The following is a 58,865-nucleotide window of genomic DNA, read 5'->3' as shown; positions in this document are numbered from 1 at the left end:
TATTAATTGAATATAAAATAAGAGGCACAATATTTATAATAATTAAAAAAAAATAGGTACTATGGATAGTAGATTTTATATCTCATGTGATTGAAATTTGTGTCTATTTACCCAAACAAAAAAAATAGTGTTTTATTATAATATTATTGAAAATATGTAGCATATATTAGGGAATTTTTTTTAAAAAAAAAATATTTTGGATTGCTTGAAACTAGAATCTGCTCACTCGTTAATTAATGGTCCTGAAGCTCATGTTTGGAGTCAATTATAGCTTAATGGTTCAATTCTGGTCCTAATCCATTCAGGCCGGAGCCATCTCCGAATCAATTGACACCCTTATCTCTACGGATCTTTATCATCTCCATTTATCTGCCCCTTCATTTCTTCCATGGCATCTCATAGAGGCAGAAATGATCACCCTACCTCCTACCCAAACACACGACTCAGGTGGGGTCCACTCCCCATATTAGATGTAATGGAGGAAATGGAAGGGCAGATAAATGGAGACGATAATTTTCCGCTACATGTCCAAACTATTTTGGTCTGGTCCCATGCCCCCCACGTGGCCATTTTCTTGTTGTCTTTCTCACCATCCCTGGCCTTTCCATCTAGGATTTTACAATCTGACTCCTCTGACGCCAGGAGTTGCACAGGATTTTCCAGTTGACTCATTCCCGACTCCGGTGGGCCAGCACCGCTCCTCCGGCGTCGTCTACATCTTCTCCGGCAACTGTTGGTCGACAAACCGCAACATGGCTTATCATGCAGCTAGCGACGGAGTCCTCAATGCGTTTTCTGTGCATTCCTGCCTGCGTGTATTTTGACCATCCGATTGGGTCCCCAAATGAAAAAAGTACTCAGATAATACGGTTTAGACCATCCACCCCGGTTGACGACAAGTGCGTCACGTTTTATACACAGTATCCGCTAGGAAAGTAGGAAGGCAAACCGAAAACTGCCTTTTCTTCTAGTGTGAGATACCACACGCACGCACAGGTTTCTCGACTGAAGCGGTTTTGACTGATGCAGCAAAATCGAAACCGAAGAAGCCTGGGAATCTCTCTCGATTCCAAGTTCACTAGATGAAAACAAAAACTCTGAGCAAGTAACAGAGCTGTAAATCTGAAAAAAAAAGAGTCCTCTCCAGCTATCTTCCCCTGCTTCGCCTGCCATTATTAAAGACTACGAAGCTTCCGACTTTTACTCCTAGAAACACCAAACGACACTGCCATTCCCGTCTCCCTCTGCTGTTTCTGTCCTATTTCATCTAGCTGGTTGCAGTTGCAGATCACCACATTGCTCTCTCTATTTCAGTGGTCTCCGAGTTCTTATGGACTTATAGTAATTAGTTCTGTGAATCTCTTTAATGGCGCCTGCGAACGAGGGTCTCAACGAAGACCTGGTCCCTGGCGAGAGTTTCACTCATTTTCTAGGTACCGAAGACGATGCTAATCTTGATATGGGCGGCACTGGAAGCTTTATCTTTCCAGTTGAAAACACTCCTAAGATGCTCTGTTTTGGGAAACCATGCAACCAAGGAGAGAAAGCGTTCGGTGCGTACGGGGTGATCACCCAGAAATCGGGAATCACCGCTAGTGACTCTTCTTCGGCTTCATCTAGCAACCACAGTAGCACTGGTAGCTTCTCCAACTCTAAGGTATGAACTATACCCAAATGTTTTTTTTGTTTTTTTTTTTTAAATTTCATTTTATTAGGGGTGGTATATTTTTTCGTGAAGTCTCAAAGCGGAGAAGCAAATATAGAACAGAAGAAGCGAAATGAATTGGGCATGGGATCGGTTCCTGCTCCGGGCTTGGTTTCAGGAGCTTCATGTGGCAACCGGAAAGCCAACAAAAAGGCTAAAACAGAGAACCCCACCTTGACGGGGCCTGTAAAGGTACTGTAGCAATATCTTTCTTGCTTCTGCATATTTGAAACTTAATCAATTTATCGGGGTTGTTTGTTCTGAAATTTGTGCGATTTTGAATGAAAAGGCGAGAAAAGAGAAGATTGGAGAACGGATTATAGCATTGCAGCAACTTGTTTCTCCTTTTGGAAAGGTGAAATATTTTGAAAATAAATTTTTTCTGACCCAGATTTGGTGAAGTTATATATTTTCTTCGTTAATGAAGAGTTTTCTATTACAAATTTGGGTTTTGGACTTTTGACTGATGCAGACAGACACGGCTTCCGTTCTTCATGAAGCGATGGCATACATCAGATTTCTACATGACCAAGTTCAGGTAATTGACAGGTCTCTAACGGTGGTGGGGACGTACAAGAAGTACTGAATAAAAAAAATTAATGTGTATACATAAATTGAAAAGCTGAGAAATTTTTCTTTGTGTGTGTTACAGGTTCTGAGTTCTCCGTATATGCAGCGACTGCCATCGTCTGGGCCTGTTCATGTAATCATATTTTCCCAGATCTTTAGTTTCTTAATTTTGCTTTGGTAATTGCTATGATCTTATTTCTCTTAAAAATTAAAACTACTTGGAATTGATGATGCTTGTCTTGTTTTACAAGGAGGGAAGAGGGAATAAAAAAGAAGAAGAAGAGGAAAAATCAAAATACGATCTGAGAAGCAGGGGACTGTGCCTGGTGCCAGTTGCATGCACGGTTCACGTGGCCAACAGTAACGGAGCCGATTTCTGGTCGTCTGCCATGGCATCGAACTCCAGCTCCAAGCAATGAATTCTCCTCAGACGTCACATACAAACTTACAGAGCTAGAGAAAGCAGAAGAACTGATCGTTCTTGGACTCGTTTCCGTGTTTTCATGGCTGATTTTAGGTTTTTTTTTTTTTTTTTTCTTTCTTGGAAAGGTAATTGTATACATAATTACACATCTACAAGTAATTAAACTGAATTCTGGTGTGTGAGAGAGAAGAAATTTTGTTTTTTTGTTGGTGTTCGTGTGTTCTTGGAAGGAGCTGTAAAGAAAACAAAACAAAAAAAAAAGAAAAAAAAAAGGGTCAATGGAACAGAGCAGAATCATGTTTGGTAGAATTCAAATCGAATGAACAGAGTTAGAATTGATTTTGAAGCATTCGATCCTCAGTTCAGTTTCCGTCTGTGTCTGAAACTATCGTACAATCATTTAAGAAGAAGACGATGATGAGACGGCAACATTTCATGGTTGTCAGTTGTGACTTTGAGAGCTGTGAGTACCTGTGTACTAGTGAGTCTGTGTCTTTGTCCTCCAGTATTTGCTACCTGCTACCGTGTTGTGTGTTCGATCAATTCAATGGTCAAGAAGTTCGCATTCCAAGTAGTCCGAGTACCGACGTGGTCTTTTCTTTGTCTAACTTTCTTGGTGAATGAGATGAGAGCGTCTTGATACTTGGAAGACTTTAAATGCTATTGAAAGTACAAAACACTGTTACTGTACAATCTGTAAACCTAGAAATATTCTAGAAATATTATGTTTAAGATCTTTTTGGTTAGAATTAAAATGGTAAGATTTTAATTAACGATGAACGACCTCAACTGTGCCGAATAGTAGCCGTTATCATGCAAGATTCCTTGGAACCATTAAAACGGCTACCATCATTTGTTTTGCTTTTAAACAAGGTTATGAAAATCGTATGAGTCAGGAACCTTCGGATATGAAACCCCAGTGATCTAGTGAAGAAAACCCTAGAATCTGTTGGATTGAAATGTCTAGATCGATCATCAGTGACTTGCAATCCAATCAAACGATTCGATTGATTCAATTTCGTTTTTTGATACCATAGCCCATGTTTGTAGTATTCAAGGTCCATCCCATTCTCAACCATACGATGTGATATGTATTGATTTTTTTTCAATTGTATTCATATCTGCCCAACTATTTTCAAATTATTATTGGGCAAAATGTTTCGTGCACGGTTGCACACGATGCCTTTGTATGGAATAATGGGAGTCTAAATGCCTAACACCCCCTATTTTACGAATTGTCTTGCGAACCTTTATATGGCCGTGTCCGAAAACCTCCCTTGTATTATTGACTTAATTTTACTTTTTGAGTAGTTATTATTGTTAGATATGTATCTGATGTTTACAAAATTCACAAGACAAATCTCAGCCATCGAATTTCATGGACTTTCTTAACTATAGTATTGTTGGCTCTCCTCATAGTTGGGAGAATGCATGGTAATGTCTAGAGTTCTGGTATTCAAGTGCATGGACATACGTATTATGCATGTCAATACAATGGGGTATTTGATTGAATTAGAGTATGATATTTAACACTTGACTAATCTAAACCATTTTCTCTCTATCTACTAGGTGTCTTATGATATATGGAAAAGTAACAAACTCTTTTGACAATAACATTTCGTCTTCTTTTTTAATTTTTATTCTTCTTTAAGCTGTTTTTCTTCATTTGATCTTTAGTGATATCTATCTATTTCGAAAATTGTCATATGACTGAAGTTTGCCTTGATCCAAGGGCTATCAATTGTATCCATTTTTAGATTTGGATATGATCCAAACTTGATACATTAAGGGCTTACCATTAAGGTTTTTGATATGATCTGATAAGTAAACAGATCATGGCCATAAAATACCTTGTTCTGATCTAACAATGATCCGATCCTATTGAATTTTGGGAGAGAGTTCTCTAAGTAAGCCGAATGGGGGAGCACATTATGAGAGATTGTGGACTGGTTTTGTAAATAGGGGGTAGATGGGCCATTTTATGTGATCAGGAGAAAGGTACAGAGAAGGTGCCGACCTACCGTTGTTACTTGCTCAGAGAATCGATTCCTTTAAATGTTATATGGGAAAAAGTTTCTCACAATGCCAATGTTAGCAGGTTTTTAAATTTTCTCTCTTTTACCTTGATCAAGTGGGTTACATGTGGATTATGGATTATAGCAATCTCTATGCCTCGTTAATGTGGTTGGAAGAAAATAAAAATTATTAAACCAAACAATTTCTGAAACAGAAATCACCCCAAATTAAGATAGAAATAAAAAATAGGCCTAACTAGGCGTTTGCCCTATGAACTCAGCATGTGTTGGCCTAAATTGGAATCGGACTTTATCGATTCTGAGTTTTGATCCGAATCGATCGATTCGACGGATCCGATTTGGATTTTTGAAAACCTGAATTCGAGTCTCACGCACTGCGTTTGTTCTTAGTTTGATGTACAGCTAAAGGGCAAAGCGTCCGCTGGAAGATTTTGGCCCTCAAGGGTCAACCCCGAAATGCGAAAATTGTTGTTTAAAATAATAAAAAAAGAAAAAGAAAAAAAAGAAGAGGCATTCGCGGGCGCTGGTTTCTACAACAATTTCGAACGAACAGGAGCCATTGCCAATCTGAAGATGAGTTTTGATTCGTCTCGTTCTCGTTCGGCAAATTCAAATGGAAAGTCGAAGCGGAGCTTTAACTCCAACTCTTCCGCCAGAACTGATGATAGTGGTAGAAAGAAGCAAAAGACTAACCAGAAAACACTTGGCATGGCTTGGGGCGCCAATTCTCTCTCTTCTTCCAAATCATCTTCTCGGAAATCACCCTTCACTAATTTTGGAAGGTCTCTCTCCTCTAATTCTCTAGTCTATAGTCTGTACCCTTGGCCTTTATTTTATTCAAGAACTAGGGAGCACCTCTCAATTTCTTTTTGGAACAATCCCTTGCAGTTACATGGTTGAGAAGAATCGAAAGCTCCGAGACCAGTTCGCGGCAGAAGCTTCGAGTTCTTCCCTTGGCGACTCAAATTCTGGAAAATCTCTGTTCCATGGGGTTTCAATTTTTGTTGACGGATTCACGGTTCCTTCCAGTCAGGTTTGCTGCTTCATTTCCCTTGTTTCTCCTTTGTATTTCTGTGGTGTATATTTTACAACTTTGAGATTGACAAGAGGCGTTCAGGAGCTTAAAGGTTACATGTTGAAGTATGGGGGACGCTTTGAGAATTATTTTTCGAGGCATCGTGTAACTCATATCGTCTGCAGTAATCTTCCAGATAGTAAAATTAAGAACCTGAGGTTTGTCGTGTTTTATTTATGTTTTGTCCTCCATATCCATTACTTTTAGTATCTCTTCGCATTGTGTAATCGTTGGTAATTTCCATACAGGTCCTTCAGTGGCGGGCTCCCGGTTGTGAAACCCACATGGCTGCTGGATTCTATTGCTGCCAATAGGCTTCTTAGCTGTAAGTTTTTGGTTTATATTTTTTGAATTTGGCGATCTCCTGCAGGTATTCGTGATTCTATTTTTACACTTGTTATCCTGCTCATCCTCCTTCCTTTATTGTGAAGGGTATAATAAAAGTTCTATGTTTTAACAATGAGGATTCCCGGTTGTCGTTTACTTAGTAAATATGGCTATTAGAAATCCTGTTTTAGGTATGCCCACCATTTGGACCCTTTTTTGTCTGAAATGATGGTGCATCTTATTGGGCTTCGGTATTGCATGGTAGACAAGAATCAATGCAAGCCATAATGTACAATGTAACGGTTTGCAACTAGGCATAGTATATGCATGTATACAGAAAAGAAGACCAGAAGCACTTACTATTGAAAAAACTGGTGGGCAGAGTTCTCTTGATGTCCCATTAGTTCCTGTTATTTATTTTTCGATTTTAAACAATGGCCAGAGTCTTCTCAAGTTTTCCTATTTCCAGGGGTTCCTTACCAACTCGAGCAGCTTGCAAATGAAACTCGTAAGCAGCAAAAATTATCTGCCTTCTTTCCCAAAAGAAACATTGTCTCTGAGAATAGTGAAACTCCAACAAACTGTTGTTCAAACATTGAATTGGAGGACCCATTGTTGATGGGTGACACATCTAAGGGTGCACTGTTACCTGAAGTGGGCGAATCCACAAAAGATATAAGCCAATGCAGTGGAGAATCTGTTTTTGAGAATGGAAATCATGTTGAAGTAATGGAAGATGATGCAGCTGCTGCTGAAAAATCTTTTGAGCTGAAAACTTCAGAACCAAGTTCTACTGATATGGAAGATGAAAATAGTATTGGAGAGGCACATCTACCCAGTCCTTGCAGGCCTTCATCTTCAGGTAGCAATTACTGCTTAGATAAAGGATCACCAAATTCAAGAACTGAGGGACCTTCTAATATGTGCCATTCAACTCTCGGGGATCCTAATTTTGTTGAGAACTATTTCAAGGTAGTGAATGTAGACATGTAGCTGCTAATTCCATTTTATCTGTGTGATTTTCTGTTGTTTTTTTACAGTTATCGTGCATAGAGCACTGTGGTATCGTCGTAATTTTGTCATTATAATCCATTACCGAGTTGTTTGTATAAAAGTGATATGGCTTGGGTGTGGTATCATGCATAAAATACTTTATAATCATTCATCATTATAGCCCATGTTACCCAGTTGCTGGTGTGACAGGATATCTTACATTAGAGAATTGAACATTTTAGTGTGGATAAGATACCCATGTTGAAGTATCTTAGTGCCATATTTTATTATGTTGTTGTGTATTTGATGGCTTGATGCCCAAAGTCTGTAACTGTTTAGACCCTTGTATTAAAAAATCTTTCATGTTTTTCTTGGGATTATATTATGTTGAAAAGCATCTCTAAGTGTTCTCAAATAATACATAGAGATGAAACTAAAAAATAAACAATAAAATAAAACAGAGAAAATGAAATATTAATTAATATAAAAGGAAAAAAAAAAATCTAATGGGATACAGATGATTTTTGACATTGCTGGAAGTCTTTATTAAAAAGTTAATATTGCTATCTCTTCCATATGCTCATTTAATCCCTCAATGTTTTGTATCATCTAATATGTGGTAGCTGTAATGAGTGGCTAAAGATTTTGAGAGCAAGATAAAAATGAGTTGCAAAATTTAGGAGCTACAAGGAGAGGATTTATTAGGAACATTTAGGATTTTGGTTAGTGAAGACAGGATTTTTCTTCAGGGTTCGGCCCATTGAGATTTTATGATAATGTCTGCGAATTAGAGGATGAATAGGGTTACAAACGTGAAAGTAAAATTTGTTTTTATTTTGTCTCCAATTATGTTGGCTTGGGGTTAGGTTTTACATAGAAGGAAAAATTATTATTTGATATAGATTTAGGGATAACTTATTACATGGTGTAACAAATGAGAAAGAGGATGGATCATACAGACTTAAGTGAAAAATGGAATGGCATGTATATATTCTACTCTGTGATGGTTAGAGTCATGTAATTCATGCATATGTACCAGAAAATAAATCCATCTTTGATAAGAAAATTTAAAATACTTAAAAACTAACCGACCTATAGTCATTCTTGACGAAAAAATTAGGGAGTATGTCTTGTCATGCCTTAAGTAACTCCTTTGATTTAAAATATGACTAACATCTAAATAGAGCAACTATTCTAGATTTATTGTGAATTTGTGATCCTCCCTCCCCCCCCCCCCTCCAAACCCAAAAAAAAGGACAAAGGGCTCAGATAATCCATCCAATTTGCTCCTATAAATAGGGCATAACATGCTTAAAACATCCTATTAAGCACTTATTGGATACTTTAATCAACGAACCTCTTAAATTTGTTTTTTGGGCACTTAATCTCATGGAAAGGATGGCTGGAAGCAAATCGAAAGGATTGTAATCCATGGCTTCAATCTTGATGCCAAGCTTCTTAGACAACAGACTGTTATTCATTACCTGGTTGAGTTTTTAACGTTGAGATATTGGCTTGGAGAGGAAATTTCTATATAGTGTTTCAGGTTCCATTGATCTTCAGTTTTTGCTCTCAGCCTTTTTTTAACAAGTAGCTCTTTGTATCCCATAAATTGATTGCATCTATTGATCTAGTCTAGAACTTTTGCTTCAGGTTGCACTCATGAATTGACAGTGTTTTGACTCCAGACTGATCTATGATTCATCTTGATGAAAGTGCTTTGACAGTCATTTTTTTGTATGCTTCTTTTGAAACTTGGGTGGTGAAATGCATGTGATGCAGTAATAAATAGGGGTTATTGTAATTTTTTAATTTTATCTTGTCAATAGGACTTATAGGAAGTTGAGTTTGAGTTATTTTCCTTTTTATGCTGTTGATGGAGTCGTAGTTAGAATTAGAGTTAACTTTTACTTTCAGTTTCAGAATAGGATTAAAACTCGTTTGTTTTAATTCTATATAATAGCATGTACCCAATGATTGAGAGTTGGATTTGAAATTGAATGAAAGTTTCGTGGTTGTGCTGCCAAGACCCGTGAGTGTGCAGGTCTATCCTTACTCCACTCTCTCCTCCACTTGAATCAATTTCAGTTCTTCGTTCAGGTTGGTTCTCCTCCCTAATTTCTGTCCTTGTTCCTCTTATCTGATTATTTCCGTTCTTATTTTTCTGTTATTTTCTTCCCTTGCTGGCCACTTCTGTTTGGGCAATACTTGCAGCGATTGTTGACATCAATCTCTACTGACACTCTTCAGATCAGCTTGAGATTTTAACGGATCATCTCTGCAATCGAAACGACTCACCCTGGCCAGTTTCGAGTCGAGATTTGATCTCTGCTGGAAGTTCTAACCAGAACTTCAAATCTGGTTCCTGTTTTACTGCCAGTTCATGGTTTCAGCATTGATCACTCAATTGATAGTTGATGATTGGAACCAAATCTTGCTGTATTTTATAAGGTTTGATGATGCGGTTTAGCATTTAAAATGCTGAATAGATTGGATTTCATAAGGGAAAGACCTCTCTTTCAAAGTAGTTCTTCTTTCCCGTTTGATTTCTTCTCCCTGTTGTAAGGTTGAAGAAGACCATCGTCACAGGTTGTTAAATGTCACACTGACTTCTCCTTTCCTAAATTACCCCTACCATTCTCTTTTATCCTCTTTTCTCCCTTATTTTAATTTTATTCCAAGTCTACCCCTTCTCTTAAATTATAATCCCTTTCATATCCGTTCTTCTTTATTCTTTTGACGGCCATATAAGATTCCCTTTAATTACAATTCTACCACTCAATTATAAACTTCGATTTGTTTACTGAATTGCCATTAGACTCTTAAACTTGAGTTATCTGTTATTCTATTGGGCCTACAGCAACCCAAATAGGGTTTTCGGACCCCGGGATCACATCAGCATGCTTACAGATAGAAATTGACATTGACCTGGAGATTTATGTGTGTTGGATCACAAAAAAGTTGTACCAATTGAAAGGTTTGTGGTGCTTCTTGGAGCAGCTTGACTGGGTTTTTACATGAGATGCTATTTTTGAAATTTGCTTTCATACATGATACCTTTTTCATGCCTGTCAGGATCTCAAAATCAGAATGCCTAGGATGCAAATGCTTAAAACTTCTTGGGCGAGGACATTAGAGGGCTGTTTTTGTAGACACACAGGTGTACTTGGTATAGTATTTATTGATAATCTCTTTCAAATGCATTAAGTTACCTTGCCTCTTTGATATTTCAGGTGCTCAACATGGTTCTCTGCTATGTCTTTTCCGGCTTGTATTTGAGCAATTTCAATATAATTTTAGCTGTGTCTTTTGGGTGTTTATTTGTTGATAATTGTCAGTTGCTTGTTTTTCACTTATTTTGGCGTTTGGCTACTTTATGTTCATCACACTATCTCTTTGACATGATCTTTGGATGACATTCCATTGATTTTGTGATGGCATTTGGTTGAGAATGACCTTATCTTTTCCATTCATTTGTTTTTCCTAGTACTCTCGGCTTCACTTCATAGGTACCTGGAGGAATCGGTATCGTAAGCGCTTTCCCTGCTTACCTGGTGGAGACAAATATGGGAAACGTCATGCTATTGCTCCAGTTGCCAGCCAGAGAACTTCAATTATCCATCTAGACATGGTAATTGCTAATATTAGTTTGGAGTATATGGAAGTCCTCTGCTCCAGTAGATATTTGGACATGAACTTGTCTTTCTGCCATGCTTTAATTTCTTGTCTATTTTCCTACCCATTATAGTCCTGAGTCTTTTTCTAAAACACATTGAAACTTCATCCTATTATTGCTCCTTTACGATTTATCTACCTTCTGGCTGAATTTTTGCCTACACTAACTTTTTCTATGACGATCCTATGATATTCCAGGACTGTTTCTTTGTCTCAGTTGTCATCAGGAACCATCCTGAATTACGAGATAAGCCTGTAGCGGTTTGTCATTCGGACAATCCAAGGGGGACAGCTGAAATCTCATCTGCAAATTATCCTGCTCGTGATTATGGTTGGTTTTATGCTAAGCTACCCTTACATAAGTCAACTTAATGGTTTGTGGTGGAGGGTTCTGGGTGATCTGTCTAAAGGTGAACTTTGTTTGTGTTGTTTTAGGTGTCAAGGCTGGAATATTCGTGAGGGATGCCAAAGCTCATTGTCCTCACCTTATCATTTTGCCTTACAACTTTGAAGCATATGAGGAGGCAATCCATATCTTTTAATTTCTTAGCTGTACTTTATAGGTTACCTGTTCCCTGCATCCTGCCATGACCCTGTTTGTTTTTGGTGCTTAATCTGTTCACTATATTTCAGGTCGCCGATCAGTTCTATGACATCTTGCACAAGCACTGCAATAAAGTGCAGGTCTATATGTTGTAGCATGTTCTTGTGTATCACTGTCTTCTGTCTTTTTCCTTTTTTGGTTGTTTCTCTATAAATTGTAATGGTTGTTGAATACAGGCAGTAAGCTGTGACGAAGCATTTTTAGATGTGACGGATGTAGAGGATGGAGATCCTGAGCGTTTGGCTTCAACTATCAGGTTAGAGATTGTTGAGACAACTGGATGCACTGCAAGTGCTGGAATTGCTGAGAACATGCTCATGGCTCGCCTTGCCACAAGAACTGCTAAACCAAATGGTCAATGTTATATCCCTCATGATAAGGTATAATTTTAGCATTCTGTTTTTCCCTTGGATTACATTATGACATTTGAAAAGCACTTTAAGCTCAAGCAGCTATTGTCGGGAATTAAATTGTAGATAGTATCTGTTGATTGAACCGTGGGTCAGAGAGAGGGAATAAAATAATGGAATGGCTTGTATTAATGAGAGAAAGGCCCCTCTATAATAGAGGGGAAGTTACAAATAATAGAAGCTAGGCGATGTGGGACTAAAACCCACATAGCCGACATAAGCTAATAACACTTAATAACATAAAATTAACTCCAAAAGGACCAGAATACCGTGGGAGTACATATATTCTAACACTCCCCCTCTCGCTGGATTATACAAATATGAAAGAAGGAAGATCCAGCGTGGACTAAAGAAAAAAACTCTCTACTAAAGAAAAAAAACTCTCTCCATAACAATGCTAACACTCCCCCTCAAGTTGGCGCATACAAGGTAATAATGCCCAACTTGAATAAAATGGGAAAAATAAGTTGTAGCAGATTCAATCTCCAAAATGAATGCAGCTCCCAAATAGACCTTCAAACTTGGACAGACTTGATCAGCAAAAAAGGCATCTCTCACCAATCTTTGTCCAATAATGAATCTCTGAAGTATAATCTTGAAGATAAGTAACTAGGGTAGCCGTCAGATGAGTCAAGCAGCAGTTAAAAATCAAGCAGCGGAAAAAATCAACCCAATTTGTAGAACCTCATATAGGCAGGTAATAACCAAACATCTTAAAAAATAACCAAACATCTTCAAAACTTTTAACACCAGCCTCCCCCTTATGACAAACTTAACCCAATAACAAAGTAGATACCCTTTGGCAATGGTGAAAAATGGTGAAACCTCTGACCTTCTATGCTTTGCACCAAGTGTCCCTGCATGTTCTGCTCTCTGCAATAGCTGCAGGTATACTGTATATAATCCCCCCCTCACGTGTAGTGCACGTGGACATACGAGAGATGATTGTAGAGATAGGGCAAAACATAACATTCCATAGTTTGTCAATGGCTGCCAAGTGTAATGGAAAAAGAAGAAAAGGCAAACAAGAGAATACCATGATCTTCCAAAGTGTTTATGGGGAATGCCAAGGTATGTTTCGGGAGGTGGTGAAGGAAAAATAGCAGTGGGATTATGAAGGAGGGGTAAATTATGCAACATAAAGTTCCAACCATCTTCCATCGATCAAACAAACACTTTTGATGGAAACCCCTGCAGGGGAGAAACTCTTAACTCCAATGGGCAAATCTGAGAAGTATACCGATCTGATTTGAAGTAAGGAAATGCTCCATCTTTCAAGGCTTGATCAATCTTCAAACAGGGAGGAGCAATTGTGCGAAAAACTCTAAGGTGGAAATTCCCACATGCTAAACAGTACTAACGAAGATATCCAGACAGCAGCTAAATAAAGAAGCTTCAACAAAAACTGGATCAGATCTGAATCAGTAACAATGCTAGGATTCAAGCTCCAAAGTATGCTGGATTTAAACCAGAAAGGCTCCACATAACTGAATAGGTTCGTAGGTGCAGCCAAGAACCGTAGAACACACTTTTGTAGTCCCAAAGAAGCTGATCTCCAGGGTAGCAGATTAATAACACCCTTAGATCGATTATAGCCAGGGTTTTGGAAAAAAACCCTGAAAGTGAATATCGATTGTAGGGAAGGGGCCTTCAATAAAAGTGAGGATGACTTGTCAAAGGTGCAGGCTTATTGTAATATAGGCTGACCTCAACTGCTGGAATGGATCTCCAGTTCGAATGACCAATCTTCTTGGTAATTGAGACTTGATCTTCATGTGGGAGACATACCAAAAATCGCAGAAAAAGATGGCAGCAGCTATCTTGTGCAGTAGACCTTCAAGCCATAAATTGTTGAAGTAAAATGTCCTTCTTGATGGTTGAAACACCAAAAAACTCCAATAGCAGCAAACAACCCTAACCCTAAAATCGATATGGGTCAGGGTTTTGAAAAAACCCTGAAAAGAAGGATCGATTGGGGTTAGGGGTCTTCAAACACTTGGAAAGAGGCTAATACTGAGGTCGAGTGATCCTTGTAGGTGGAGTAATCATCCCTCCAAAAGGCAGCAAAAACTGAAACCTGTAACCTTGATGTCTATTTGAGTTAGGGTTTTAATAGGGAACCATAAAAGGCAGGATGAGAAGAATTTGCTGTAGGGAAAATCCAGCCATCAGATTGTGTTCAAACTGAGGTCGATTAGGGCTTGGTTTAGTTGGGAAATATCCCTGAAATATTGGCTACATCTGACAAGGGAAACCCCAACATCGATTGGAGTCGGGGTTTTGAAAAACCCTAACAAGGTGAAATCGATTTGGGGATCTAGGCTGGAAAAAAAATAACAATTGATGGAGATAAAGAAAAAGGGAAGTTAGGTTTAGGAATAGGGTAGAATAGGGCTGGAAAAAGGCTGCATAGGGTGTTCCTAAATTAGAGGATCAGGTTTATAGAGATCTGATCTCAAAGAAGGGGAACTCCAAATCGCAGATGAGGCTTCCAGCAGGGTTTTTTAATAAAAAACGATAGAAGAGAAAGGGGGACAGCACTAAATCATCGATATTATGTCTACCTCATTAGTGCTGCCCCTGTTTTTGGGCTGAAAGGGAGAAGAACAGAAGCAGGAAAAAACGAGAAAAGGGAGAAGAGGAGGAGAGATCGATTGGAGGAAAAGAAGGGAGAAAATAGGGTTTTTCTCTCTTAACCTAGATCAGACCAGCTTTGATACCATGTTGATTGACCCGTGGGTCAGAGAGAGGGAATAAAATAATGGAATGGCTTGTATTAATGAGAGAAAGGCCCCTCTATTTATAATAGAGGGGAAGTTACAAATAATAGAAGCTAGGCGATGTGGGACTAAAACCCAGATAGCTGACATAAGCTAATAACACTTAATAACATAAAATTAACCCCAAAAGGACCAGAATACTCCCACGGTATCCTGGAGTACATATATTCTAACAGTATCATTAATAACCCTCAAATTTTATTTAGTTGTTTAGTAGTAATGTTCTTGATGTTGGACATGAATATCTATGTGTTGTGTTGATACTCGAGAGTATATTGGATCGTTTTCATTGATGTCTATTCTTAACGAGTTTTGTGGCAAAGCTGCCAATCGCCATAGTAGCATATTCACTCATAAATCACTAGGAAAAGGGATAATAATACATGCTATCTATCAAGTTCACTGAAGTTATCTAGTTATGTATCATGTCTGCAGATTTTTGTGCTTTTGTCTGACAATGATAGAGGGTGTCATGGGAATTTTGAAAAGTTCAGAACACAGATATGTCAATTTTTTTCTTCTTTTTTCTAATGCATTATGAAATATAACTCTAATGTAATCTAGGTCCCGTTAGAGATAATGGTTTAAACAACCCCCTCCAAAATATATATAAAAAAAAAGGATGACGAAGGTAACTTGAATTTTGTCTAGATAGAACTTCGGGCTGCCTTTGATTGATGTGTATAACACATTAGAGACACACAATCAGAATTGCAGAAAATGGCATGTGCCATGTTGTGTAGATTCCGAGACAGGAATGTTGTTGAACTGTATTAGGGTTTTTAAGAAAGAGAATCACATAATAATTCAGGCACTAGCAAGTTTCTAGCTGTTCTTCTTTTTATTCTCGTTGGTGATACATTTTGTTTGCTTTTCTAATTTTTTCCATTTGACTAAATCGATTTTTTTGTTTGGGTACCAACCACTATATCTGTACATCTTTATAACTCATAATTAATTTTTGGAAGTCAGACTTTAACACCATCTTATGGCCTATAACCTTATTTATTTTTCAGGTTGATGACTATTTACGTGAACTTTCAATCAAGGTACTTCCAGGCATTGGGCATGTATTAGAGGAGAAGTTGAAAAAAAGACATATTCAAACTTGTGGCCAGTTGCGTATGATTTCCAAGGTTATAAGATTTCAAATTGATAGGGTTACTCTTTCTTTTGCGCAAGGATTAATCATATAATTGGTTCTATCAAGTATCTGGTACCTGGGGAATTGAAATGTTGTACCTTATTGGGTCGTCTTGCTATAATACTCAATTACTTTCTATGACAATCGCACAGTACTTACAAATGGTCCTTTTCTGTAATTTCTCACGATTTTATTTTCTCTGTTTTATTTTATCACTTTTGTTGCTGGTCGCGTGTCACTGAGCTCGGTCATATATTATTTCTCTTGCTGTGATTTTTTTCCCTTAATGGAGTAACAGTGAAGGTTTTTGTAAGCCACCCGCTGAGAAAATTGTACACGTACATCAGTATTATGAAAAATTCATCAGGGAGAAAAGAAAATTAACGGAAAAAATTGGGAAAACAAATATACAGAACCCTCCACTCTTTTCAACTCGTGATAGGGTAGGCCTGAGCATACAATAGAATCTCTCCCCACCACCCTTTCTCCAGCCAATGAATCCACCAAGGAACTGCTAGACATCAGACTTCAAATAAAGAGAAAAAAATACCAATTTTTAAATTTTTTCGTCCAGCTCTTGATTATTTACTTCTTTTAATGTCATCAAGGAATTATTTTAGTTTCGTGATGGGATTTAAATGAAATTACAGAAAAATTCATTGTTAGAGCTTATATCACTATAAGTAGAACTTAGATCTGGATATGTTTCTGTTTTAGAGATGTTGATTGCAAGAGGTTGGCAATTTTTATGCTAAAAGCAAATGATAAGAGAATAACCTCATTAGCAGGACTTTGTGTCTTAAATGGATATGACGACAATACATTTCTCCTTGAGGTGTTTGTTTACTATGTAGTCATGATCTACTTCTTAAGGTCTGTTATATTTTCACATTTGTTAGAGCTCCATATTACAGGACAAGTTGGCATGAAACTGATTTTGTGTGTAACTGATAACTTTGTAGTTTTTAAGGTCAGGTATTCTTCTTTCTTGCATACTAGATTGACGGCTTATATCCAACAAATTGATGATCTGTTTTCTCTGTTACCGTAGCTGGATTGCTATAGTCCTTCCTGATTCATGCCTTATGTTCAATAGTGTGATGAAATGACTTCCTTACAACACAGGCTTGACTTCTCAAGCTATATGTGTAGATATATCAAAACCATATACTTCATTAATATGCTCTTCCTTTTCCTTTTTCATGATTTATCATAACTTGAGAAGTTTCTGGACGAGAATAAATTTTATTCCTGAAGTTATCTGCTTTTGTAGTCTTGCTGTAAATGTCGATGAGTGGAGACTTCTACTTTTCTGAAATTCCATTTATGAATTTCTTCTCCAGGAATCTCTTCAGAAGGACTTTGGTGCCAAGACTGGTGACATGCTGTGGAATTATAGTAGAGGAATTGATAACCGGATGGTTGGAGTGGTTCAGGTTTGGTAAAAGATATTTGTTTATTTGGCCAAATTTGTCTTCCCACGGCCATTAGTTGTTTGCCCTTGGCAGCTCATGCATCAGAAAATCATTCTACACAATAGCTGTGTAATTGTGTTGGTCATTCTTCTGCATTTTCTTTCATTATTCTTAACTTGTTCATGCCATACCATTAAAAATTTGACTAACATTTACCTTCTTTTGGCCAATAATTGTACACATGTAGTTTTGGCATAAAAAAGCCACATATCGAGTCCTCCCCTCCCCCTCCCACTGCTCGGAAGTGGGACGAGAACCATAGACTCATACTATAAACTCTTCGTCCTTGTTAGAAAAATTTCCACTTCAATTTACACTCGCAATGATGACATCTATCTGATGATATGTGGATATGGAAAAAGCTGCAGGATTACTTTCTATTTGTTTATAGATATAGTTTAAAGTTCAGACAGACTGGGAAACAGCTTCCTGAGCTAATCCTGATAATTTATTGAAGCAAGATCAATAATATATTTTATCACTTTGGTGAAGAGTATGCCTTGGAGAGGGGGGGGGGGGGCATGGTATTTGATGATGCTGCATAGCTCCGAAATCCAACTAATTATTATTTTTACCAGTTATTCTACTCCACTCATCAGATTAGTCATTCGATGCCCTTTTGTAATATGTGAATACAATTTCATCCTCTCACTCTTGCTTACACATAATATATGATCCACAGGAGACTAAATCTATAGGTGCTGACGTGAATTGGGGTGTGAGATTCAATGATTTGAAAGATGTGGGTACCTTGCTGCATAAAAGGATTAATAATCATTTTTTTCCTTGTGTGATTCTAATAAGTTTAATCTCTGATTCCTAATGTCACACATTCCAGAGTCAACATTTTCTTGTAAACCTTTGCAAGGAGGTTTCGTTACGCTTGCAGGGATGTGAACTACAGGGACGCACTATTACCCTAAAAGTATGTCTTTCTGCTTTTCCCTTTTGAATAGTGTTCATCCATGATGTAATGCACTTGGTTTTCTGTCTCTCTCATTTGATAGTCATTAGTTATTTGATCTTTAAATGTGGCAAATTTCATGAGCAATAATCATAATGAACCCAAGTTGAACGATTTTCTGTTCTTTTTGTCCAACTGGTCTAGGTAAAGAAGAGAAGAAAGGATGCTGAGGAGCCTACCAAATATATGGGGTGTGGGGACTGTGAGAATCTGAGCCACTCAATGACGGTACTGCTGGGGCTACAAAATGGCATAATTGCTTTCATTTCACCTGTACAGTTCACTTTTGTTGCAGAAAGCTAAACCTTTGGCCCTGAGGTGATGGATTTATCTCATTATTAAATATTGCAGTTGCCAATTTCTACTGATGATGTGGATGTGCTTCGAAGGATAAGCAAACAACTTTTGGGTTCTCTTCACATCGGTAAACAAATTTTGTCTAAATATATACAAATATTGTCCAACTTCTTTGGGGTTGAAAAATCTGTTGTAATTTTGAGAACTGAAGTACTCTTCATCTACTGATCTACGTGTATGTAATATGCATGTGTACTTGTGACTAGACTGTTCTTTTTGTGCTGGTCATTATGATCTCTGACTACTCGGTAGTCAGCACGTGGTCAATCAAAGCATTACATTGAAGTTTTATTCCAAAAATTAACTTTTTTCAACCTTCTGACTGTTCTGGCATAGATGTCAAGGAGATCCGTGGTATTGGCCTGCAAGTTTCAAAGTTGGAAAATGCAAATTCCTCTAAACAAGGTGCGGTGCATTCCCTCTCCCCCCCCCCCCCCCCCGGTCCCCCCAAACAAATCTTTTCCCTTGTTAGGTGAACTTTATATGAATTTTGTTGTGGGAAAGAGATGGGTTCTATTCTAGAAGGTGAAAATGTATGTATATTTAAAGTTACTGGTTGTGAATATCTGTCATAGGTTGTTATGGAACTGGTATTCTTAGGACGACTGGATGGTACTGTATCTTCAAAACTATATTATTTATCAGTCATTATTTGCATTACACCAATCCATCTCCTTATATTAAAAGGCAAAAACTTTATAACTAATTGTTGACACACCTTGACTGCTAAAACTTTACAGCTTTTGCAAATTACACTACATAAGTGTTAGATATATGGCCAGAATACCGGGGGATATTCTGGACCTCGTTTCTTTGTTATTTTATTAGTTTTGTATTATGTGGTTTAGTCCCACATTGCTACCATACAAATGTTTACTGTTTTATTACTCTTATAAATAAAGAGTGCTTGGGATGAATAGATCATCCAAGCTTTCCCTAATTTTAAATCTGTCCACATGGTATCAGAGCAGATTTCGAGTTAGGGACAAAACCCCTCCTTCGAATTTCAGTTTTCTTCTCCCTCTCTCTTTCGATCTTCTTCTCTTCTAGTTCTCTCCTTCTTCTCCCTTGTTCTCCATTCCCATATAGGGCAGCACTGATGAGGTGATCATACGATCCAGTTGCTGCCCCCATTACCTCTTTTATGCACTATAATTCTGCTCGATAAGGACCTGCCAAGCCTGTCTCGCGATATTGGATCTTCAGTTTTTTGGAGCTTGCTTCTACAACAACTACAAGGCATTAACTCCTTCCTTTGAAGACCACAAACTGCAGCAGGATTTCTTTTTTTATTGGTTCAGTTCTTATCTACAGATTTGAAGACCTCCTTGAGATTGATCCTACTATCACAGGGTTTTTTTGCAAAATCCTGACACCTATCGATCTTGGAGTTGTTGCAGCCCAGTGTTCCTGATTTTTCTGCAGGCTGTTTCTTCCAGTATAGAGGGTTAATTGACCTCAGTTGAAGCCATTTTTCTGCAGATTTTTGGACTCATTATTATCCTCATCGATTTCAGCAATTCAGGTTTTATCAAAAAACCCTGCCATTATCGATATAGGACTCTTCACTGCTGCTGTCTCTGATTTTTGGAGTTAGTTCAGCCTTCACTGAAGACATTATTGGACTTCTTTATCGGCAAGATGGGTGACTCTCTCGATTCTTGACTACTTGGATCAGCCACTGCCGATGGTCACCACAAGACCGACTACCACGACTTCACACCAAATCCTATTAAACTTGATGGCTCGAATTACCTTTTATGGTCCAGTTCCGCCTCTTTTGCCATTGCTGGCCGTGGTCTCACCACCATATTAATGGCACTAGTGTTCAACCTATCGCCCAGGCCCCTCGGGCGCAGGTGGCTTGCTAATAATGGTGTTCTCATGTCCTACTTAATTGGTTCAATGACTACGATTTGCAAGATAACTTTCTTCTTCTAGACACAAATTGCCGCATTTGGGCTGCTTGCAAGGAAACCTACGGGCGACTTGGCAATGATGCCAGGTATATGAACTTAGGCAGAAGGTCCTCCATACCACTCAAGGTGAACTTTCAGTTTCGAAGTACTATGCTACTCTACGCAGTCTGTGGCAGCAATTAGACCACTTCTCTGACTTCCACCCGTCTACAGTTGCTGATATTGCTTCCTATAAGAAGCATGTGGACAAGATCAGGGTCTATGATTTTTTGACTGGCTTGAATGTGGAGTATGATCCAATTCGTGTTCAAGTGTTGGGCCATAGGCCTTTTCCCACACTCGAACAATCTTATGCATTGGTTTCATCTGAGGAGAACCGTAGGGCTGCCATGTTGCACCCGCCTTGTGCGATAGATCGGCTCTCAAGGCTGCCCGACCCCTTACGCACCTAGTGGCCTTTGCTTCTCTTGGTGATTCTACTACAGGGACTGTTGTTTGTGAGCACTGTCACAAACCCTATCACACCAAAGAGAAGTGCTGGAAACTTCATGGGAAACCGGCTGATTTTGAAGCTAAACGGGCCGCCAAGACAAAGATAAAGACAAAGACCAAGGCCCATCGACCGAGATCACATTACAGCCCCTACTATCGACACCGGTCTATCCCAGGATGATCTACAGCCCTCCTACGTATGCTCAGACTTCCGCCGCCGCCGCTCTACTACATCAGCTACTGCCAATTCCTCAGCTCCTTCAGGTTCACACTTTGCCCGATCAGGTATTCCATTTGTAGGTCATTGTGCTTCTGTGGCTTCCCATCCTTGGATCATAGATTCTGGAGCCACAGATCATATGACCGGTTCCTCTAGTCTGTTTCACAGATATTCTCCCACTTCTAGGAAAGATAAGGTCAAAGTGGCTGATGGGTCCCTTTCTTCAATATCTGGAAAAGGACTCATCAACTGCACTTCCTCTCTTCCCTTGTCTTCTGTTTTACATATTCCTAATTTTACTACTAACCTTCTTTCCATTAGTAGTATTACTCGTGATCTTAACTGCAAAGTCATTTTTTTTCTATCTCATTGTGTGTTTCAGGATCTGGACTCTGGGAAGACGATTGGATTGGGTAAAGTGCATGGTGGCTTGTACCTGCTTGATGACGGTCGCTTCTCTCCACCACCATTACCTTCTCCGCTGCATCAGAACTCCTTGGTCTCTTCTGAACTTTACCAGTGGCACTCTCGGTTAGGTCACCCCCCTTTAGGAATTTTAGCTCATTTATTTCCTAGTTTGGTCACCCTACATACTAAGGATGACTTTTTTTGTGATGCTTGTGTTCTGGCCAAACAGACACGTTCAACTTATCCTATTTCAACTAAAAGGAGTTCTTCTTGTTTTAATTTGGTACATTCTGATGTTTGGGGCCCTAGTCGCAAGCCCTCTATTTCTGGTCATCGCTGGTTTGTCTCTTTTATTGATTGTCATTCTCGGAACACTTGGGTATATCTTTTGCACACTAAAAATCAGGTTTTCTCATGTTTTCAGCATTTTCATAAGATGATTCAAACTCAGTTCCAAGCTACTCTCAAAATATTGAGAAGTGATAATGGAACCGAATTTACTGAATCACAATTTCAAAAATATTTGGCTGATCATGGCATTATTCACCAAACTAGTTGTGTTGATACCCCTGCCCAGAATTGTGTGGCAGAAAGAAAAAACCGCCATTTGTTGGAAATGGCCCGGGCTTTGATGTTTGCGAGGAATGTTCCTTCTCAATATTGGGGGGATGCGGTTCTCACTGCCGCCTATCTCATCAATAGGCTCCCTTCTCGGGTTCTTCATTCCCGTACCCCCTCTGATGTTCTACTGGGCCATTCCTCCTTTATTGTCCCTCCCAAAGTATTTGGGTGTGTGTGTTATGCTAGGGATACCAGATCTCCAGGCAAGCTTGAGCCTCGTGGGCTCCGTTGTATTTTCTTGGGTTATTCTCCAACCCAGAAAGGTTATAAGTGTTACCATCCCCCTTCCCGTCGTACCTTGGTGAGTATGGATGTTGTTTTCCATGAGACCCTTTCTTATTATTCTTCACCACCTCTTCAAGGGGAGAGTTCTAGTGAAGATGTGCCCTTTGAGATTCCTCCACTAGAGGTTCCTCGCCGCTGTCCGGCCTCCTTTGCCGGCACCCACGGCCGCTGCCCGACCTCCTTTGGCGATGCCCAACCTCCTTTGGATGATGTCCAACCTCCTCCGGCTGTTCCTCCCTCACCTAATGGGAATCCTTTACAGGGGGAGACCTTAGAAAATAGTGTTGTTAATGTTCCTATTCAGGGGGAGCTGACTCCAGTCCAGAGAACTATTGGTGAATTTCAGAAGAGAATTGACAATTCCAACATACTCACCTACACAAGGGGTAGAACCAACAGAGGGCGATCGAATCCACTTTAGCACCAATACCCATCCAATTGCCGGCTCCGATCCGATCCTCCATCTCCTGGTAATCCCTCTTCTTCCGACCTACCTATTGCTCACCGCAAAGGTACTAGGACTTGTACTTTACATCCCATATCTCGTGTTGTTTCTTATAGTTCTCTTTCTCCATCTTTTCGTGCTTTTGTATCTTCTCTTCTTCCTTTCGATTCCTAAAACTTGGCAGAAGCATCTACGAGATGGAAAGTGGAAGGCAAGAAATGTTGGAAGAAATGAGAGCACTACATAAAAATAATACATGGGAGGCTTGTGACTCTTCCTCCGGAAAGAAACCGAGTTGGATGTAGATGGGTCTTCGTGGTCAAACGGAAGGGATGGTTCGTGGGATCGATATAAGGCACGCCTGGTTGCAAAGGGGTTCACTCAAACTTATGGAGTTGACTATCGAGGAGACCTTTGCACTGTGCGAAGCTCAACACTGTCCGGTGCTATTATCCTGTCTTGTAAATCTTGGGTGGGATCTTCAACGGTTAGATGTAAAGAATGCCTTCCTCCATGGGGAGCTTGAGGAGGAGGTATATATGGACATTCCACCAGGCTTCTCGATGACAGGACCAAGGGCAAGGTCTAGGATCGAGCGTGCACTTTATGGGCTGAAACAATCACCTAGGGCATGGTTTGGCGATTTCACAAGGCTATGATTTCAGCGAGGTTATAGGCGAGTAATGCTGATCACACTTTGTTTATCGAGACGAGTTGGTGACAAGGTAACTCTTCTCATAGTCTATGTGGATGATATTGTGGTCACTGGTAATGATGGTGATGCTATCAGGGATTTGAAGCTCCTCCTTGGCCATGAGTTTGAGGTCAAAGATCTTGGTCCTCTGAAATATTTTCTAGGGATAGAAGTTGCTCGCTCTTCAAAGGGCATCTTTCTTTCTCAAAGGAAATATGTCCTTGATCTATTGACTGAAACAGGGCTGCTAGGCTGTCCATAGTTGTCACGGCGTCACGGCGATCCAAGTCGGTGGAAGGGTGTCACGTCGATATATCGACATGTCGCCCGCCATGGCGAGCATGTCGACCATGTTTAATTTTTTATTTTCTGTATTTTTAATGTCATTTAGTATGCTATAATATATGTCCTATAACATCAAAAATCAACATGAAAGTGTACTACACTACTACTAATATACTATGCCACTATGGTTTAATTCATGAAAGTGTAACTAATATCCATTAGTGTATATGAAAGTATGAAAAATTGAAAATATAGATTAACCTATCAAATAATTGAAAGCAATAGTAAAAATCAAATGATAGGCTAACCTATTTACTGAAGCTTGATAGCAATAGTCTTTCTTTAGTGTATGTGATTTGGAGCAAAGCATCTAAGCTATTAAATGGTTTAAAAAAAAAAAATTTTAATCTAACTTTTATATGTACAAATATCGACCGATATGCCAACATATCGTGGTATGGCGTCCATGGCGACGCCATGGCGTCGCCATGGAAGCCATATCGAACGATATATTGACATCCACCATGGCGTAGCTCGATATGCCCCCTCTCCCAACGCCAGGACGCCATGGCGGCGCCATGGCGACGCCATGGCGACGCCATGACAACTATGAGGCTGTCATCCTTCAGATACTCCTATGGAAGCTACTACAAAACTTAGGGAGAAAGAAGGTGAGCTTGTTGACAAGGGTGTTTATCAGCGGTTAGTGGGCAAGTTAATCTACCTTTCTCACACACGACCTGACATTGCAGTTGCTGTGAGTTTGGTGAGCCAGTTCATGCATGATCCCTATTCCTCTCATATGGATGCAGTCCGTCGTATTTTGAGGTATTTGAAGTCTGCTCCAGGAAAGGGAATCCTTCTATCTCCCACGGGTCACCTTAAGATTGAAGCCTATACTGATGCCGATTGGGCTGGTTCTCCTGATAGGAAATCTATCTCTGGTTACTGTTCCTTTGTTGGTGGGAACCTTGTCACATGGCGTAGCAAGAAGCAGAATGTTGTGGCCAGGTCCAGTGCTGAAGCCGAGTTTCGTGCGATGGCCCAAGGAATTTGTGAACTTCTGTGGCTTAGAGGATTATTACAGGATATCGGTGTTGCTGTCCATCTTCCCATGATGCTTTATTGTGACAATAAAGCAGCCATTAGCATTGCTCATAACCCTGTCCAGCATGATCGTACTAAGCACGTGGAGGTTGACCGACATTTCATCAAGGAGAAGCTTGAGGCCGGCCTCATTTGTGTTCCTTTTGTGAAGTCTACTGATCAACTGGCTGATGTGTTCACTAAGGGACTGAGTAGCAAACTGTTTCATCCTATCTTAGTCAAGTTGGGCATGCATGATATATATGCTCCAACTTGAGGGGGAGTGTTAGATATATGGCCAGAATACCGTGGGGGTATTCTGGACCTCGTTTCTTTGTTATTTTATTAGTTTTGTATTATGTGGTTTAGTCCCACATTGCTACCATACAGATGTTTACTGTTTTATTACTCTTATAAATAAAGAGTGCTTGGGATGAATAGATCATCCAAGCTTTCCCTAATTTTAAATCTGTCTACATTATTTACTGAAACTTGGAATTTAACTGGTCAACCTTTTCTATTGACACTTTAATCAAGCCAAATGGGTAAGTTACGTCACCCCAAAAGTGAGGCCTAACCGCCTAAAAGAAGTGGAAGGCATAGGACATCAACTATGTTAGCCTGTATACTCAATAAATAAAAGTAAACCCCATACGACTTAAAACGGATCTCAAAATGTATTACCGGGATTAATGTCAGATTGAAGAGATGGATCTGCTGGTGGTGGGTTTCAGATCGATGGAAGAGAAGAATTTGATCTACTAGGGAAGAAGAAGGAGAGATAAGGGTCTGTTCCAGGACTGTGAACAATCATTGGGGGTAAGAGAGAGGGGAGAGGAGATAGAAAGGAGAGAAGAGAGAGAAAGGATCATTGGGGGGGGGGGAGGAGAGAGGGGAGAGAGATAACAATCTCTAGCAAACAAACTAATTCAATCCATTACTCAAAATGTTGGTGAGGGCTAGCCGCTTACATGTATTTATAAAACCGAAAAAAAAACATAAAATGGAAGTCTAACTAACCTAAGCTTCCTACTTGACTCAAACAGTTATAAAAGATATAACAATCAAAACTAAATCTAAGCACCTCCCAGCCGTAGGTTAATAATTGATTTGAAGACTTATTTATAAAGGAAATAAGGCTAGTTATCCATGTAACAATAGAAGGTGATGTTTCCAAAATTCACAAGATAAATTTGAACCATCCATTTTAACTTCTTTTTTTTTTTTGTTAAATCTGAACCGTCTGTTCCCACTCAGAGTTGGGAGAGTGCATAGTAATGTCTAGAGTAGTGATACACAGGCATGGACATACACGGGATGTGTGCCAATACAAAAGGGGGTATTTGATTGAATTAGACCTTGAAGTTTGAAATTTGATACGTGGCTAATCCAGACCATGTCCTCTTTATCCAACGGTCGGAATGGACATATCATCTGTCCACGTGGCAGAAAAGATGGTTTGTAACATTTGAAAAATAACAGGCCTTTGTGATAATAATAATTCACCAAGAAATAAAGATCAACTAAAAAAGAAATTCTCCCATTGCAGACTTAAATTGGAGGACTCCTAAACTGAATAAATAACAGAGATAGACTTCGAAACAACATTAAAAAAACTATCCTATGTTTACAACTTTAAAAAAATTATCATATGTATCTAGCCTACATTATTACCATACATCCAAGTTACTAAATACAAATCAAAGACCCAAAACAAAAGATCAAATCACATCCAATGGTGGTGATCATGCTATTGCATTAGGGAGGGGGGGGGGAGTTAGGTCTATCCACACCCAAATCAAGTCACGTATGTTGGTTCCAGGTCCCTGATCTGTGCGGCGGAGTGATTTGATTCAGATTGAAGGAGCTGAAAGAGCCAGGGGCAGACCTAAAATGACCCTAGCGGAGAAGTGGCGAGGAAAGACATGCATAACTTAGGCATTGTATCAAGTATGACCTCGAATAGAGCTGATTGGAAAGCAAGGATCCATGTAGCCAACTCCATTTAGTTAGGATAAGGCTGAGTTTTTGTTGTAGTGGATCTCGTGCAAGATCAATTCGAATTGACTCTAGTTTGTGTAGAAAATGCGTTTTGAAGAACCATAAGTGAAGCAATTCGCATAATTTTTTCTTTATCTGGGGTAATCAACGTATACTAGAATTCTGTTTCACAAAGTATACCATTTATGTGTTTCAAACAAGATACCCAACTGGACATTAGTTCAGGAACAAGATCAATAACAAGTCTTGGGGAGGGTTATAACCTGCCATAGAAGTTGTCCTGTCCTGCTATGTGTTGCATCATGTATGTGTTATAGTTATAGGTTTTCTTCTACTTAGCATTGTCTTCTGAATCATCACGTTTAGATTATATTGAAAATTTTCTGTCCATGGAAATATTCTACATATGCAATTAGGACATGGTTATGCAATCCTAATCCCGAACCAGTGACATCCAGCGGGAGATCAGCTTGCAATAGGATCGCAGAAATAAAAAATGCAAACCAGATTTGAAAAGAAAACTACTAGCAGAATAACAGTAGGTCTGATTTGGCTAATAATAAAGTCAAAGGGCCTGATTTTAGTGTAGAAGATTTCTGCAAAGTGTGATCAAAGTCTGATAGTCAGAACACTTATAAGTAATCCTACTTGGAGAAGGAAAACTGAACAACTGCAGAATCCATGGACAGTATTAGGGCTCTAAACATAGATCAACTATGGCTCTAATAACTGATTGAACAGTAACAAAATATAGAAACAAAATTTTCAAATCAGAACCAGAAATCTGAAAATTGTATGAATCCTAGTTGCAGTAGGATTTCGGGTTTTAATTGGAATGTTCAGATTTTGAAACCATCACAAGATTTGGAACTAATAACAAACAGAGAACTGAAATCAGAATTCAGAGATCAATTTTATAACAAAAGATTTGGAGAAATCCGAGTTTGAGGTAGTAAAGTAGAATTTGATGGGAAAGAGAGGATGTTTTTTTGGCTTTTGAAACTGAAATAGAATAGAAATAAAAAAAGATAGAAAAGATATGATCAGGAATTACCACCTGATCTGAAGGGCTGGAATCACCACCAGGGAGCATTTTGAATTACCACAGAACCAAAGGCAAAAGCCAATCTTTCATTACTCAAATTCGTGTACAAGGCTGTAGCCCTTTACAAAATTTTATAAAAGATTAAAAAAAAAAAAAAAAAAAAAAAGGAAAGACCTGAACTAGTCTTGAACTGATTAGGTAACTTAAACTAACTATGGAACTGAAATAAGGATCGACTCTTAGAGACCTATTCCAGCCTAACTAAAACATTTAATAACAAATAAAATAAACAAAAATTACTCTAACTAAACTATTTTAGCCCCATTAAAGTGGCCTATTGCAATAAAAACCGGTTGGACCAAAGGCCCAACATGTATAGAACCCAATCCAAGGTTTTTTTCCACTAAAATAAGCCCATTTCTGTGTTTTATCTGTATCACATGGATCATAACAAAAACACTAATATAGGCAACAGATAAGGGGCTAAATTTTTGGAAATCTAGTGTCCTTGACATATGACTATATTTTTTTACAGTTTAAAGGATCAATATTCTCTTTAACTTTTATGAATTGTGATCCTTTTGGAGGTTAACTGTATTTGTTAATTTTTGTTTGATTTGAAGGGAATGCAAAAAACGCTTTGAAATCATGGCTTTTCTCTGCCTCAGCGATTACAGAAGAACGTCATAACGCTAGTTCTCTAACCAAAAAGAGGGTTGATGGAGGTAAAGTCCAATCAAATGGTAAAATTAGTTTACAAACTTCTTGAGCTTCTTCCTTTTCACCCCTTCTTTCTTTTCCCCTTTCTTCTTGCGTAGGAATGGTTTTTGAATACTGCGTGTGGGTTTAATTTGTGAGATTTTGTTGCATTAATTCCTAACTATGTTAGAGCAGGCTAATGCTTAGAATCCCAAATTCATACTTCCTGTTGACTATGATTCACAAGGGCTAAAGTGGGAATAGAAGAAGGAAATTGGAAGTATTTCATTAACAATTAATAAGCAAACAAGACACAAAGATAACTTGGGGACTCACTCAACCTAAGGGTGGGCACTCACTTAACCCAACTAAGAGGATGCACTCAACTCTCAAAGGGGTTTCTATAGCTCTCCAATGGATAAAATATATTTGATTTCAAAACTTCCGTTTCAAAGTACATGTTACATATTTAAAGGGGAAGGGAAAGATGTGGGAAGGGGGGGGGGGGAAGGGGAAGAGAGCCATTGGACTCTTGGGGAATAGGGGAAAAGAGACGTTTCAAAATGAGGAAGGGAAAGAAACGTTGGGTAAGGGGAGGGTAATGTCATCATCTCCCCCACTTTGAAAGAACTCCTCGAGTTTGTTATTGGAGTGTCTGGTTTGCCGTAATAGGGGTAGAGATTGGACATGTTGAAGACGAAGTTAATATTCACCCCTTCTAGCAACTCCCCACGATACGCATTTGGTCCAATTTTCTTGAGAATGCGACATAGACCAATCTTCTTATATTTGAGTTTGTTGTAGGTAGCACTAGGAAATCTTTCTTTTCACAAGTATACGATGATTAGGCATAGTTATCAAGGCGTCGCCAAGGGCGTCCATGCTCTTTGGTCGCCTTGGACGCCTTGGGCGCCATGGCGGGCGCCTTGGGCGCCATGGCGGGCGCCTTGCCGCCATGGCTGTGTCGCCTTGAATTTTGCCCCTCTAAAACGCCATGGTCGCTTTCCCGCGTTGATAACTATGTGATTAGGTCACCCTCCTCAAATTCCACATGTCGTTGATGGGTATCGGCAGCTTCTTTGTAACATTCATTTGCTTTTTAGAGTTGGGCTTGAATTTGCTTTTGGATCTCCCGAACGTAATGTGCAAGCTCTTCCACTTACATGCTACTCTTGTTTGGATTTGGAATTGGAACACAATCTAAGATGTGGTTTGGACTTCTCCCATACTCGACCTCAAATGAGCAATTCTGAGTGGACCGGCACTTGGAGCTATTGTAGGTGAACTCTACTTGAGGAAAAATAAGATCCCATTGATGTGCATGGTCACCTGCAAGGCAATGAATCAAATCACCAAGCGATCTATTTACGACCTTGGTTTGACCATCAGTTTGTGGATGATTGGGCACTCGAGAATTGATGTTTGGTACCCATGACCTTCCGCAAAGTAAGCCAAAAATGACTCACAAACCAAGTGTCTTGATCGGAAGTAATTGTCCTTGGAACTCCATGTAGTCTAACAATTTATTTGAAAAATAACGGGCTACATTTGAGGCATCAGAAGTATTTTGCAAGGAATGAAATGTGCCATTTTTGAAAATTGATCTATCACCACAAAAATAGAAACATATCCTCTTTGTGTTCTTGGGAGTCCCAAGGACAAAGTCCTTGCAGATATCTTCCCAAGGATAGTCCGGTATAGGTAAGGGTTGGTAAAGTCCATAATTTTGAACTCTTCCTTTAGCCCTTTGGCAAACTATGCATTGTTTAACAAACCTGTCCACATCATGATTTAATTTGGGCCAATAATATATGTCTTTTACTAATGCTATGGTTTTGTCCCTTCCAAAATGACCTCCTAAACTACCATCATGTAGTTATGAGATGACTTGAAGTCTTAAGGACCTTTTAGGTAGGCAAAGTGTATTTCTTTTGAATAAGTAACCATCTATAATAGTGAAATCATCACTTTTTCCATTTTGGCATGCTTCCCAAAATTTCCCAAAATCTTGGCCTGCATCAACTTGGTAAAATTTTCCCAATGATATACTTGAAAATATAGAAGAGTTTTATTGTTGAAATAAGAAACCAAGTACAAGATAACAAGGGTCATAGAGGACTGCTTAACTCAAGGGTCAAAGAGGACCACTTAACTCCGGGGTTGCTTGGGAACTCACTCAACCCAAGTATGGGACTCACTTACCACAAGAGGTTACATTGTAATCAAATTCTTCTTTTCTTTCTCTTTCTTTTTTTTTCCTATACGTCAAAATATATATATAGGGGAAGGAGAACTAGCAGTTGGAAAAGAGCCGTTGAAAAATAACCATTGGAATAGAGCCGTTGAAAAATAACCATTGGAATAGAGCCGTTGGAAACATCTTGGAAAGATTGCATGCGAGAAAGTGGAGTGGGTATTAAATGTATGATCAATGACTACATCACTATTTCACGCTAACTTTGTGATTTATATGTGAGCCAACCCTATTTAGTTGGGAAAAGGCTTTGGTGAGTTGAATTGAGTTGAGTTATTATATGTATTATACATTATTTCTATTGTACCTGAATTTCCAACTTGTGTTGTTTTTGTCTTTACTATTGTTGTTTCATTCTTTATTAGCTCTTCCCAATCTTCTAATTAGGTTCTCTCTAAATTAAAACAATAGTGATATTCTGATAAATAATTTCTAATATTAAAATTATGCTCACCAATAGTGTAAATGCTTGGAGTGTTAATTGTGAATACCTCTTTACAAATTGTAGAAAAAGATCAGGCTCATTTGAAGTAAATTGTAACGAAATCGGAAAACGTTCGAAATTAGAAAAACTAGCTCATAGTGGCGTATCACTTATATAAGGTTATTACGGAACATGTCACTGTCTGTAAAAAATTCAGTCTATGTTTTGTTTGTCATACTTAAGAAATCAATTTGCACTGCTTTCAGAATGGCATTAGTTCTTTGATATGCAATTCAATGCACATGTTGCAGATAATGGGGTACAAAGTGTTGATGAAAGTTCTCGTAAACTCATCAATTCAACTGGTTCTTCATATGTGCATGCAAATCAATCAAGGGGAACTTGTTTAAACCAGGTTTCTGCGCTGCCGCCAATATGCCATCTTGATAGAGGGGTTATTGAGAGTCTCCCTCCCGAAATATTTTCAGAAGTAAATGAAATGTATGGTGGGAAGTTAGTTGATTTCATGGAGACAAACAAAGATAAATGTGGCAGTTTAAGTGGTTCTATGTGCACCACATCACAAGTGGAAGGTAACCTTTTCTTATATGGCTGTTAAAAATCTGAGCCCATACTCATTGGAAAGAACCTTAAATATTGATTTTGTCTAGGTGCAGGAAATAAGGGCAAGAGACCTCTTTCTCCAAATGTGGTTCACCTAAGAAGCGTTACAGCTGAAGGCATGGTAAGCTTCTCATTTATATCTATGTCTTGTTTCTTCTTGTATATTTTTTCTCTCATCCATAATGTTGCCTTGGTTGTGTGAATGGACCTTTTGTCCAGCATCCTGACCGCAGGAGACAAGTAATAGCAGATAACCTCTTAAATTTCTGAACACGTTACTGTGTTCATTTATGTACTAATATGCTTGTACCAACCAAAATTAAGGGAAAAATGTTATGAAACAGCTATAAGGTCACTCATGCTCCATGGAGATAAGCGTGATAATTAAGAATGATATGCATGTATGGCACATATGGAAACAACCTCTCTGCAAAGCAGGGGTAAGGCACTAAGGCTGCGTACATTTGCCCCTCCCAGACTCTGCAGTAGCAGGAGTCTCATGCACTGGGACACTCTATGCATGTATGGCACATGTTTCATGCCATTGCTATCACTACGAAAAGCATTTTGGTTTGAGGAATGACTTGGTTTTCTTTGATGTTAGTTTCAGAAAGGTTTAATTTACATATTAGTAGTGGATAAGTTTAATTTAGACGAGTTTTGCATATTTTATTTTAGGGAAAAGGCTGGGTATGCTAGCGATATACCATAAGCTAGCACCCTATGTGTCTATTTCTCTCTTCCTCCCTTTGAGGGTTAAGGGAGTCATTTCAAAAGGGGGAAGAGAGAGATAGACAGATAGGATGCTAGCTTACGGTATACCGCTAGCATACCCATCCCTCTCCCTTTATTTTATATGCTAATGATCCATGCTGCATCTCCCAGTGGCAACCAGTACTATGTTATCCTGATGCACTTCTTTTCTTGTTTCAATGCATAAGTCTTCGGATCCTGAAGTAGGAGTTCTAGGAAGGGATATCACTAAAAAATTGCCACTGCCATCTCCTGAAACTGAAAAGGCAAATCAGGTTTGTTATTTCATTTTATGCATTTCCATGGGTACCATGCACAATAAAAATGAATTATATTTTATTTCAGGTGAGGCAGAATACATTCCAGGAAATCCAGTCACTAGCTGTTTCTATGTCTGGATCCTCAAATTTGAATATGACCACTGTGGGTGCTGATCGAGTAGATTTAATGCCTGCCTCTTTAAGTCAAATTGATATATCAGTTTTGCAACAATTACCTGAAGAACTGAAGGTCGACATTCTGGAGTTACTTCCTGCACACAGAATACCAGAATGTTCTAGTGATGCTACTCTAGATCCCCCAAGGGAATACTGTCATGACACAGTGAGAATGAAGAGCAATGAAAATCATTTGAAGGGATCTGAGTCAGCTTCAGAGAATGGTATTTGGGCTGGAAATCCTCCGAAATGGGTTGCGAAATTTAAAGCCAGCAGTTGCTTGATTTTGAACACTTTTTCCAAGATATATTACTCATCTGGGATGACTGGGCTTTTGTCACCAATTCTTCAAAGAGCAGTTTCTTTGCCTTCTCTTTCTCTGGATGCAAGTCGTGATGTTTGGGATGAAGCTATTTGCAGCTTCTCCGAGCTTCTGAAGCAGTACATCAAATTAAAGATTGAATCAGATATTGAGGAGATCTACATTTGCTTTCGTTTTCTCAGAAGGTACACAAACAAGACAAATTTTGTTTTCATTTTATGTGAAAAGACCCATGCTGAATCAGCATTGCTGATTGTCTTCCTTTGTCTGTTTTCATTTAGTATCTTTCTTCCACTTTATTCCCATTGACCCCCTATTTTAATTTGAATTTTTTTTTTTTTTTTTGGGATAAGCAATGTCTATGGTAGAAATAAGGATTTTGTGTGAGATATAGGAAGTGTTAGGGAGTTACAATGTCTTTTTTGTTAATATTAGTTTTGATGCTGGAGCTAAAGCAGCAGCTAGATGTGTCTTTAGTCTTATGTACCTTCATTCTCTAATAACTAGTTTTTAAGTATTGCTAGCATAGTTGAGGGGGTTAAGATTCCAAATTTATAATTTCAATGGCTGTTTTAGAACTGAGCTCTATAAGAGTCATGTGAGAGGTCTTTGGCCATCAGTTTTGCTTCATATTGTCAAGAAATATTTTGACAAAAGGGCGTACCCAGTGCACGAGGCTCCAGCCTCTGCGGGGTCTGGGGAGGGTCATAATGTACGCAGCCTTACCCCTGCTTTCGCAGAGAGGCTGTTCCAGACTTGAACCCATGACCACTTGGTCACAATGGAGCAACCTTTACTGTTGCACGAAGGCCCACCCTCAAACCTTTGGAATGAGGATGAGTCCAGCTAAACTGGAATGATAATATAATCTTTTTATTTCTTTTTAAAATATTTAAGCAGTTGTTAAACCGGAATGATAATAATTCAAATCAAATTAATGGAATGGCGGTCATATTATCCATTGAGTCCATTCTTTGGGTGCTGTTTGGAATCTTCTATGCATCCACTCGTGTCTTTCAAGGTGTAACATTAGTGAAATTGGATTGCTTCTGGAAAGAACCATGAGGAAAGACAACTGATGACCCGCTCCTTAACTGCATGTTAAAAGTTTATTCTTCTAAGCATTTTAGCTCAGCCCGGTGGAAGCTCTTGTTTTGGAGCTCCCCAAAATTGAATTTATTAATGCTCTTTGTTGGTAATTCCATATTTCTTGCTCATATTTGAAAATTTTGGTTGGAACCACCAGTAGAATATGTCAATTTAATGTCTTACCATTTAAATTTTATTTCTTCTTCCTTTTTCTTAGGGGTACACAATCAAGGTTAGAGGTAAGTGGGTGATGACTGGTTTTGAATCATGGCTGTAGTCCAGTTGGCTATTCTTCAATGGTGCTACTTACATTATATTTCTTGCATTCCTAGTTCTACATATTGTTTGTATGAAACAGTGCATGTGGGTGGAGCAATTGCTCCTCCATATGTATGGACTTCTTCTCTTCTGGGAAAAACCATTATCTTAATTACCAGTTATCATCAACTCCAGATTACAGTTACTGTTTTCTCCTTTCACATTATTTGCCATTTGAACACTATAGTTGTCTGATTATCATGCTGTATCCTTGTGTGGTGGTGCATTTTAGTATTGAAAATTAGAACGTCTTAGTATGTGGTGTATAAAGTGCTAACCAATAATGAAGGCATCCTAGCAACGCTTGCCACCCCAACGATCAGGGGTTTCTTCACTTTCTGAGTTATTTTGTGTCACTCAATATTAATGATAACATTCAATTCTTACCATAGTTCTTATGATTTTTCTTATTTTCTATAACCTGGTGCGGTAGGGACTTGGGCATTATTCCGTGTAGCCTTGTATGTTGGTAGCTAGCAAAAATTTTAACTACAATTTGTTAATCCCATCAGGTTCACAATGAAGTCAAGGTTTTTCCTACAAGTATATGATACTGTTCTTCCTTTCCTTCAGGTGCATAGTTTTCTTTCTTGTTATTTCTTGTTAAGATTTGCTTGAATGGATGAGCTTACATGCCACCTTTCCTTGTGTAACAATAATAATATCTTATTTCAAAGGTCCCCTTTGTAAGTATCAGGTGTTTATATGAATTGAAGTAAGGAAATTAATGGCTACATGTTGGGCTGAAGACTTTATCCCGAGTAACATTGTTCCCTATTTTGATATGAAAAAGATAAGCAGAAATTCTAAAGTTATTTAAATATACTGCATTGTAGGGGAAAACATACTAATCCATACTTTCATAGGGGTGCACTGGGGCAGGCTGGGCCAAGTTTTCGAAAACCCAGGATCAGCTCTAGCCCAGCCCATCCTGACATTAGTCTAGGAAGGTCCCAACCTGAGCCCAGCCCAACATTGCTTAATTTTGCCCAGGCCTGCCTGCAGAGACCGACCCATAATATATTGGTAGTTTGATTTGAACCCTAGCATGGTGATGGCAATACATAAAGCACACCATTCACCAAATGACTTTAAGGACACATAATTGCATGAAAATATAGGCTTGGACTGTGCCAGGCTGAATACCCTAACCTACCCAGCGCAGCCTGACCTCAAATTGGAATGAAATCACAGCCCAAGCCGGGAAATAATCAAGTAGGCCAGGCTTGGGCTCAGATTTTTGGGCCCAAGTTGCCCCCCTACTAATCTAGATTTTATTCTGTTGCTTCATACATTTACATTACATAGTTCAGAGCAGATCTTTAATAATATATGTTTTGAGTTTAATATTTATCCAATGCTTCAACATATGGTCAAATTGACTCCTTTGCATTTTAAAAAATTTGCATTGAACTTTATAATTTAGTGAGTTTAATGGATTTTATTAGGTCAAGAATATTCCTGAGCATCTTGAAGTTTGTATTTTATCTGTATGTCTTTTTTACCTCCCACATTAGTTATTGACTTGGTGCAAAGTATTTCTCATTATTTTTTGATTTTCCTAATTTTCTGATTGCTAATATGTTCATTGTTATAGAGTTCCATCAATGAACACTATGGGGGATACTTGCATATTTCAAATGCAGAGTAGGGTGTCACTATCATTCATTACAGAACCAGCTTGATCCCCTTCCCCTGGTAAGGCATCATACCAATTGGCATTTGCTTGATTTCTAGAGTCATCACATTACATTCAAGTGCTTAGCAGCCATTTACATGATAAATGTTCTAGATTAGAAGTTATCTTAGAGACTCTTCAGTAAATTGCAAGAAAAAAAAGCAACCAATATAGCTAATAGTTAAGATAGGGTTTTTAGATTTTTTTAAGTCTAACTTAGTTGCATACTTGGGAAAGTTCACTTTTGAATGTGAGCTGCGCCACCTGAGAAACCTAGGTGTTGCTTGTGGACCTCCCCATTAGCTTAGGAGCTTGGGTGGGAAAACATACTAATCCATCTCTCTGCAGAAGCTCAAGTGCTCAACCAAATGGTGGCTCACACTATCTCATCTTGAGGCATATTTGAAGGCTTAAAAGGACACACCCAAATGTCATGGATTTTTCTTCTTCCGCTCTCTCGTCTCTGTGTTCATGGGCTTCCTGGGCAGCGTTTTACTGCCATGTGTGTATGACGACACAAGAACGATAATCACTTGAGGGGTCTTAACTACTAATAACCGTTGACTTTGTTAAACTGTTCTTGTTTTTGCGGAGAATTCGATGAACTGGTTGGGATAGGGCTTGGTTAAAGTTTCTTCACTCTGCAGCCCTTTGAGGCTGTCAGAATCTGTTCATCTTTAAAGAGGGTAGGTTTTCCAACATAAGGTTTATTACTTCTGATTTCTTTTATGGGAGTCCTGACTAAGCATATAACCTCTTATTGATGTTTTGAAGATGATATGTATAGTTCTAGATCCTGCTTTGATGTATAATCTTTTTGGACTCATTTTTTATTCCAGAATATCGGGCACTATTTAATTGTGTACTTGGAGGAGAGTTGTGGTATTATTTTTCATCCTCTCACTTTTCCTTGTGAGTACTTGGCGGAGCTTTGATGTTACTGTGAATGAAGCCGGTGGTGAGTAGTGATCTGCCACTTTCCTACTCTCTTAAATCTCGGTTATTATTCTCAGGACTTATTTTATCCAGCTACATAAACCAATTGCCAATATATATCACTTTTCGTTCTATGCTTCCAGCATTTTGGTTGGTGCTTGGTAGTGTAAATTTTACTCTTTGTGCAATTCACCAGTGGCACCTAGGTCAAGTTGTAGAGTCAAAACTATGACAATAGATTCAATTCATTTTCTCTGCTGGCACTATGATCTATAAACTACTGGGAACTTTACTTTTGGTTGCCGATTCCCTGGTTAATCACTTGGGTTGATAGAGTGATGTATATGTCATGTTCCCTGCTGTTAGGGGTCTATAGCTTCAGAACTTTTCTTTAAGCAAAAGGTTGTGTACATTTGTTTGGGGTGGTTGGTCGAGATTGCAGAAGTTTGTTACCATTGTTTCCCTTCTTGGTGTGAAAGTAGCCTAGCTATTTGTTTGTAAGCAAGAGGTGAAAAATATTAAACTAGAGCTGACATCTCAATATATTGCATAGCCCCTATTAATTTCATCTGCTAGCTAATCCAGAGAACAAACTTCAATGTTATTATAATCAGAGTGCTGATACTTACGAATAAATTTTTGTGCAATTCTATTGGTTGAGCAGTGGGCAAATGCAATAGATGCAGACTTAAAATTGCAGGTCTTAGCATTTAAAAATAATCTGAAAATATGCCAGATCATCCTTCAAAATCATTGGTTGGCCATTTGAGTAATATATTTTTTTCCTGTATCAGATTTCAGTCTCTTGGCTCCAGTCCTAGCAATTGCATAAATGTGGGAAAATCCTCGAGTTTCCACTTTTGAAGTTATTTTTGCGAGATCTCAGGTACTAATGTGCCATTGAGACACTGAAACTGCTGTTCAACGAGATGATGCTGATTTTAGGAGGGGTTGAAGCTGCAGCCAGTAAAGAGATTCCCAACTTCTTGGAGTGTTCGGACTCTTAAGGTGGCTGTGGATTGTATATACTATGCTGCCATACCCCCTCCCCTATTGGTCTGTCAAGTGGCGGCTCCATTTTCTTTTCAGGTAAAGGCACCTCCTCCATCTAATTGAGAAGGCAAAAGGAATATCTTGTTAATAACAGTTTTGAATTTTGATTTAGAGTCAGAAACCAGTTTTGGTGCTTTCTACAGTTGTAGATGAGACATTTATGTATAGCTGTCTTCCCCTCTGGCCCTCAGCACCGGTTGCAAGAGATGAAAGAGGTCACAAATGCTCTAGGTCGTAAATCGCTGTTCATACCTTGTAAAGAAAGAAGCCTCGAGTTTGTACTGCTGGGTCAGATGTACTGACGGCTTGTGCTTTGATACATTGAGAATTGATGATAATTAATTCTTGTGTCACAGAAACATTTATATGATTGGGAAACTCCACAGAAAATAACTTGCTGTGCACAGAACTTAAATCAGTATCGATTGTAAAGAATGGCTGTTTCCAACTTCCATACAAGTTCGGTGTTGTGAGTTCATTCCTTTTTTCTTCTATTATATAATTGGGGATTAACAGGACAAAATCAAAGCTGAGCGCCTGGGGATATCTCAATCCTAATTCCCTAGTGAGCTGGCCTGAACATGTTTCAGCCTAAGTTTCAACTCCAAAGAAATATTTCTAGAATCTTTTTACTGGGAGGGCATAAGGGGGCATTATGGTAAATCGTTCACGGGTTAGTTGTTGAAATTTTTGGTAATTTTAGATTTTCAGTTTTTAATAATTAAACCAGAAAAACTAGACCAAACAACCTATTTTGGACCTAAAATCTTTCCAAAATCTGAAATGGGAAATGAAAAGCTATACCAAAAAAACTGCCCTAATTTGCCCTTTTAAGTTTAACCCCTACATATTCTTTTATAACTAAGATGGCCCTATAAGAAATATTGAGAACCTCCTGTTATCCCTAATGCTAATTTGGTTTCCTCTGCTGAAGGCCTGCTAAGCCCAACCTGTCAATTTCTGTGGATGATGGTTTCAATATTTTGTTATTGCCTATTGGGGTTTGATTTAGCGTATGGGCACTAGATTGGGCCAGCTTAATATTGGATATGTTACAGGATTTGATTTAATCCGTTTCATTTGTTCTGGAGTTTTTGACGTATTGCTCAAGTACTTAATATTTGGTATCAAAGCTAGAAATCAAGTCACAGGGTAGAGTGGAGTGAGAGCCGTTGAGAACGATTGCAACGAAAACGTGGTGGTCTATTGTGTGCTTAATGGGGTTTGATCTAGGTCCTAAATGGGGTCAAACTAGTTTGGGATAAATTGCACATTTCCTTGTGGGATGCGCAGATATGGAAGTTTGAAAGGCCTTTTTAAAGCAATGCTAGTCTAGAATCTATGAAGGTCAGTGGGAGATGAGCTTCCTATAACATTGCAAGAATAGGGAAAACCAGATTTGATAGAAGACGGTTGGTTCTAGGATATGAGAAGTTTCCTTAAATTGGGAGAGGGGGGGAAAAAAAACCAATGCAAAACACTAAATTTGATAGTAGGTCTTATGGGTGCTCAGAACTGAATCGAATGGGGATTTTGATTCAATGAAATAATAGCCAACAGGAATCAGAAAACAGATGTGGAAAATAGGAGATTTTGAAGCAGCGTTCTCCGTCGGACTTCGGTAAATTGTATTGAATTTTTGTGGAATCATTCTCTCCAGCATCCATCGCCGGTCACCACTCACCACTGTTCCAAGTATCTCCTACTCGAAGTAGTCCTCGAGGCCAACAATTTCAAACATTACTTGGCGCTTTAATGTGAGTATAAGGTGTTTGTCACTTGGTCCAGGTACATTTCCCTATGCTGTACTTCAAACTCTTCATCGATATACAATTCATGTAGAAAAATTGATATTTCTGAGGCTACCATGCTTGGTTTAGATATTTCAGGCCAAAAAGCTATTTTGAACGGGTTTGAGATCATGGAAGTGGTGAACAATGGGAGTTTGTCAAAGTGGTGGGTTCTAGGGAGTGTTGCTTTTGTTGATATTTTTGTACATGCGCTCCTGCTGATCTGAAACGTTAGGAACCAAAAACAGAGGAAATCACCTCATGGTCACCCTTGTTTGTGTATGGAGGAAGTTCATACACTAGGTTGTACTTACCAATGGCTCCCCTGTTTCAAATGTAAATCTACGCCTGAAGATTTCCTTTCTTTACTGTTTGCTAGTAACAATTTGGATTTGTATTTAATTATTGGCTTTGGTGGAATTGGCAAAGTCTATAAAGGGGTTCTTGAAAGCAACATGAAAGTTGCAGGTGAACCAAGTGAACCAGGAAAATTATCGCCCCAGTACTACTGGGGGTGCTGTGCGCATCGTGTGGCACAGCACCGCCCATGTTTGCACAGTGGGCCCCACTGTGCACACATGGGCGGTGCTGTACCGCACGATACGCACAGCACCCCCAGTAGTACTGGGGCGATAAAAGTCCAAGTGAACCAAGCACAGGGCAGCAGAGTCTTAAAACCCAGTTGGGATAGGATCGAATTGGTCAGGATCGGTGAGGAATCGATCAGAATCGGCCCTAATTTGTCCTAACCCTAGTTTTTGGAATTGGATCGGCCGATCTAGATCAGCTGGAATTGGGATCGATGTTGGCTGATTCGATCCCGATTTTTAAAACCTTGCTGTGCAGGGTGTCTCCATCAATGGAGTAGGGTTCACCCACCGAACTAAGGTCATTATTATCCTGACCCTACTATAAAATGTCGATAATGTCCTCCCCACTGTTCCCGATATCCATCTCAACACACCCAAACTCATAGACAAGGGATTTTCTATTGACCATGGGTGAAAGAAACTGCCTCCAATTTTTAAGCAGAGTCAAAGCATCTAATATGTTTTTTTAAGCGTGCAGGTATTTGTATCTCTGGTCATTGGGAGCAACTCTTCTTCAAAGCTTGTTGCTGCTACTCTTTAAAAGCAAGATCATCATGACCTTTCCTTGAAGACATCTGGTACTTGATCCCAAGGCTCCAATTGTTTGTTTTATTGTTTCCCATTTTCATAGAAACCCAAATTCAATTGCTTATACCTTAGTTTCTTTCTCCTTAATCAGATATTTCAGTTTTTAATTGGTCTGCTGGCCTAACAGCCGTGGGTGTTAAGTTAGCAAAACCCTAAAATTGTTGGATGTTCTTCTAGTCAATGTCAGACTTTACCATCTCCAGCTTGAAAACGTAATCTGTGAAGACTAAAATGGCCGCTAGGAGATGGTGGGCCAATAAATTTAAAAACAGAGGTGGGTAGGGTAGTGGAATCCATATAGGAGGAAAACACAGAACAGTCCAGTATTGGACCAATCCAGAACCATCTATCTCCTCGTAGTCCTTGCTACATAAAACTTTAGGCAAATATGACCCAACCAATGGAAAAGTCCTTCACAAGTTCACAAGTTCACACGTTCACAAGTGAAGATGAGTTTAAGGAAACAGTCCAATACAGAGACATCAACTAAACTTATATTTACTATCTTGACAAGATAAGAAAATTATGATGATGCCATGATTGTTTTATGTGTCTATTTTTTTTCTTAAATTCAATTTTTTTGAATTTTTTCTTTTTTGTTCTCGGCATCCAAACGTAGCCTTAGAGGGCACATAAAAAAGGATATTTGTTGAGTGCTGAGGCCTGAGTGTACATGCAGTGTAACCACTCTTCAAATACTGACACAGCATAGGGGTTGATCAAGAAAGGGTCTCTCATCTCATTAACTGGCCAATCATCCCATCATGTGGTATGTAGGATCTTTTTATTTTTTTTGTTTGGGGGGGGGGGGTGTTGACAAATGGTAAGCAGAAAATCCAGTTGTTTGTGACAAGGAGAAAATGACATGGTTCACCTACCACGTTACGTGATATGAAGGTAGGGATGTAAATGGATCGGATTCGGCTCGGATAGTGTTATATCCGCATCCGTATCCGATTAGTTTTCGAACGGATTCAGATAATGCTAAATAGATATGGATTAGATATTTTATCCGTCTACATGTAAATATAGCTTTTCAGATAGCTATAGCCTATCCGTATTCGCATTCGTTTAGTTTTCGGATGGATTCAGATAGTGTTAAGCGGATACGGAAACGGATTTCGGCTATTCATTGACACCCTTATATGAAGGGCATTTATGAAAGCAAAAGGATTGCGTCAACACGAAACCGTGAAACGTTCGCATATAGGTAGGTGATTGGGGTTAACATGACTCCATCAAAAGTTGTACTTTAACACATGGAATATCTATCATTCTTTTTGCTTCCGAAAATAGCCTCTCCATGTAGGGGGGGAGGGGTAAGACTCTATATATTCCTCAAACCCCGTGATGCGAAAGTCTCATGCACTGGATACGTCCTTTTTTTATAATTATTACTTGGGTTGTTCTTTGGAGTTTGGATCACTAAAGAAGAGCCAAGAGCCCTCCATTGAGATTATTTCTAAAACCTATCCTTGTTCTCACCATTATTTTGTATTTTGTTCCTCCATATAGCTAATGGTTGGTTTGGTTAGGCTGTCATTTCCAAAACCTATATCCTTTCTTCACCAATATTAATTTGCTTCATTCATTTTCTTCATTTTTTTGTGATGATGAAGCTTTTGTATTGCCTACCTAGACTCTCAAGAGCAACATCAAACCCCTAAAAAACAAAATTATCAGTTATACCCAACCAAATCACTCCCAACCAAAAGAAAAAGGGGGGAAATTGCATTCCTGCTCAAACTATTTCTTTAAAGAATTAAGAATCTCTCCAGAGTATAAACAGATCTCATTTACAATCGATAGGTGATAAGAAACTATTTACATGAAAGGAAAGAAATCGCAATCTCCTCAGTTAAGGAGAAGAAGGAAAAGAGGAAACTTTTAAAAGGGCTAGTGACCAGGTCCTTTCTCGCTGGGTCCAGCTGAAGTGAGCTGATAGGCCAAATTCCTGCCATGAGTGTTGTTATTGGAAGAAACGGATAGATGGGCTACTGAAACTGGGCTGGTTTCTAGGCAACCAGCCATCTCCTTCTTGGTCATCTCCATCATCATCGACCGTAGAGCTCTCGAATGAACAACTCTGGGCCGCATGATCAAGACCACCATCATAACCAGAAAAGCAATCCACAAGCGTTTCCTTGAAATCCTTTGGACCTTATTCCTTCTCAAACTCAAACCCATCTCTGGTTTCCCTCTATAACCTCTCTCTCTCTCTCTCTTTAGTTATCTATGGAGAGAAGTTCTTAAATTGGGTTATATATATAATATATAAGAAGGGTTCCGTTAAAAGGACGGTGAAGGTGAAGGGCTTTAGGGTCATGGAGGTTCCTTCCTTCCTCTCTCTTAAGTCTTAACTCGATAGCTACTCATGTTCCATACAGATTGGAAAGAGACATCTTTAACTTTTTAGGTTAACACACTTGGGCTGGTTCCAATTTATGACCTTACGTGAGAGAGAAAGGGGCCAAGAGTGGGGCCAGTGAGGGCGGCGTTCTTGGATGGACTAAGTTCTGTAAACCTACCTGACCATACAAATTGTTGCTCAGAATATTCTCATTCTCAATGCTAAGCTAAAAAGGTTGGTGTCAATGGCACCGCAAGATATAGAGAGAGATCCTTCCGGTGACTCGGTTCACTTTTGACCCCCATTTTCAAGTTTCAAATTTTCACCTCCACCTTTCATCACTTCAAAAATTCTTTCTGATATTTTTTTTTTTAATTTTTATTTTTAATTTTTAGTACTTAACGGTGACGAATTTAAGGAATGTTATCTAAAGAATAAAGCGAGCCCCTTACCACTGACCATGACCTTAGCAACATTTTTGGTGTCCATTGGATTGGCCAGAGAAGAAAAGAGGACTCCCCCACATGGTCTTTTTTTTTTTATAATTTCTAATCAAATATAGGATATGGATTATATGGCATCATCCACGGACCAGGATCCTCTCTAGTATCGGTGGGGCGGCGGTGCACATCTGACGGCACAGCAGAGGCCAGGTGGCACACATGGCACACATGGCCTCTGCTGTGCCGCTGGATGTGCATCGTCGCCCCACCAGTACTACAGAGGATTTTAATACCACCACACACACACTCTCAATGTCCCACCTATATGTATATATGTTACTAACATGGTTTAAAAGAACCGAATCGGGAAAAACCCTAGAAATCCAGTGAGTGTGGATGGATGAAGGGTGTCAATTGGTTCCGGTCAAGATATAATATGTACAAATCAATATCGAATAATTGTCATAACTTTAAAATCGAAATCAAGCTGAATCAATTTAGTTTTATTGGGTTTCTATTTGTTGGTTTAAGTGAATACAACATGTTGAAACAAATAAAGTTGAGAAGAAAAATACAACCTCATGAAGGTACATTCCCACAATGTGAAGTATGAGATATTTCATCCCTTTGTATATAGGGGTGTAAATGAATAGCTGAAATTCGTTTTCGTATCCGTATCTGTATCCGTTTAGCACTATCCAAATCCATTCGAAAGTTATGGATACGGATACGGATAGGCTATAGCTATCCGAAAAGCTATATTTACATGTAGACGGATAAAATATTCGATCCGTATCCGTTTAGTACTATCCGAATCCGTCCGATAGCTAATCGGATGCGGATGAGGATATAGCACTATCCGAGCCGAGTCCGATCCATTTACAACCCTATTTGTATATAACTAAACAAAGAAAGCTACAATAAGTAATTTCAATAATTATAGGATTTAGCTTCGATCGGTTTAATTCAAGCATATTGATTTCAATTTATAATCAAAACTGAATGAAAATTTTCCCTCTTCAAAACCAAAATCAAACCAATTTTTTTTCTCTTTCCATTAATCGGGAATTGGATCAGTCGATTCAGTCTTTTAAACCTCGGTAATTTATTGTACCAAAATAGTTTGAAAACCATGTTTTCTGACTCGACTCATTTTTCAGAAAAACCTGGTGACTTGACCTTCTCAAACCCGGTCAAGGCGAGTCACTTTTTTTAAAACTATTTTTAATACAATAAATATGTACAAATTAATTAAAAAAAAATTAGAAAAAATATGAGAAAAATTCAGATAAAATAATGAATCACATATCAATGCATTTTGAGTTTATACTAGTGAACAAGAGAACGGAGTCGAAGAGTTGAGGGTTTCTTACTATTTTAGAATATAGATTTACTATTTTACTCAACTCAAATTCAAAGTGAACCGACTTTACAGTTTTTAAAAAAATGACTAAACTCGTCGAGTTTATCATGATTCGAGTAAAAATATTGAGTCTTATTTGACTCGGACGATTTATGATCCAGTCTTGTCATTTTTTTACCCTGACCTAGTCTACGCGACACTTGACCTGATTTTCCAAAATTTTGAATCAACTAGGGTGACTCGTCCCAGTCAAAACCCGATTTTTCAACTAACTCAATAGATTGGGTTTAAGTTTGACCCAGTATGGCTGGGACGGACAGGCATGTTTGCCCAATTGGGTTATTGGTATTATTCAGATTCCCACGCAAGAGGAGAGAGAGAGAGAGAGGTAGTGTAGGTCTTCAAGGTTGGTGCTTATTGAAGTTAAGCCTACTTCCTAACATTTTTTTTCTCGAATTCCTAACAATTTTCAAAGTAAGCTAACGAAATCAAGTTTCATAGAAAGAAAACAAAAGCGTGAGGACGATAGTTTCCATTTCTTTGACTATTGATTTTGATCTTCAATTTTCAATATTTTGTCAACATTCTCCCTGAAACTAAGCTGCTGCTTGCAAAACAAACCAATAACCCTCAACTCAATTCTTTGGGGGTTAGTGTGTTGTCATAATCTCTTCTTTCTCTCCGCTTTTCTTTCTTAAGGAAGTTTTATTGGAGATGACAAAGGGAAAAAAAAGGCCCAAGGGTCAAGCAAGAACCACAAAGATAACTTGTTCTAATATCATTTTATCCAAAAGCTCGAGCTTCAGGATGAAGAAACCCTTCTAACGTTATAACCTCACATTACCTCTCCTCTCAAGAACAAATATATTAACCTTTATTCATTTACAGTAAGTTAATGGGCAAAAACAATGAGGGCACAGGATGAGGTATCATATAAGAGAGGTAGAGGGGTCATTTCAAAGAAGGGAAGAAAGAGATAGACTTAGTGGGCACAAACTTACACTACACCCGCAGTGTGCCAACCCTTTCTCCTTTCTAAATATAATTCAAAGCTTTATTTTGTCTTGTGATCAATACTGCTGCCAAGAATTTAATTCCTTGTTGATTTTGCAAGAACAGCATGTGGTGCCCTTGGATTGGCTGATGGAAAGGTTCACCCTCAAATCTAAAATCATCATTACTTCTCCAATTTATGATAAAGGTCTAAATGCCCTTCATTGGTCCATGCTACTTATCCAAAGATATTGATTGTCATAAGTGGGTGACATATGGCAAAAGTGAATCGGACGGCTATGTTGGAAAAGTTAAATTCATTTCTCTTCAGGCTAGAGCTCCGCGTGTTTTTTCCTGTTTTCAAAACTTTTTTGATTAGGGTCTCTGTGTCGACATTTCCAGTCGCTGTATTTTTCTATTGTTGGGAATTGATCATCATTGTGTAACCCCCTACAAAAAATAGTATAACAACAAAAAAATCCGAGTTATTGCGTGATTTAGAAGAGAATAAAGAAAACCTAGATGAGAAGATGGTTGATTTGAATCACTGTTGCCTTTAAGCCATCAAGTTCAGATCTGCTACCCACATGAGGACAGGTGGGGATAGATCTGAATCCTCCATGGGAGTATGGGACCCACGTCTCATGGAGGGGTCAGATCTGTCCCTACCTGTCCCCATGTGGGTAGCTGATCCGGATTCTAAGCATGGCATGTCTTGACACTTAATTAATTCCATACTACTAAAACATTTACAGGCCGTGTATTTTGACTTTTACATTTTTATTCTAAGTCTTTTTTTATTTTTTGGGAAAAAGAATGGTAATCAATCTAAATGCCTTGGAAATGATTGTCTTACCCCAATGGAATTTCTGTCTTATCATAAGGGCAAGGCAGTCATTTCCAAGGTAGTTAAGCGATTACCGTATCTAAGCATTGGAGCCTCGTGTAGAGTGTGACCAATTAGCGTTCTTAAACCCTTTGTTTTTTCATTAATGTAAAGAATGCGTACAGACTTGAATTGATTAAAGATCAATTCAAAACATTACTTCCAACACTCAACACAGATGAAGCTTGAAATTTTATGTTGTTCCATTGATCAGTGTGATCCACGTAACCTTTTAAGTCACCCAAGTTGTTGTCGAAAATTAATTAAGACAAATTGGAGAGGGAAAAAGAGGCTTTGACTTTTAACTTTTAATATATATTTAGTGATTTAGTCAAATATATAAGGTAGAAATGAGATCACGAGGAGGGACTAGGGAGGGTAGGGTTTCATTGCATACGTAACACCCCAAGAGGTTAGACTTAGAGATGGTATCATCAAAAAGTAAAATAAGTCGACTTAAATTATTACTTGAATTATTAAAGATTTATAGAAGTATAGTTTCACATCACTTTGTTCAGAATTTTGGTGATCTGAGTTCTTTCCATCTAATATCTTTAGGTTTTGGGTTAGACTCTTCAACATGGTATTAGAGTTAATGAATATTTCACTCATATTTGACGGTAGGGGTGTCAGTTTTCAGCTTGGTTAGACTGATCGAAATCAATCAGAAAATCCAGATATAACCGATGAAATCGATCAGAAAATCCAGATTTAATCAAACACTTATTGTTTTGGGCATTCATGAAATAGTTAGAAGATCGAATTGGATTGGATCAATCAAAATTGGGAATTGGAAAAGCCCAATAAAACATCGAATAGAAACCATATTTTCTGTTTTTTATATATATATATTTATATATGAAAAATCAAAATCAAACCAATAACAACATGATAATGGACCGATAAAAACTTGATAAGTCAACAACCCAATATAAGATCAAACCAAACTGAACAGAAACCGAACTTTGTCTTAAGAGTTTGATTCGACTTAATATAAGATTGAAACCGGTTCAACCCGATCAAAAACCAAATTGATTGATGGATTGACGCCCTTACCTGTGGGTTTGTTCATGTCTATAGTACTTTTGTATACTTAAGGAGCTCTCTCCACCTTGAGCTGGACCCTTTAATATAAATGAGTGAAAAAATACCAAATGTTTGTTTGTTTATGTTATAATCTCATATCAATCATATGCAAGACTGATTTCACGTTAATTATGAAAGTGATTTGATGTAAATTGATATGGTCTTGAATTCTCTCATCTTATAAATCGATTTATGGGATTAAGTTCTCCCACGATTCATATCAATTTCATCGATTCTTCACTAGGGCAAATTGTTAAACTTTAACTCAGATCAGTTATAGATTTTGGTCTTAGGTCTTCGTAAATCGATCGTAGTCTTAAACAATGTTAGGATTCGAGGACTGACTTCCTCATCTAAAGTTTGAAAGCCCACAAGTTTCAGAAACCACGCAAGAAACGATCGATGGAGGAAAGGTCAAGACTAGGAAAAAGTCGCAGTCGTCCCATGGCATTGAGCTCGAATGTCTGCAAATTTCACAAACGTGTTTGAGCAACAAGAAAGAGTTGACATTGGGCCTAACGATTCTACTATTGAATTAGAGAATAAAATCTCTTCTGATGAGGCTCGAGTAGGCCGACTTGGTCGATATTGAGAAAAAAAAATCCCTTTAATGGCGTCACCTGTTACTGTGTGTGTTAGGTAGAAGAGAGAAGAGAGTCATTGGATAGGCAACTAACCCACACTCAAAAATCGCACCAAAAGGCTCTCTCTGTTCTTACTTTTCACTCAATATCCTGAAATGGAAAGGAGGAGAGAGTGATCTATCAAAGAGTAAGAAACTTGGAAATTTTGGAACCCCAATAATGTTTTACTTTACCAGACATTGACACCCAAATTAATCCAGATTATATAAAATAAAAATGGGTCTTCAAAGGATTTCCAGTTTCCAAGTCATGGGTTTTACGCATTCAATTTTTTGAAATACAATAAATGCGTCTCTGTCTTATCTCCCCCTTTTTTTCATCTCAACCAGCCCATGAAACACAAGAACGTCCTTCCCCCGCCGATTTGCCAAGTCAAAAGACGGAAAGGCATCAGCTCCTTCTCTTTTCAGTCATATATATACAAGTTAGAACTCCTTCCTTCCCAAAAACTATTCTTTAAAGCATTAATACAAACACCAAGCGCCCAAAATGAAACTTCGTTATCTTCTTTTGTCTTTCAATTCCATTGCTGTTCTCGTCTCCCTCCTGGTCCTCATCGTCTCTTATTCCATGGCCGTGGATTGCTCCAGGCCTATCAATGATCATCCTTCTCCTTCTTCCATTAATGGCTTCACCATTAGCAGAGCATATTCTGGTCCAAGCCACCGTGGTTCTGGACATTAACCAAATCCCATAAACACTTTTACGTCGTTTCAAGATTTTGAGAGAGAGAAACAAAATTGGATTGTACTTGGATCGATCAGCCCACTTCAAATGTGATTATGCATCGTTACAAGCAATCTAAGGCGCTTCTGATAGAGTCCTGGTGCTGCAGAAAGAGCTCAAATATTAGTTCTTTTTCATTCTTTGTAATTAGTTATGTAACGGTATTATTAGCATCAATGAAATTTGAATAGTCGATGTTTGTTATTTTTTTTTTCTCTTCTTCTTGTGTCTTAGATTCCTGGTTGCCCTTTGGTTCCAACTTTGTTTTACTTCAGCAGAGTACAGAGCTGTATTTCCTTACATAAGTTTCTAAAGAGAAAGATATGAAAAACGTCGGATGTAAGTAATCTGATGGGAAGACTTATTAGTATTTCGGCATCCTCTCCGTAACTATTATTTTTTAAAGATGAGTTCTACGTAAGTCCCTAAGAGAGAATAAATTGTTTATATGCAAGAAAGACCGCAATCCGGTCGCGCCACACACGTCACCTCTGTGTTCCCATGCATTATGGGTCATTTCCTAAGTCCCCAGGAGTGCAATGGTCATTTCACGCCCCCTGTGTTAAGATACAATATTGTATTTTCTTACATTAGTTTTTGAAAAGAAAGATATGAAACATCGGGTGTGAGTAGTCTGATGTAAAGATTTATAAGTACTTGGGCATCTTCTCCTTAACTGCTAATTTTTAAAGATGAAATAGAGTAAATACATTACTGTCATCTTTGGCTTCTCCTTATCAGTTTCTGCTCCATCTCTCTTTGATTGGTTTGACAGAATTCTAAAATTGTTCGGTGGTGAGGGTTTGGGGGCCTCGATCGTCCTTTTCTTTCTTTAATGGTTTCCTAGAACTTGCAGTCTTATTGATCGAGAGAGGTACCCAAGGAACTGCATTGTTTTGAGGAAATTGGAAAGGAGAAACCAGAAGATGACAAGAAGAGGAAGCCGAATAGAGTGAATACACCCATATATTGAGCTAATTAATGCCATGGTTCACGGAGCCTTGCAACAAAGCAAGGAAATGGTAATAAAAAAAAATAGGGTGGGTTTGGTCCCCCTATTGGGGTAGCAAATGGCCGAAGATGCAGCATCTATTGCTTTGCTTGTATGTCGTTCAGATGTAACTGAAATCCATAATCAGAGACTAGCCGTCTTAGCAAAGATACATAAGTAAGGGTGCCAATCGGTTGGGTTACGGTTGTGGTTCAGTTCAAAATACATGTGGAAATCAAAACCGAATAGGAACATATTTTCCAGAACTTGTAATTCACTATTTGATTTTGACATGATTGGTATTCAGTTTGGGCCCTATTTTAGGGGAAATTTATCTCCTCTAATTTTCGGCCTGGCCCAGTTTCCCAAGTGCCTGTAATAAGGGGGATGGATCCCACTCAGGCAGAGTGTTCGGGCAGGGTAGGGTGGTCATTGTGCCCCTCCTTATTACAGGCACCAGAGGAACTGACCCGGAAAAGGGAATTGGAGGGGACAAAGATCCTATTTTAGGTGTTTGAGTCAACTTGTTCTATATTCAACAACAACAAACCCCTGAATTTTTTTCACCTGCGGTTCCCCTGCCCGGTACGGTTCCCTAGTGCCTCTAATAAAAGGGGGGTGGATCCCACCCGGATAGTGTGTTCGGTCAGGGGGTGGAATGGTCATTTCAATCCCCCCTATGATAGGAACCGCACAACCGTATCGATCAGCGAACCTCAGGGGATAAAGATCCCAAACCCCTTACTTGTTAGAGCCATAAATCATAATCCACCAAACTTTTTCCAAACATGAGAAATTAAGGAATAGAATTTAGCCATCACATTAATTCAAATATTAAAAAATAATATAATTTATTTAGTGTGAAAATGAATCGTGTTTCATACTTTCATTCAGTTTAATTTGTTTAGTTTTGTTTGGTTATTTTTTTTAGGAGAAAAAATCTTTGTAAGGGACATAGGGTCACACCATAAAACAGTGGGGGGAGTGACCGCCCCGCCCCCATGAAAGGTAAAAATGCCACACTCTCATTTGTGTTCCATGCGAGTAACCCCTGCATTCCCCCACAGAGAATGCTCCCGTTTTTTATTTTATTTGTAGGAGATTTAGGAATGCTCGTACTGTCTTAGAGTGTCGATAGTTGAAGAGACAAAAAAGAAGAAGTGAAAATTGAAATATTAGAACTCGTGTGTTAGCCTTTTAGGATTTAATATGGTTTAGATTCGATCATTCAAACTAATGGATTTTAATTTTAAATCGGAATTGAATCGAATCAAAATCGATTTGATTAAAATGACCGGTTTTTGTTCCCGAATCTAAATTGACATACTCTTTCTTTCAATCCCCTTAAATATGTAAGGCTGGAGCTAGTCAAGCTTCCTTTCTCTTATCTAGCAAGAGAGAGATGCCAACGAGAGAGCTTCCCGAATTGACCAACAGTCAAAAAGAATAATTTTTCAGAGAATATGGACCGAACAAATTCTTTTTTCTTTCGGCGTTTTTCGTAGTCCCATCGGTGAGAAAGAAAAGATACCACTAATTGGCACCTTACGAACTAGTCGAGTTGTAGCGATCAACTTCTCGTAAATTATTGAATTGGGAGGAGTTTGGAGCATATGTAGTTTGGATGGGCTACCCCAAGCCCAAGCCCATTCCCGCATGGAGGCTTTTTCCTACACCCCCAAACAAATCGAGTTGTTTAGTCCTGGCCTCTGGACTAGAATGCCCAGCTGCCTTGCAAGTTGCTGGCCCAACCTTGCTATCCAAAATTTTCTAATTTCCTAATGGGCTTTGCTAGTTACAGTACAATTCAGATATAAGGTAGGGGAGTCACTCTTCCCTCCTAGTTTCCTCCATTCCTAAAGGGCTTTATTAGTGGTCACCTATCCTTTCAAAAAACTGTGGCTCTGCTTGGTTGCAAGTAAAGGTAAATGAAGGGAAGTGAAACCATTTGTTTTAAAAAAAAAAAAAAAAAAAGTTCCGTAATCATGAGTGTGTGTTTACGTTTTTGGATAATATATATTTCAATGTAAAATTTATTTTATTTTGTAAGAGATGAAATCTAATAATCACATATGGTATGTTTGGCATTGTTACATGGATAATTACTCTTATAATTTTTTTTTCCAATTTAGTATTAAATCACTTTCTTTCTCTTTGTTTTTCTGTGATCCGATTCTTCTCTTACTACAGGGCGCTTGTCTAGCCAACACTTAGATCTGATTCTACCCAAACTTTTCTGATTTATTCCAACATTATCCACCTGTCTGAATGTTGTGGAGCAGTTTTTGGATATCAAACGGACCTCCCCATAAGATAATTTTAATGTGATCGATTTACCTTTTTTAGTAATTAGTTTCGCTAAAGCACTCGTTGCTCTAGCTAATTATCCATTTTTTCTGAGTGTGATTTCTATGTTATGTATAATCGTGCCTAAGGGTATAACGGTTGAAATAGATTATTCTTTTTGATCAATCAAAGCCCCGATTTTAATCGTTTTCACACCCTTACACGCAATGATTGTGACTTGTGAGTAGAGAATGCAAGATTTTTGTGGTTCATATCTTTCCTTCACCTAAGGTGAAGAAAGGAGTGTCTCTTCAACCATGATAGATTGATTGGTGATAAGATTTTCTCTCTTCAGCACGTGCGTACAAGTACGTGAACGAAAACCAGGCCGCCTTTGAATAATCAAAGTCACCGTCAACTCATAATGACTCGTTTTCTTTGTGTTTCCATTGTGTAGGTCCGTGGGTTGATGGATGAGTGGAGGAAAATTATCTCAGCTTTTGAATAGTCAAAGTCAGGATTTTTTTTTTTTTTTTTCTTATATAAAGAAAACTTTATGTAGATGTCTAGCTCGTCATCCTTCAGCCAAAGCAAAACTTTCATGGCTTCTCAACAAAGGTTCGTCTTCTTCCTCCTATCAGCTCTGGTGGTAGTAGCAATCACAGCTCTGCAGAGCGTCAATGCCGTGGAGTACCAAGTAATCAACAATGCAACCGGAACAACCGGAGGAACGAGGTTTTCGAACGAAATTGGCGTCGACTACAGCAAACAGACCCTGATATCGGCCACCCAATTCATCTGGCAAACCTTCCAGCAGACGAACGAAGATCAAAAGAAGAGCGTAGCGAGTGTGACCATGATCGTGGAGACCATGGATGGAGTGGCCTACGCTAGCAACAACGAGATCCACGTCAGTGCAAATTACATCGGAAGCTACTCCGGCGACGTGAAGACTGAGATCACCGGCGTTCTCTACCACGAGATGACACACGTTTGGCAGTGGAACGGAAACGGACAGACTCCTAGTGGTTTGATCGAAGGGATTGCAGATTACGTGAGGTTGAAAGCTGGATATGCGCCTTCCCATTGGGTGAAACCGGGTGGTGGGGATAGGTGGGACCAAGGCTACGATGTCACCGCTTACTTCCTCGACTACTGTAACAGTCTCAGTAATGGATTCGTGGCCGTTCTTAACCAAAGGATGAGGACAGGTTACAATGTCTCCTTATTCCAGGAACTGTTGGGGAGGACGGTGGATCAACTATGGTCTGATTACAAGGCCAAGTATGCGTGATCTGGTAGCATTAGTCTCTTACCCTATATTGTATTTTAGGCACCGTATGCTTGAGTGTAGAATAAAGAACCAATATTTAATGTATACTTGAGGGGACAAAATAAAAAAACTGGAAATACTGATTAATAAAGGTAGAATTATATGTCATGTTTGTTGAATTCTTGAATCATCGTGTTTTGATTTTGAGACCTTCTACCAAAACAGAAAAAAAAAAAGACTTTGAGACCATGGTTCTAAGTATCGTATCGGGTGATATGTATCGGTTTTACATGTAGTCAATCTTGATTCTGTGCCGATTCCGTATCGTTAACACGGTACGGACAAAGGGGTAAAATGGCCAAAAAATTCATTTTTTAAGGAGATTCAGGGGTAATTTTGTCTGATATTGATTTTGTAAGTGACCGATACCCGATCCAATACCGTGCACTAGAACCATGTTTGAGACAACAAATCCTGATGGACAAGGAATCCATGCTCATATCCGCTGCACAGGTCTTCAAAGGTCTGTTTGTAAGAATGAAGGGGTAAATTTCTTTCTAAGGAGAAAGTTTTCCTCCATTGTGCTGAAAGAAAAGTACACATATTTAGGGTCACTATGACTCGGATCTGGATCCTCTACTTCTGAGTTGCCCCTACTTTTGTGCGCCCCACACACACAGCAGTACGGGCAGTTCAACAGTAGAAAAATAGGTGATATAGTCCAAATCCTCTTTCGGATTTCTAGGAAGCTAGAATATTTTCTAGCTATCATACCAAATGATAACAATCTTTAGTTGACAGGAAGACAGAATTGCAAGGAATGCGCTGAGCTGAGACTTAAACTGTTTTGAGTGGCAGCAAATGAGAAAGAAAATTTTCATTTAAATTTTAGATTTTGTCACTAAACTTGAAAATTATATGGGAAAAAAAATGTGTGTATTGGCCTCCTTGCCAAATCAATGGGCGCATAAGAAGGAGTGCTTTGCAATTCGTATACAGAAGGTCCCTCTTGCGCTTCACAAAGTTGTATACAGAAGGTCATCATGATTATGGAAGAGAGATAAATGCTAGGGAGGAGAAAGAGAGTATGTGTAGGAGAATGTATACTACTAACAATATGTACATCATTTTTCCAATTATATATAAAAGTTGCATTGAAATTTCCAATTATATATAAAAGAGCGCTAACCTAAATCCTAAGGAGAGGTCGCAAGTTTAACTCTCCTCTACCCCATCGGATGTGTGTTGTCATCCTATAATTCTCCCCCTTGGGGCTGCCATCCTAGTGTCCTATGGCCCTTGATGGGAATAACCAAAAAATAATAATAGCATGTGATACTCTGAACTTTTTTCTAGGGAAAAAGAATGCTAACCGATTATGTGGTTGGCCTGGTTCAGCCTAGATACAAACTGATAAAGCATAAAATCACCTCACCAGTCAGAAGCTGTCACCCCAAGAACCGAACAGAGCTGAATCAGAAATCGGGCTGACCCGATCTCCGTCAGGTCGCATGGCTGGGCCGAGCACTCGGCCGAGCCCGCGACACATCACCCAAATCAGCCTTAAAACTCCGGCCGAGCACACACAGGGTGGCCTAAGCCGAGGTGACTTCTGAGGTCGACCTCCCATGCCGACCTCACTGGCCGAGCCCTCCACCAAAGTCCTCATAACGGCCCGCTGAGAATCGCGGAGCCATGTCAGCATGTCCCGAGAATCACGGGATAAGAATCGAGCCACAATCCCAACGCGATACGGAATCACGCCAAGTATGGACTCTTACCTTAACAAGAGTCCGACCTCGAAAATGACTCTCCACACCGCTCTGCGCAATAGAACCTTCCAAAAGAAGGATTCCTACCATACAAGGACTCTCCCAACCGCCTCACCTCATCCTCGCTCTATAAATACTCAGGTATGGAACTCTATGGCTCATCTCACTTGTTCCTAGCTGTTACACTGCTGCACTGGAGACTTGACTTGAGCGTCGGAGATTCCTAGGCCGAAGCCACACCGGCTCTCTTGCGCTCACTCGTCTTTTTACAGGCTCATCTGTGGGCGAATCGGACGACGGAGGTTTTCACACGCAATAGATTTGGCGCCGTCTGTGGGAATGACGTCATCAAGCCATCGTCGTTTCTACCAACTTCAAGAGCAGGAACAATGGAGCAGGAACAATGGTGCAAACAAGATCAGGACAGCACGGCTCCGCCTCCCGCGGGGATGAGCAGCAACCTGATAGACAAGCGAGACGTTCGCCGCCCCCTAAGGCATCACGGCAAGGCGCGCCTGGAATACCCCCCCGGCAGGGGGTGTGCAGCCCAACACGGGCGCCGCGGCCAATCCAACTCCCCCGTCGGAGGGTGGGAATGGTGGAAGTGGGTTGGACACAGCAACGATTGACCGGACACCGGTCGAGCCAAACTTGAACGGGCTGAGCCTACCACTGCCACCACCCTTACCGGAGGATTTGGATCCGGAAGCCCCGACGAATAATCGACAAGTTATGGATTTGTAGCTGCAGATGCTCCACACCAATGAGATGCTACGTACTTTCATGACCCAGATGGCCCGGGGTGGGCTAATGGGTCAACCACTGATCGAGCCCCCTCCAGCCCCAGTGGTCCGCGTAGAGGGAAACTTGTCGCAGAATGGTGGCCGGCATTAGCCCGAGCCTAGCCGAGCCGCATCGTCACATCCGCCTCGTCAAAAAACTCCTCCTCTGTGTCCCAATAGGAGCGCTCGACGGGGTGAGCAGGAGCATCGTCGAAGCCCGAAGACCAGGTAAGAGATCGAACTAGCGGCTTCGGTAGTGAGGAGATCGATATTTTTGGGGCGTCTCGGAGAGGACGGACAGTCGAAGGCACACCGAGAACAGTAGGAGGGCACACCGAGAATAGCCGAGGAGCCCCCGTGGGTCCAATTTCCAGGTGAAAAGAAGAATAAAGAGGGATGATGCTGACCGCGCCGACTAGAATGGCCAACCTCAACGGGATGACCAAGTGAACCAATCCCGAGCTGAAGGACAAAATGGTCGACCTCGGTCGAATGAACGGGACGATTTGCACCAGGTGGACAAGCCGAACGACCGAGCACATGAAACCGAGCTGGAAAAGCGGCTACGAGACTTGGTCGAGCAGGTTGAGGGATTGAAGAAACAGGCGACCCCTGATGCCTATTCACTGGTCGAACGACACCCTTATCCTCCCGAGATCATGATCGTGCCACTACCGGTTGGGTTCAAGCCTCCTCCCTTCAATCGGTATGACAGGACCACCGACCCGATGGATCATATCAACTACTTCAATGCGATGATGACTATGTACGGGGGAACCGAGATTGTCTCTTGTCGGGCTTTCCCTGCATCCCTGAAGGGCGCGGCGACCTCATGGTTCTCCTGGTTTCCACCGAACTCCATAACAGGCTTCGCTCAACTCTGTCGAGCCTTCGTCACGCACTGCCAGAATAGTATGAAACACAAGGAGATGACAATCAACCTCCTCAGCGTGAAGCAACGATCTGATGAGTCAATCCGAGTGTTCGTCTCACGTTTCAACAAAGAATCCTTAGACATCAAGGATTTGGATGAGGCCACGGCCCATACTGCGATGAGCAACGAGCTCGCTGACATGGACCTCATCAAGGACTTGGCCTAAAAGCCAACCAAAAACCTGGTGGAGCTGTTGGAGAGGTGCAATGAGTTTACAAATATGGCTGAGGTGCCCCAAGCCTGGAAGGGAAAATAAGGCCAAGTCGAGAAGAAAAGGCCGACGATCGATGACCGCAAGGAGGAAAAGCGGCCCAGGATGGATTGTCGAGCCGAGAGATCAGATCAAGCTCGGAGTCCCGATTACACCCCACTAAATACCTCACGCAAGGAGATTTTGATGCAAATACAGGACAGTGGGTACATCCGCCGACCTCGACCGATGCAAGCTGGATCATCTCAGAATCCCAACAAGTATTATCAATTCCACAAGGACACCGATCACGACACCGAGGATTGTTATCAGCTAAAAAGAGAGATTGAAGAGCTGATAAAAGCGGGGCACCTAAGCGATATGTCAAGGGAGGCCGAGAAGAACGTGGGGGTCGACGACCTGAAGATTGCGATCAAAGGAGAGCCGAGCCGAGGTCCGAAAATAGGCGGGGGGCCTAGCGTAACGAAGATAAAGCCCAAGTTGAGAAGAAAGATGACGGATCTGGGCCGAGCAGTGACAAGGGAGCTCCC

General features: G+C 39.5%; 3 protein-coding genes and 1 long non-coding RNA gene across 12 annotated transcripts; all 4 read left to right on the top strand.

Annotated features, from left to right (window-relative positions):
- Positions 1-1,341: 1,341 nt before the first annotated feature.
- On the top strand, positions 1,342-2,759 carry LOC122659793 (transcription factor bHLH113-like). The gene is made up of 6 exons (XM_043854929.1): positions 1,342-1,650; positions 1,738-1,897; positions 1,995-2,060; positions 2,178-2,243; positions 2,358-2,408; positions 2,527-2,759. Exons 1-6 carry the CDS (start codon positions 1,367-1,369, stop codon positions 2,692-2,694), a joined length of 795 nt encoding a protein of 264 aa, XP_043710864.1. The 5' UTR covers positions 1,342-1,366; the 3' UTR covers positions 2,695-2,759.
- Positions 2,760-5,253: 2,494 nt separating this feature from the next.
- LOC122659873 (DNA repair protein REV1) lies at positions 5,254-36,656 on the top strand. Of its 9 annotated transcripts, none has more exons than XM_043855022.1 (24): positions 5,254-5,517; positions 5,624-5,768; positions 5,853-5,968; positions 6,059-6,135; positions 6,607-7,109; positions 10,618-10,761; positions 11,004-11,136; positions 11,241-11,329; positions 11,439-11,489; positions 11,586-11,789; positions 15,616-15,735; positions 17,087-17,179; positions 17,901-17,960; positions 18,057-18,143; positions 18,327-18,410; positions 18,534-18,606; positions 18,876-18,944; positions 28,664-28,765; positions 31,729-32,010; positions 32,089-32,162; positions 32,983-33,060; positions 33,140-33,738; positions 35,473-35,533; positions 36,558-36,656. In XM_043855022.1, the coding sequence occupies exons 1-24, from the start codon at positions 5,309-5,311 to the stop codon at positions 36,609-36,611; spliced, it is 3,507 nt and encodes a 1,168-aa protein (XP_043710957.1). In that variant the 5' UTR covers positions 5,254-5,308; the 3' UTR covers positions 36,612-36,656. The 9 variants fall into 9 exon arrangements, 8 of the variants coding, with proteins under 8 accessions (XP_043710957.1, XP_043710956.1, XP_043710954.1 ...); XM_043855021.1 differs by having other exon boundaries at positions 32,983-33,069; positions 33,149-33,738; XM_043855019.1 differs by having other exon boundaries at positions 32,983-33,069.
- Positions 36,657-37,296: 640 nt separating this feature from the next.
- Positions 37,297-38,872, top strand: LOC122659908. Its single transcript, XR_006332577.1, has 3 exons — positions 37,297-37,324; positions 37,478-37,596; positions 38,461-38,872. It is a non-coding gene; the product is annotated as an uncharacterized LOC122659908 (long non-coding RNA).
- A 15,053-nt stretch (positions 38,873-53,925) lies between these two features.
- On the top strand, positions 53,926-54,657 carry LOC122658198. Its single transcript, XM_043853110.1, has one exon. It carries the CDS (start codon positions 53,926-53,928, stop codon positions 54,655-54,657), a length of 732 nt encoding a protein of 243 aa, XP_043709045.1.
- The last annotated feature ends 4,208 nt before the right edge of the window (positions 54,658-58,865 follow it).

This window comes from Telopea speciosissima, chromosome 4, assembly GCF_018873765.1.
Source record: "Telopea speciosissima isolate NSW1024214 ecotype Mountain lineage chromosome 4, Tspe_v1, whole genome shotgun sequence".
In the NCBI taxonomy this organism is placed as follows: domain Eukaryota; kingdom Viridiplantae; phylum Streptophyta; class Magnoliopsida; order Proteales; family Proteaceae; genus Telopea; species Telopea speciosissima.
The sequence above is the reverse complement of the archived record's forward strand: the minus strand, read 5'-3'. Positions and strand labels throughout refer to the sequence as shown.

What these genes read in the sequence shown, in the direction of transcription:
- LOC122659793 (XM_043854929.1), top strand. Translation starts at nt 1,367, where the DNA reads ATGGCGCCTGCGAACGAGGGTCTCAACGAAGACCTGGTCCCTGGCGAG. An exon ending in AGCACTGGTAGCTTCTCCAA is followed by an intron (nt 1,651 to 1,737) that starts CTCTAAGGTATG and finishes TTTTTTCGTGAA; the next exon opens with GTCTCAAAGCGGAGAAGCAA. An exon ending in CCTTGACGGGGCCTGTAAAG is followed by an intron (nt 1,898 to 1,994) that starts GTACTGTAGCAA and finishes TTGAATGAAAAG; the next exon opens with GCGAGAAAAGAGAAGATTGG.
- LOC122659873 (XM_043855019.1), top strand. Translation starts at nt 5,309, where the DNA reads ATGAGTTTTGATTCGTCTCGTTCTCGTTCGGCAAATTCAAATGGAAAG. An exon ending in TTTGGGTTCTCTTCACATCG is followed by an intron (nt 18,607 to 18,875) that starts GTAAACAAATTT and finishes GTTCTGGCATAG; the next exon opens with ATGTCAAGGAGATCCGTGGT. An exon ending in CTGTTCTTCCTTTCCTTCAG is followed by an intron (nt 35,534 to 36,557) that starts GTGCATAGTTTT and finishes TCATTGTTATAG; the next exon opens with AGTTCCATCAATGAACACTA.
- LOC122658198 (XM_043853110.1), top strand. Translation starts at nt 53,926, where the DNA reads ATGTCTAGCTCGTCATCCTTCAGCCAAAGCAAAACTTTCATGGCTTCT.